We start from the raw sequence: 72,089 nt of genomic DNA, 5'->3' as shown, positions 1-72,089 counted from the left end.
ACATTAGACTCTGGCGCTACAAATGTCAAGAACACAGTTTAATTACCGTAGGTGACTATTGATTTTTACACCCTGTTTGTCAATATCTCATTCTACTTGACACTATTTAGGTGTTCCTCACAGTGTGTACATTAGAGTCTGGCGCTACAAATGTCAAGAACACAGTTTAATTAGTTGACTATTGATTTTTACACCCTGTTTGTCAATATCTCATTCTACTTGACACTATTTAGGTGTCCCTCACAGTGTGTACATTAGAGTCTGGCGCTACAAATGTCAAGAACACAGTTTAATTAGTTGACTATTGATTTTTACACCCTGTTTGTCAATATCTCAGGTTACTTGACACTATTTAGGTGTTCCTCAAAGTGTGTACATTATAGTCTGGCGCTACAAATGTCAAGAACACAGTTTAATTAGTTGACTATTGATTTTTACACCCTGTTTGTCAATATCTCATTCTACTTGACACTATTTAGGTGTTCCCTCACAGTGTGTACATTAGACTCTGGCGCTACAAATGTCAAGAACACAGTTTAATTAGTTGACTATTGATTTTTACACCCTGTTTGTCAATATCTCAGGTTACTTGACACTATTTAGGTGTTCCTCAAAGTGTGTACATTAGAGTCTGGCGCTACAAATGTCAAGAACACAGTTTAATTAGTTGACTATTGCATTTTTACACCCTGTTTGTCAATATCTCAGGCTACTTGACACTATTTAGGTGTTCCTCACAGTGTGTACATTAGACACATTAGACTCTGGCGCTACAAATGTCAAGAACACAGTTTAATTAGTTGACTATTGCATTTTTACATCCTGTGTTAATATCTCAGACTAAATGACACTATCTAGGTGTTCCCCGCAGTGTGTACATTAGACCTGGCACTGTAAGAGTTAAGAACACATAGTTTAGTTATCGTAGGTGACTATTGATTTTTACACCCTGTTTGTTAATATCTCAGGCTACTTGACACTATTTAGGTGTTCCTCACAGTGTGTACATTTTCTCTGGCACTACAAGGGTTTGGAACAATTAGTTTATTTCGATGACTATTAATTTATAACACACTGAGTGTTAATATCTCAGGCTACTTGATACTATCCAGGTTACCCGCAGTGTGTACATTAGACTCTGGCACTACAAATTTCAAGAACACAGTTTAATTAGTTGACTATTGCATTTTTACACCCTGTTTGTCAATATCTCAGGCTACTTGACACTATTTAGGTGTTCCTCACAGTGTGTACATTAGACTCTGGCACTACAAAGGTCAAGAACACATAGTTTAGTTTGTAATATAAAAATTTCACAATAAAAGTGTAGACTTACATGTATTAAGAGTAAGTGACGGCCACAAATTACAACATAAGATCACTAGTCTACTGTATTATTGTTCTTGGGAATGCTTGATACGGCATTCGTCTCAAAAGAATCCTATGCTATAATGAGGGAAGCGTGTTGGCGACCTTATTCTATAAATTGGAGTAACTCAAAATAAGTTTGTATCCCAACACTATGAAAGTTACAGACCTGGAACGAGAACGTGTGGTAATGAATGGGTAGCTTTGAAAAGAAAATCACACCCTACTTTCTGCGTAAAGTAAAGCCTCCTTTCACACAGCTCTCATTCAAGTTTTCCTGAAATATATGCCTGTAAATTGTCACTTGCATAAGATACGCAATTTCCGGTTTGATGGAAACTTGGAACGTACTCGTGTCGGGATGCCCGTAAAATAGTCTTGGACTGAAACCACTGCAAGTTTGTTTTTTAAGGGTTAAGTAATAGCGATGAATTATTTTATCAGATTAATACCGTAGTCTATATAGGAATTGTTATTACGACAGTCATGGTACAATTTTAGAAACTACGTCAATAAGACAAATTTCCCTTTTGGCTTAGTTGGTATGTGCTGTTATCTCGAATTTTTATTAAAATATGAATATGTTTCAATATCAATATATGGCGACTCTTTATATTGTGATATATTGTAAAAAAGCAATAAAGAAATTATTACGGATTCACAATTTTCTTGTATACTTCTAATACTTTTGAACAGTCGATATCTTGGAATCTTTAGGGTTATAACCTTTGGTTTATTTTTGACTTTGAGAATCGCATATTGAAATTATCATGAAACTGTATCTTATTTATACACGAGATAGGGATAAGCCACGTCACGTGTTGCAAAATACGCTTCGCCGAGGTTGTGGTCACAATTGCAAGCCTATAATTCATTTTATTCTTGATGTGCCTTGCAGATAGACAGAAAGTAATACAGAAAATAGATTTTTCATCCCCTTGGTACACAAAAGAGGAATCGTGTAAGTGGTAGGCTTCAATGACGCGCAGTCAAATTCTTTGCACCACCGTTGTGTGTAAAAATTGAGTTAATTGCAAAATTTAAAGTCCAAACATTAATTATTTCTTAAGATATCTTGCCACATGATACGTCCATATTTTTGTTCAGTTCATCAAGTTGGGTTTCATAGCAGTGTTGAAATAATCAAGCTCTCTACAATGAGTTGAATGAGTCACCAAAATATGACGTATGTCTAAGCGTAGATAACTACTATGTCACATCTTAAAAGTCATATATTTCTACTAAGTTTGTTTACTAATTTATTTATCCTGCAATATTTTTTGTTGCCATCAGATTTACCCATAAGACTAGAGTATATATATTCGAAAACTCTCAGTCACATCCCATGGAGTGACTTGCACCATCAGCGAACTCAGTGTTGCTTATATAGAGATGAGGATTAAATACAACATGCGAAGTCCATACGTAAAGTCGTTTTCGAGAGATAGTACGGACAGATAGACAGATATACATGCAGGACAAAAATGAAATTTTATAGCATCGTAAGACCTGATGGAATGCCTTACCAACAAATTTAACAAATATAATATTGCATGTTAAAATATAATATGAATAAGCTCAGCCTGTTCACAAATTTGTTTATTCTATGATTTTCTCTTTGGAATATTAGTTACCCATTCGATAATTTTAGAAAACACGCGCTATTGTGTATTATTATTATTCTCTTTGAGAAGTGATCTATTAAAGCACGTTTTTCTATCACTTTACAGGACTTATAGACATTTAAAGTAGAAAATGTAGGCAATTAAGTAACCATGCTTAAAAAAACAAAGAAGATACAAATTTGAACTTTTTGAAGCATAAGTGAGTTAAAACTATGCATGATTGTATTAGTAGTGTGATCAACATTCAGGAAGTAACACTTTTTAATGATTTAAATATTAATTTTAGAAAATGACATATTTCTTAACAAAGTTAACCTTTAAAAAATTAATTAATTTAATATAAAACACACATACATTTTTTATCTGAATGTATCTTTCGCATGCATCCAGTAAAACAATCTTATCCTCATGTTCAACCTCATATTACTTTGAGACTAATTGTAAGATGATCATGAATTCTGCATCAAATACGTATCCTCGTCTATTAATAAATTTCTGTTTTTCTTTTTATTGTAGATAGATAATTTATTAATTAGACGGTTAGCCTAGGTATTTATTCTAACCTGACACCGATTTTAATTAGGGTAGTGTGTTTGTTATTATTCTTCTATGTCATGAATGTAAGCGATAGTTTTATAAAGAATGTACAATTTTAAAGCAACTAGCCCAGGTTGCGTAAAGGACCCTTGTCAAGCACTGAAATGTATTCTATTCATTGTAATTTCCCATCTCTAATTATATTTCGACCGGTTTATTTATTTGAAACTCATTAGTATAACATTATGTACACATATCTTCATTCAGAATTTAATTAAATAAGTACGCTTAACTTAACACGAGCAAGGTTCAATGATATTAGCCTGGTTGTAAAACTATTTGTTAAGATATGATAGAGCCAAAGAACAGAGACATCAAGTGCATGGCGAAGGAAGAGAGGAGCTAATTTAGGAGCTGGAGGTGTAGGCAAGGGTGGAGAAGAGTGAGTGCGGCCCTGCTCGTGTATTCACGAGCACGCGGTAGGAAGCAGGCTGAAAATCAAATGGCGCATTGTTTCTTTTTAAAAACCAACTGAGATTCTATATGAATACGTTTTTGAACATTTAAAAAACGCCAAATTTTAGATCTCAATCTCCCAGTGGAAGCAACATATTTTAAAATATTGCAAAATATGTAAAATCAATATTTTTCCGTAACATTTTATACCTGGTAGAGAAATCAATTCGTGTTTTTCTTTTTTTTTTTCAAAGGAAATCCCTCCGGTCATATTTCAGGTACTCACTATAGCAATTTGAAATCCTTATTATTGGCCGTTTTCTTTTGGGCCTGTTTGTAAAATGACCAAAAATCACTACTTTAAATATCTATAATTCCTCGTAAACTGACTACAAAATATGATTTGTTTTTTCTGTCTTTAGAAAGACTACTCTGAAGGGTTATATAAACTTCATTTCTACATGACAAGAATAAGTTCTGGGACGGTTCCTATTACTGACGAGGCTGGAAAAATTGATCTCTTATGCCTGGTTAGGTAAATATTTCTGATCTGTATTATTGTCTGTCCATATGACTGACAGAAGGACACCTGACATGCAATGTTGCATGCAACCTCAGCGAAGCTGTTATGGCAACACGTGGTGTACCGTACTACTACATTGTATGTAATGTAATAATACATCAACCAAGTTCACTAATAATGTCTAATAATGAATTATATTCCTCAAAAGGTGGGATAAAGTGTACTCGCCTGCAATAAATCACCCTATCAGTATTAAGTAAGCCTGCCAGCAGAGAAGCAGGTGGTTACATTCAACGTTGTAATGATCCAACTTGCTTCAAACATCTGAGTACCGCTGGTAAGTATTGAAGGGAGGAGAACTTAGCCGATCTACAGTCATGTTATACAATACAATATCTGTTATGCAATAGAGCTACGTTATTATTTATTCTAATATTGGAAAATGCTTTTGTACAATGGAAGTATATAATTTTGCTCACAATTTAAAACTACACAATACCAGTATGTATATTATTAAGTTATAATTTATGTCGTCACTCATTGTGGTCATTAGTTATTAACATCCTCTTTTACCTCGGAAATAATAATGTTTAATTCAAATGTCATGGCTTTCAAAATTAATACCCTGTATGTACTTTATGATCCCTCAATGAATTCATATCAGTTTATCACTAATGGATACAACATACACACAGGATGAAGGGAAATACTTTCTAAGGTCAAATGAAACACACAGTAAGCAGACTTCAGCATAAAGTTGTGTGAATTGTATTAGTTTGTTTAAGATATGTGCATGATATTCATACGACTGAGTAATTTTTAAATGTTATGCTTAAATCTTAATCATTGTTTATTCTGTTTTGTTAATCCCAAACTGCTTTTTATACCTATCATACATTTAGCACAAATTACTAAGACAATTTAGACATAGTCGTGATGTTATATTGGGTGCAAAGTTTGTCTAGGAGGCCAAACTTCTGAGGATCCTGCTTCTATCCAATTAGCCCTGAAACCACTGAACAGACTACAGAGTTTAATAGGCTTGTAACTGTCAAAGGCAACTAGTATTAGCTGTTTACTGATATTCATTGTAATGAAGCAAACTATTTAAACAGTTTCATCATTCATGCAGAAGGGTTTGAAGTTTTATTATAAAGACTATAAAATGTACTTATCATTATAACAAGCCCTTTTTAGAGAATTACTTGTATTACAAATCTCCAAAACATAAAAGAGGTCACTATGCTATGCTAGGAGTGGTCTTAACGTGTTAAACTTTACACTCATATTAGCGTTAGACCCCGCTAAGTGTGAGTCAACGTTTACACGCGCTAACTAATGTTTTTGTTGTAGCTGTCTGTACACTTTTATTATAATGAGTTTATCTGAAATGTTTAATTGTGCATTTACAGACTATAGAAACATCCCGTACTATTTTGAATATTTTTAGAGTGCTTTCATTATTTAAACAATATTGCCTTGTTTATGTAACCAAGCTTTAACATACTGTATTTTACCTTCTTATATTATTAAAAATAAGGAAATAGTTTAAAGATATAGTTTGGTTGAAAGGCCAAACCTATACCTAAATCGATATTGCTTCTTGGATAATTTGGATAGACACTAATAAGTCGCCTAGACTCATTGTTCAGTTGTTTTTATCGAACGTTACGATTGTTTATATCTAATGAATAATTAAATATTACAATTTATTCAACTTAACACATGATTTTAACTTATTAATTGAAAAAATTTTTAATATATCATAATGCTTCAAAAAATGAGTTTGGCTCCTGGTAACCCATTGAGAGAATCTTTCTCTCCTTTTCACAAAAGCGGTTATCCACTGTTATACGGGCAAGCTATAAATATTGTAAAGTTCCTCTGATTTATAGATCTATGGCCAAAGTTGGTTTTGTAATTTTTAATTTATTTGATTAAAACTTATATTTTAGCATTCTGGTTTATAATTTATAATTCTTGTTGGGTACGATTATCATATGACATCAAAGTTTGATAATATATAGAATGGTTCTATTATAACAACCGAATAACAGTAACAATCGAATAACAGGAACAGGCCGCTTAGTAAAGTCTCGCCGATAATTCACGTTGGCCATGCGAATATATTTTAAGTTTCAGTTTGTACCCTAAGCCAAATAGTACGTTAATTTGAGTTACTTAAGTTAGTATTAACTTAAGTACAAACATTTAGTGGCTGTTAGATTTACAAATGTCACAGAGAAATAAACTAAAGGAACTAAATAGTGGTATAATGTTCGACAGCGTGTTAAACCAGAGAAAATTACGCGGAAGATTTTCCATCCTTTATATTGCAGTAAAGAACCACACGTTATTTATATCGGAACTGAGCGAATGTTTGGCTTCTTACTTTTATTCGGTTAATTTTGAAAGTGAGTTTAGTCTGATGGTCAAAAGATGTATTTGTAGGGCTTCACGGCAAACACAAGTTTGGTGTAGATTGAGTTAATGATGTAGTTGACGTTTCAATTATTTGACACATGTGAGATGTAGTTTTACTGATAGGTTAAACTGGATGTAAAACAGTAGTTCATGACCATTATAGTAACCAATGAAAATTTGTATCTCTCTGCTGAGTGCCAGAAGGATCAGCGGAAGATGTATGGCTAAACTGTCCTGTTATATCCAAAATAAGGAAAAATTCCTAGGGACTTATTTTCTCAACCCTAATGATATCAGAGAACAGGATCCCTCAAATCTGATAGATATCTGTAAAAACCCAGATTCTGAGGGCCAAACAATTAAGTAAAGGAAGCTCAAAGGTCTTTTCAGTTTTACGTTCGAAGACACTTGTGTCTTTCCCTCTGTTGTAGAAAAAAGAGATTATTCCACTGTCTGTGAGTCACTGTCCGAGATAATTATATGACTACTGGACCGAATACATTGCCATTTTGCATGGTAAAGAGACACAAAACTGGTTGTCAACTTCGGAAATCATTCTGGGACGTTTTAATATACAAGAAAATTAGGTCTTTAGTGACATAAAGTGTATGCAAGTAGTAAAATTCGATAATCACTTGACTCACTAATAAGTGAGCGCCAAACGGGTGGAGATACAAACTTGGCGATACACGCATTCTAAACTCCCGTTAACAATATATTCAGTTATGTATGTATGCAACTGAAGAGTTCAATAATCTCTGCACTTGGTAACAGAGGAGCTTTAAACACGCTGTGATACACTCCTTCTAACAATGTCTTAAGTTGTCAGCTTATTGAATAATCAGTGGCATAGACATTTTATTGAAGTTTTGAGAATGGATTATTCCTTCATTCCTGTAATTTATAATAAGAGAGCATAAAGTTACACCGCATACAACCCTGGTTGTCACTGTTCTTCTAAATTCTTTTAAAATCCCAGAATATTTGATAATCCCTGCAGTCTGTACCAAGTAAATTGAGATACAATCTGTAAGGCGACCTCTTAAATTTTTTCAAACGGTATTTTATCTTTCTAAATTTTAGTAGACCAGATACTCGATTGCACTGACGCTTATAGAAGTGCCGTAGCAATAAACTAATAAACGTATCACCTGCCTTTTATACTCAACCTAAACGCTTTCAAACCGATTTTGTTAAACATTAACAGACTATACATACTGAGGTACATGTACAGTATATGTATCTTCTGAAACATAAAAGCTTTGATAATCCCGGTGTTCAGTAACGGAACCATGCCAAAGGAGTTCTCTAAACTCTTTCAGCACACGTTTTAAAAATCAGTTAAATTGTCCATTTTTCAAACAAAGCATATCATTTTGTTCATAACAATATTACGTTTAATAAATTACAAATTTATGTTCTCATTATTGAATGCTATAACACTAAACTATTACTTTAAGATGATAATGATTTATTATTGAACCATTAGGCAAACATGTAAAAGAAACAGTACAATTGGCTTTTTAATTCCATATTTATATAAGAGAGTGGTATGCCTAGTTAGAGTGATAACGGTTTAGGAATAATCTGAACTAGTTTTAAAATCTCAAAAGTTTATGATATCCAATACTGTACATAAATCCCTACACGAGTTAAGGGTCCTGCACCAAGTCGGTGAAGATAAGATCTTACTTGCCGTTCTCCCTCTTATACCCTTTCAAGCAACGTTTTAAAATATCAGCACGTTATATACTCAGGTGCTCTACATTTTTACACACTTTATAATATCTATAGTGTACATAAATCCCTACACGAGTTAAGGGTCCTGCACCAAGTCGGTGAAGATAAGATCTTACTTGTCGTTCTCCCCCTTATACCCTTTCAAGCAAAGTTTTAAAATATCAGCACATTATAAACTTAGAGGCTCTAAATTTTTCATATAGTTTATGATATTTAATATGGTATATAAATTCCTACACGAGTTAAGGTTTCTGCACCCAGTCTGTGAAGATAAGATCTTACATTCTTACTTGTAGTTCTTTTCCTTATATTCATTCAAGCAACGTTTTAAAATATCAGCATATTATAACTCAAGAGCTCTACATTTATTATATCGTTAATGATATCTAATAGCGTAAGTAAATCTCTACACGAGTTAAGGGTCCTGCACCCAGTCGGTGAAGATAAGATCTTACTTGTCGTTCTCCCCCTTATATTCTTTCAAGCAACGTTTCAAAATATCAGCATATTATAACTCAAGAGCTCTACATTTATTATATCGTTAATGATATATAATAGCGTAATCTCTACACGAGTTAAGGGCCAAGCACCCAGTCGGTGAAGATAAGATCTTCCTTCTCCTTTTCTCTCCGTCTCTCTTCTCTTTTAACCAATGTTTTGAAATATCAGAATTTAATAAATTAATGGCTCGTCTTGTTTTCATACTGATAAATACAGGGTTTAATATATTCATGAATTCAGTAAGTTGTCAGCAGTAAGTTGGAGTTGAAATCTTACTTGTCGTTCTTCCATTCTTCCATTAATACCCTTTAAACTAGTTTTTTTATAATATTCAGCAATTAATAAACTCAGTACCTCTACTTATCCATATACGTTCTAATGTGATTGTTAAGATGGTTACAAAATCTAAGATGGTGTTTTTGTAAACTCAAAAAATTCTAAATATTTTAAATGAACTCAAAATATTTCGCTTTTGAATAGTTTTTTTTTACTCGTATAACTCAAAACGTTTTTAGATGGAATGAATTGAGTACTTAAATTAAAACAAAACGTTATAAAACAGTACGATGGCTACTATAGCTAATTTGTCTGCTCTTTGGACCTTCTGATGAACGCGTTTGCGTCACCAAGCGCAGGTACTGACCACATATATAATCTAGCACTCCTCAAAGTATTTGTCCTCATGGAGAAAGTTTGCACAGTGATCCAAAGTCAGTATTCACTTCAATGGTGTGATATTAGGCTATCAGACCCTTACAGAAATAGACTTAAGCAACAGAGAATTTTTACTTATTAGTTGTGGTTACATGCTACACAAATTTGTATGAAGCAAGGCACTAAGATGTAGTGCAGTACCAGAAACCAATATTACAAGATTAGGAGCAGTGTCTGGTTTTATCTATGAGCATAATTTTCTCAGACACTTTATTTGTGGTTACATGCTACACAAATTTGTATGAAGCAAGGCACTAAGATGTAGTGCAGTACCAGAAACCAATATTACAAGATTAGGAGCAGTGTCTGGTTTTATCTATGAGCATCATTTTCTCAGACACTTTATTTGTGGTTACATGCTACACAAATTTGTATGAAGCAAGGCACTAAGATATAGTGCAGTACCAGAAACCAATATTACAAGATTAGTAGCAGTGTCTGGTTTTATCTATGAGCATCATTTTCTCAGACACTTTATTTGTGGTTACATGCTACACAAATTTGTATGAAGCAAGGCACTAAGATGTAGTGCAGTACCAGAAACCAATATTACAAGATTAGGAGCAGTGTCTGGTTTTATCTATGAGCATCATTTTCCCAGAAACTTTATTTGTGGTTACATGCTACACAAATTTGTATGAAGCAAGGCACTAAGATGTAGTGCAGTACCAGAAACCAATATTACAAGATTAGGAGCAGTGTCTGGTTTTATCTATGAGCATCGTTTTCTCAGACACTTTATTTGTGGTTACATGCTACACAAATTTGTATGAAGCAAGGCACTAAGATGTAGTGCAGTACCAGAAACCAATATTACAAGATTAGTAGCAGTGTCTGGTTTTATCTATGAGCATCATTTTCTCAGACACTTTATTTGTGGTTACATGCTACACAAATTTGTATGAAGCAAGGCACTAAGATATAGTGCAGTACCAGAAACCAATATTACAAGATTAGTAGCAGTGTCTGGTTTTATCTATGAGCATCATTTTCTCAGACACTTTAGATGCAATGTTATAGTCGTTACGGACTAATATCGTACCAACTAAGCAGATAGAGCAATATAGCAACCGTACAAAATCACCAGACTGCTGTATTCATAAGAAAATCTAGTTTTCCTTTGTAACACACATTGTAACAAAGCTACAAGAAATATTGACAAATATGACAGCAAGGAGTCCATTTCAAAGACTAGAAATCACTAAAACACTTATGTAAATTAATATTGTATTGCTTATTATATTTTTTAAAATAGTTGAACATTTATACTAATAATTAAATTGACATTTATAATAATAAATATAATAAAATACAGATTGATTCTAAAATAGAGAACTAAAGTTTGGGAAATAGTTAAACACACGAAAGCAATGAAAAGCAATAAATGCATATTCGAAAACGTTTAATGTTATTCTTTTTACTATGAGTTATTCAAATTACAGCGGTGTCCATGGTAACCTTTAATTCTATAATGTTTTAAACATAAATGCGGACTTATTACTGAAAACAATTGTTTTTCTACTAAATGTTAACTGGCAGTCTGTTAAAAACTTTAAAGCTGAATTTCAGAAAAGCCTCACAGTGGGTAGAAAATGTATTAGAGCGATATAAATTTAACATTTCATGCTACACTTAGCGGTGTTTTATTTATAAAAAATGAAAAACAAATAAAACAGTTGTGAACATTTTTTATATAATAGTTAACATTACTAAACCATAAATAGGTTAATATTTATATAATATATCAAATGGGGAAATTATTAAACCTTTTGTATATTAAAGTAAATTTTTTATGAAAGATTTGACACTAATAATAAAAACTTATTTAAAAAAAAACAAACTGGTTCTTAAATTTATTATCATTAAATAGAAATATCAACCGAAATGTTACAACCAATCATTTTCAACAATCTGCTGTTTTAACAATCAGCTGATTATACGAGTATTTAATCTGTCCACAACCTACTAAAAGTTTCTTTAACGTTACCATTCTCACTCTAAACTCTTTAAATAAACGGTTGAAAATTCAGTCGATAAGCATTTAACTATTTCAACACAGTTCGAGTCGACAGTTACAGACGTCGATAATCTCTGAAAGGTTCAACAGTAAGCAATTGTATCCGTAATCCTGACTGATACTCTCTCTGTGTACTCTTTCAGCCAACGTTACAAAATATGAGTAGATTAAACGTCTACATAAGGGTTCTATAGCGTATGCTGTATATTAGGAGCCTGTTTGTCTCATAGTTAAGCAATTGATTGAGTATAATAATTATATAAAATTAAATATACTTACAGTTGTTGACACAGTTGATTGTAAAATAAAACCCGATCACGGATAAAGGCCTGTCAGATAAACTGTGAAACTAAATCCATTCAATGCCACTGCACAAAACAAGCCCAGTACACAACCCCATGTAGTAGCTGTGGTGAGAAGGGTTGATTCCATGTGAATGTTGCATTCACATTGAACATTGCCATTGAATCAACCCTTCCCACCATAGCTACGTTATGTGTAGAACCCGGTTGCTCCACCGTGCTTAGATATCGTGTCTACAAAATCGCAGTGCACTCAATTGTGCATATGATGAGTGCAGTGAAGAATAAATCTTCACCTAGATTACATTAGTACCTCTGATGTGGCAACGATGTAAAGATTTCATTTTGAGCTTCTTCGTCGCCGATTTTTTTCGATCTCTTCAGAGGAACATGACTCCAGATACAGTAGGTACTCAAGTCTGTGACAGCGTCAAGTTCAAGACGCTGCACTAAGAGAAAGGTGAACTGGAGCTGAACTCAACATTCACAACCACAGCACACACTAGACCGAAATGTCTCTGCATCCCGAAGCGACTTCTGTTATCCTTTCATCCATACTTAATTTTCAAGATTTCTTCATGCACCCTTAAGATAAATAAAATCTATATTATCTATATTATGTGTTAGTATCTTCCTCGTACTCGTGTTTGAGCCAAATATCCTTACTCATCCTTGGAGAAATTATCATTTCCCGTAGGTTTATACAAGAGTCTGTCACTTACGACACTCAGCAATAACTAAGGGGCGATCCTCTGAATCACGATCGCTCTTGTAGTGGACAAGGTTATGTACAACAGAAGCGTATATAGGAAGTGATTTCGGGTGTCATCCCGCACTTGATATGGTTTAAAAAGTATTAAATACGCCCAAAGTAGGGCCTCGGCAATATTCCGCCGTTAAATTGTTGAGTTTAAGACCTGATTAATGTGTTTCAGCTTTAAAAATACTACTGGGTTAAAGTTTTATAATTGTCTTCAAAATTTCGTGGAAGGGATTGAGACTCTTAAGCCCCCCCCATTTATATACGCCCCTGATGGAAGAAAGTCGTAGCAGGATATGCCAAGCACTAACTTCGACTTATTTTGTAATATGCTGTACAAATCAGTTTAGGTTTGGTCATAGATATTATTCATTAAATAGCAGAACACAACAAGAGACTCTCCTTCTGTTACTGAGAACTGTTACGGGCAAAATTGCGACGTTCCGCTAATCCTCGTATAGGCGAAGCATTAATTAATTGGATTTGATTCAACTTCATTGATCCTCAGCTTAATTATTTGATTCGACAACATTTGATACTGATGCTCAGTCAGATTAAACTTGAGAGCGTGAATGTACGGCTTAGTAACTTCTACTCCAATTATCTTAGTGCTTCTGATGTGTAACATCAATTATCCTTTCGTTGACCGTCCATCTTGTTAAAAATGGCGTAGAGTTGAATTTTGGCATTTTAGGGGGGTTTTTAAGGAAGAAATCTATTGATTTTGGGATAAAAAGGTGTAAGTGCACTAATTTTGCCATTTAAAGACTATATATAAGGGTATAGTCCTGTATGTATGTATGAATAAGGTCAAAAGGTCAAAGGACGGTCAGTTAGTTACAGTAAGTTAGTTACAGTCAGTTCAGTAGTCTTTCATTACGTTCCGCCGGGTCATCTGATAATCCGCTGCATCGGTTTATTTGTATTCCATTGACAGCGCAACTGTATACCAATAGTAGAGGGCAGGGGATACCTAATAGATCCGCAGTTTAACACTTTATCAGCAAAATTAAACTTTCTTTATAAAATTTATTTTTGACGATGGAAAGATTGTGAAGGATACAGTATTTTCCGGACATTTGCCATCTTTCAGTGATACAAAAAATCAGTAACACTACGTTTCGAGATCTGTAATCTGATCTCTTCTTCAGATAAATAACTAACATAACACATAATTACAAACTATTTAAAAATAATCAAATCATACCAGAGCGTTGTGAGACACGCCTGTCAGGAATTACGACAACTATGTTGTGTCAGCTTCACTAACTCTAAAACATGCACTTAATAAAAAAGAAAAAACTAAACACAACACTAATTTTCAAAACTGAACTACAGAACACAAGTCACTATACGTCTGCATTCGTCGACCAACCACCTACGACTGTTGACCTTGAACAAATAGTTCCGAAAACACCCGTTACCTGAGAGAAATTTGGTCACGAAGTAATCGACCTCACCGTGCTGCCGTTCTACCTATGTTTGAATGTCCGGGATGAGTCTAAGGTCCCACGTCCTCTCGACTCGGCTTCCCAATCGCGTTGCCAGCGCGGTCAAAACTGCGGTCGCGCTCTTCTTTGGCAGCAGTATCCCTGTATTCGGTAAACATGTTTCTCCAAGACTTTGGCAAAGAGCTCAGCTCCGTACAGAAGAACAGACTGAGCTGATGACATCTACAAGCGGCGTTTGCAAGGAAGCGGGCCTCCAACGTTGGGCATGAGCCTGCTCTGGGCTAGAACAGCCTTGACGGCTTTGCGAGCACCTGCTCGTCGAAGGAAAACTTGCATACAATCAACACTACGAGGTGCTTGGGCTCCAGTTGGAGGTTGGACGTGCAGGGGGAACACGGTGGGAATTATCCTCTTCGTAAGGAGCATTATCTCTGTGTTGCTGATCGCCAGTAATAGACCGTGAGTCTGCATCCACTCGTTGACTCTGGTCATAACCAAGCAAAGATTAGTGTCGCCTGCTCAACGTTTCTCTCTCCAATTAACGCAGCAACGTCACCATAGCCGACGAGGAGGCTCTCGTGTAGTATGTCGAGTCTCAGAAAGCTGTCATAAGAAACATTCCAGAGATCGGGGCCAAGAATCGAACAATGTGCAGCTCCGGAAGTGATGGATACACGCCGCTGACCTTCGGTAGTGTCATACGGCAGGATGCGATCCGTCAAGTACGACTCGATGATTCTCAGGAGATAATTAGGAACGTGGAACGTGTGCTCTAGCGCCCATAGCATTTCGTTCCACCCGGCAGAATTAAAAGCGTTTTTCACATCGAGTGTGACGAGGAGGACTACGCGGCACGACCAGTGGTTGTGGTCCCCCGCCCTCCGCACTGCCTGCACTACCTCCTGTATAGCGTCGGAGGTAGAGTGGCCGGATCAGAAACCATGCTTCTGTGGTGACGTCATCCATAGAGACGACCGCCTCGGTTACTCTGACACGAATGAGCTTCTCCATCACCTTTCCTGCTGTGTCTAGGATACATAAAGAGCGAAATGAAGAAGGAGGTCCCGGTGTAGCCTTAGTCTTGAAGAAGAAGACTAGACAGGCCACCTGCCATGCAGTGCAAAATACACCTTCTGCTACACACGCATTGAACATGTCCAGGAGGTATTGGATTTACCTCCGCGCCGAGCTTAAGGACCTCAGAAGGTATGCCATTAGGATCGGGCGCTCTTCTGTTACGAAGTGATCGGGCAGCAAGGGGCAGCTCCTCTCAATGAAAAGTACCAATATCTCCGAGCTCCTGAACCGGTCGAACACGATGAGACGGAAACAGCGTATCGACGACAGCGGACATGGCTTAAGGTTCCATGACCGCAGGTGGTGAGCGGATCTCTAGCTTCTAGTTTAAGATTTTGTAGCCCATCTTCCAGGGAGCATTGTTGACAACCTGACAGCTGGTTACAGCTCCTGACCTTACTCCGGTTTATGGCTCCACGGAGTTCACGCCTGGCCCGCCCTGGGCTCAGTCGATCTGGTGCTCCCGTCTTGTGTGTTCCTGCTCGCTGAGTTCCGAGTTCATCCTCCAGAGTTCCGCGATTTCAGGCGTCCACCAAATTGTATACACAAGTAACAAAAATATGGAGTATAGTAATAAATTGAATGTGAGAATGTCCAATACTATGGGACTTGGTTAATAATAAATTTTAAATCAAATTTATATTCGATACTGCAGCCTTCAGAGATATAGTTAGTAAAAAGCTTTTTACTTTTTAGCTTCTAAAAAATGTGTAAGTAAAGTAATGCGTACTTCGGATAATGTTTATGCTGCTAATGCTATGAAGCAGTTCCGTGAAATGTGTTGGCATTCTTTTAAGTACGAGAGCACTACTATATGGAAATATAAAGGTGTCTGTCTGTGTGTTTGTGTGTGTGTTACTCAATCAAGTAAAAGCTATTGGACCGATTGCACGGAAATGTTATACCAACATTTTTAGAGACCCAGGTTAATAAATATTCCTATTCCTACTTTGAATATACCTTCGGGATATGCCGATTTATGGAAAACTATCTTATTCATAGCTGATAGGTAATTTTGATTGGTTTACCATATTTTAATTAAAGGTAGCTGTCAAAGACGGTGGCGTGACCAATTATCTCAGTATTTTGATTACGTCACCTAAGTTTCATAGCACTGTAGACAGGAAAACTTGAATGATATCGTTAACAAGGTTTTATTAATCTCATTAGTGCGAAAACTTAAAGCATGCCAAATTATATTTATTTTAAGATATTTTTCGTTTGTGATCTTTCCACTCTGTCTTATCATATTGGTGAAAGGATATCCTTCGTATGAATATTAAATGTTGAATACTCTGCCTCATTCCTTGCTGTGGAACAGTTTTGGAGTAATTTCCTCTCCAGTTTTAAATGAAACACAATTCATCTCCTGCTGCGGAAAAATGTTTTATATTACCGCCATTTGTATGGGAGCAATTCACTCCGCCGAGTGGAACTTGAGTAAACGTGGTAAATGGCGATGACTCCTTTCTTTGACATGGGAACAATATAGCATAAGCAAGAGAGTATTATAATGACATAGGCAAATCAAGTAGGATCACTATTTATTTTGGGCCAACCTCTAATTTTTTATCACAACTGATTACTTGAAAACGAATTTAATCTATATACATTTAGTGTTTTGTTTTTCCATTACTTAAAGGCTTTAAATTAAGCGTTTTAAATTATGAAATTTTAATTTGCTAAGTTGTAGTGAAACCTATTACTTGCGGGGCTGGAGAATTTTCATATTTGCGTGTATTTGAAGTTGCACGAAGCTACATTTTTCCATGATACTTTATCGTATTTGGCTGAGCGTTAGTAAATATATTTACTTTGTTCTTACGTGCAACCATGATAGCAGCAGAATAGGTTTGTAATAAAAACTCGCACATCCATAAGATACATATTAAAACATGTAGCCTAGCTATACCAATACGCAACATCATAGTGACTTGGCGTGTAAACGGTTATTATATAAACACTGATATAACATTTAATTTATTAAAAAATGTAAATGTATCATGAGGAATGATATGTTGAAAAAGATTTTGTGTTTTAAATTTTGCATGAAACTTCATTTTTACAAGAATGAGATCTACGATGCGCAATATTTGTGCCAAATTCTTTTGTGTATGATCATATGTCTATCTATCTGTCATCGGGTCATCTCGACAGTGAAATGAGCTATATATTAGAAATTCTGCATGCAACCTCAGCAGAATATATGGAGAAAGTAAAAAAACACAGATTCTCATACAAGATTAGAATAAGTTACGATGATAATTAGTCCTTAATCCCATCCTATGATAGGATTTGGCTCCCCCAAATTCAGATCAGGATACACAAGTGCATGATCATCCACAGTTATTAGGGAGCAGACAGGGTTTTCTTGAAATCGCGTCTTAGTCCGGTTCTAGAGACCTGTGACTTGGGACATGATTCCCTCCTGGTCCAAGGAGTTCTTCTACTAACTTTGGGAGCTCAAAGGTCAAAGAGGCATTAGACTGTCCTTCTGTCCATTGTTGTGATAACGCTTGATAAACATTTCTATCACAAAGACGCTAAACTTGGTACATAAATTCCTCTTGGTCTAACAAAAAAGGTCCATTGATTATAGAACAAAACATTAAGTGAATATTTGATTAGTGGTTTTACGAGAGTTCCTGATGAACAGTTATGCTTGCCTTTTGCCTGGTGTATTGTTTCAGAGCCGTTTGACACTATAATGGTTGTTGCCCTCTTTATCCACCTCCCTAGGATTGTTACCCGCATATCTGCATTGCGTAGACGTTCCTTTGGGAGGCCGTGGCGTGCGTTCCTACGGATTTTGCAAGCATCCTTGTATCCAGCCATGATTTCACCGGCATTACAATAGAAATTTAATAGATCTGCATTTTTCTGTAAGTTAAGTTGGCTACATGTGATGACGAATCCTGCTTTCCAATAAGGGTTGAATACCATAAGTTGAACTGTACGTTGGAATGCAGGCTTTGAACGCGATGAAAAGCCCTGTTTTCAACCAAGTGGTTGGAGACAAAACGTTTCTTGTAATATTCATTAAAAACTAATACTGATGTGTTTACAAAAATCAGCATAATACAGTCTCATTTCTCCTTCATTCACAGGCGAGTGTGTGCTTTAATTATCCAGGTTTAAAAATGTATGATTGAAGTCATGATTTTATCTGGTTCTCTCCTCTTTCTGTCTCACACTCATATTTTTGAACCAACATCAATCGATTGGATACTTAATGTCTTTATCAAATCATTGTTTGTTCTACTATTGAATACCTTTACAAGTCCTTGTATTTGCGTCAGTACCATATACGCAGAGATACAGCCTATCTGTCATCTGTCACTATTATTTTAAAAGTGTTAAGGTGTACTTTATTATTGGCTGATTGTTAGTAAAGCCTCTCACTCGGGGGCTGTAAAACCGCCACTTCTGTCAATCCACACGGCATCTCGAGAACCTATAGGCTTAATATTTTGTCCGAAGTATTCGTATATAAACAAAATCGAGTTCGGTGCTGATGAACGTCACTCCATAGGATTCGGCTGGACATACTTTATTTTGATTTGGATTATCTAACTAACTAGTATAATAACGTTAAATCGTGTAATAATAACACATGTAGCCTATCCATCAGATGAAATGATCTACTCGTATAGACGTAACCTCAGCGACACTTGAAAGCACGGTAGATTTAAAACGTATCAGTCATTTTGAAACGTCAAATTGAAGATACATTATTAATTTAGATGTTTAATTTGTACAACACTGTGTGATAACTCTTAACGTTGGTATTTTGATGTAGTCGTATTACTTTCAAACATTTAGACTCCAGAAACTTGCAACGTTAGGAGACAAAATAGTTATAAGCATATAAAATTCTATGTAAAACGTGGAATCGTTTCAGTTTCATTAATCAAAAATTATGTTTGAAAACATATACACGTATATCGGTTCAATAGTATACTTCTATATCTTTAAACGGCCACCATATCGACATCTTAAGAGTTATTTAGAAAAATAAATAAGATTAACGTCGGTATAAAATGCTTGACAATGTCATGCAAAGTGTCAGTTTTGATTTATGACGTGAAATACCCGATACGAAAATGTTCAAAATTGACAATGGCCATCTTGAAACGTTTATTTGGCTATAATAGTTAGTGTTCACAGTAATATCCACCATTTTCTGTTCTACTTAAACATGTCTACGGACACTTTGCGAGATATAAAACATGAGCACAAATAATTATACATTGCCTAAGAGTTCTAAAACACTCGTGAAAAAAAAATATATATAAATTAAAACTTTAATTTATATATAAATTATATATATTTTAATTTATATATTCATTATATAAATACTTTAATTTTGTATATAAATTATATATACTTTAATTTATGTATAAATTATATATACTTTAATTATATATATAAAATTTAAAAAATACATATATATATACATATATTTATGTTTTAAATTTGTATAAATATTTGCTTTTGGATTCAGGGGGTCGTGATCGGAGGAAATAAAAAAAATCTCCAAAAACAATTATCATGAGGTCGAATGCAATAAGAATATTTATATGACATCTACCTAAAAATCATTATATGAAGTCTATTGGTTTTTTGTGTATGTGTGTACTGAGTATATCAATGAAAAAATAATTAGGGATATACGTACATCCAAGAAGTATTGTTATTTTGAAGTCTGGATGCTTGGTGGACGGAGTAACAAATTGTATACCGTTAAATGACGAGAGTAATGTGGCAGTAGCATCCCAGGAGGCGTGCTTCGTTTCTTATCGTGGAAGGACAGTTTGGGTTATCTCTTAAGAAAATTGTTTTCTTCATTATTGCCATTCTTCAGCGCGACAGTAAATATATGGTTTTTCTTATTTTATTCTTTTTATTTGTGACTCAGTTATACTGTAGTAGGTATTTGTAAACAGTATAAACGTTTAAGATTAAAAAAATGTATGTTATTGTATCACTTCCGTTTTAAGATTGAAATAGTAAAAAATGTGATAATGGACAACCTCTGAGATGGTCCTATAAGACCTGACAGTTAAAAGCTTTGATAAGATAATCCCTACAGCCTACAAAGATTGATTAATAAGGTGATAGAGACACAATCTAGGCTGATCCTCATTTTCTCCACCTCCCTTCTCTCTTCCCTCACTCTCTCACCCACTCTTTATCTCTCCTCGCTTTTCTCTCTCTGTCACTTCTCTCTCTCTCTCTCTCTCTCTCTTACATATGAATATGTGTTGCCTGTCATGGTGGTGGAGTGGACCATTGGTCTAAACCATGGCAGGATAAATAAAGAAAGTATCAAAGTATCTCTCTCTCTCTCTCTCTCTCTCTCTCTCTCTCTCTCTCTCTCTCTCTCTCTCTCTCTCAAAAAACCAGATTTGGCGATGAGATGTTTCAGTTTCCAATTCCCAGGACTGTCACGTACACAAAATCGTTTTTAGTGACATCAATAAGATTGTTGAATAGTCTGGATAGTAGTATAAAGAGAATTGAAAAAGAACACATATTTGCTGGTAAAGTAAAAGATTTATTGTTACTAAGATATGAGAACTAACAAAAAGAAAAATAATTTAAAAAAATGTAATTCCTGAGTTATATAAGATATGTATGTTCAGAAATAGTGATCGATTGTTATCAGTGATATAACTGTCAGGTCAATGTAATTGCAGCAACATCATAACTTTTGTAAGATAATATTGATATAGTGAATAGATAATCGTGTAATAGTTAACGCCAGATAATTTGTCCTCTATGATGTGTCTGTGTTGTAAGTGTATAATTAGTGATAAAATAAGGACAACTGTATTGATTTTAGGATTTTTAGAGTTGTAAAAAAAGCGATCTAACTTGTAATATGAAATGTATTTAGGGTGTAGTAATATGTGCTATATAATATATAATATATTTGTATTTAGCAACAATAGTAAGACAAAACCCGCAACTGTAATGTTTTGTAATATTCTGTATATTTTTCTGCCTGTTCTGGTGTAAGAGTGGACCGTTGGTCTAAACCAGGGCAGGTTAAATAAATAATTTATCAATTATCAATTTATCTCTCTCTCTCTCTCTCTCTCTCTTACATATGAATATGTGTTGCCTGTCATGGTGGTGGAGTGGACCATTGGTCTAAACCATGGCAGGATAAATAAAGAAAGTATCAAAGTATCTCTCTCTCTCTCTCTCTCTCTCTCTCTCTCTCTTACATATGAATATGTGTTGCCTGTCATGGTGGTGGAGTGGACCATTGGTCGAAACCATGGCAGGATAAATAAAGAAAGTATCAAAGTATCTCTCTCTCTCTCTCTCTCTCTCTCTCTCTCTCTCTCTCTCTCTCTCAAAAAACCAGATTTGGCGATGAGATGTTTCAGTTTCCAATTCACAGGACTGTCACGTACACAAAATCGTTTTTAGTGACATCAATAAGATTGTTGAATAGTCTGGATAGTAGTATAAAGAGAATTGAAAAAGAACACATATTTGCTGGTAAAGTAAAAGATTTATTGTTACTAAGATATGAGAACTAACAAAAAGAAAAATAATTTAAAAAAATGTAATTCCTGAGTTATATAAGATATGTATGTTCAGAAATAGTGATCGATTGTTATCAGTGATATAACTGTCAGGTCAATGTAATTGCAGCAACATCATAACTTTTGTAAGATAATATTGATATAGTGAATAGATAATCGTGTAATAGTTAACGCCAGATAATTTGTCCTCTATGATGTGTCTGTGTTGTAAGTGTATAATTAGTGATAAAATAAGGACAACTGTATTGATTTTAGGATTTTTAGAGTTGTAAAAAAAGCGATCTAACTTGTAATATGAAATGTATTTAGGGTGTAGTAATATGTGCTATATAATATATAATATATTTGTATTTAGCAACAATAGTAAGACAAAACCCGCAACTGTAATGTTTTGTAATATTCTGTATATTTTTCTGCCTGTTCTGGTGTAAGAGTGGACCGTTGGTCTAAACCAGGGCAGGTTAAATAAATAATTTATCAATTATCAATTTATCTCTCTCTCTCTCTCTCTCTCTCTTACATATGAATATGTGTTGCCTGTCATGGTGGTGGAGTGGACCATTGGTCTAAACCATGGCAGGATAAATAAAGAAAGTATCAAAGTATCTCTCTCTCTCTCTCTCTCTCTCTCTTACATATGAATATGTGTTGCCTGTCATGGTGGTGGAGTGGACCATTGGTCGAAACCATGGCAGGATAAATAAAGAAAGTATCAAAGTATCTCTCTCTCTCTCTCTCTCTCTCTCTCTCTCTCTCTCTCAAAAAACCAGATTTGGCGATGAGATGTTTCAGTTTCCAATTCACAGGACTGTCACGTACACAAAATCGTTTTTAGTGACATCAATAAGATTGTTGAATAGTCTGGATAGTAGTATAAAGAGAATTGAAAAAGAACACATATTTGCTGGTAAAGTAAAAGATTTATTGTTACTAAGATATGAGAACTAACAAAAAGAAAATAAATTTAAAAAAATGTAATTCCTGAGTTATATTAAGATTATGTATGTTTCAGAAATAGGTGATCGATTGTTATCAGTGATATAACTGTCAGGTCAATGTAATTGCAGCAACATCATAACTTTTGTAAGATAATATTGATATAGTGAATAGATAAATAGTCTGTATAGTTAACGCCAGATAATTTGTCCTCTATGATGTGTCTGTGTTGTAAGTGTATAATTAGTGATAAAATAAGGACAACTGTATTGATTTTAGGATTTTTTAGAGTTGTAAAAAAAGCGATCTAACTTGTAATATGAAAATGTATTTAGGGTGTAGTAATATTTGCTATATAATTATATAATATATTTGTATTTAGCAACAATAGTAAGACAAAACCGCGAACTGTTAATGTTTTGTAATATTCTGTATATTTTTCTGCCTGTTCTGGTGTAAGAGTGGACCGTTGGTCTAAACCAGGGGCAGGTTAAATAAATAATTTATCAAATTATCAATTTATCTCTCTCTCTCTCTCTCTCTCTTACATATGAATATGTGTTGCCTGTCATGGTGGTGGAGTGGACCATTGGGTCTAAACCATGGCAGGATTAAATAAAGAAAGTAATCAAAGTATCTCTCTCTCTCTCTCTCTTTACATATGAATATGTGTTGCCTGTCATGATGGTGGAGTGGACCATTGGTCGAAACCATGGCAGGATAAATAAAGAAAGTATCAAAGTATCTCTCTCTCTCTCTCTCTCTCTCTCTCTCTCTCTCACTCTCTCTCTCTCTCTCAAAAAAAACCAGATTTGGCGATGAGATGTTGTTCAGTTTCCAATTTCACAGGACTGTCACGTACACAAAATCGTTTTAGTGACATCAATAAGATTGTTGAATAGTTGGATAGTAGTATAAAGAGAATTGAAAAAGAACACATATTTGCTGGTAAAGTAAAAGATTTATTGTTACTAAGATATGAGAACTAACAAAAAGACAAAAATAATTTAAAAAAATGTAATTTCCTGAGTTATATAAGATATGTATGTTCAGAAATAGTGATCGATTGTTTATCAGTGATATAAACTGTCAGGTCAATGTAATTGCAGCAACCATCATAACTTTTGTAAGATAATATTGATATAGTGAATAGATAATCGTGTAATAGTTAACGCCAGATAATTTGTCCTCTATGATGTGTCTGTGTTGTAAGTGTATAATTAGTGATAAAATAAGGGGACAACTGTATTGATTTTAGGATTTTTAGAGTTGTAAAAAAAGCGATCTAACTTGTAATATGAAATGTATTTAGGGTTGTAGTAATATGTGCTATATAATATTATTAATATATTTGTACCATTTAGCAACAATAGTAAGACAAAACCGCAACTGTAATGTTTTGTAATATTCTGATATTTTTTCTGTTATTCTGGTGTAAGAGTGGACCCCCCGGTTGGTCTAACAACCGGGCAGGGGCAGGTTAAAACATAAATAATTTATCAATTATCAATTTATCTCTCTCTCCTCTCTCTCTCTCTCTCTTTACATATGAATATTGTGTTGCCTGTCATGGTGGTGGAGTGGACCATTGGTCTAAACCATGGCAGGATAAATAAAGAAAGTATCAAAGTATCTCTCTCTCTCTCTCTCTTACAATCCATATGAATATGTGTTTGCCTGTCTATGATGGTGGAGTGGGACCATTGGTCGAAACCATGGCAGGATAAAGTAAAGAAAGTATCTAAAGTATCTCTCTCTCTCATCTCTCTCTCTCTCTCCTCTCTCTCTCTCTCTCTCTCAAAAACCAGAGAATTTGGCGATGAGATGTTTCAAGTTTCCAATTCACAGGACTGTCACGTACACAAAATCGTTTTTAGTGACATCAATAAGATTGTTGAATAGTCTGGGATAGTAGTATAAAGAGAATTGAAAAAGAACACATATTTGCCTGGTAAAGTTAAAAGATTTATTGTTACTAAGATATGAGAACTAACAAAAAGAAAAATAATTTAAAAAAATGTAATTCCTGAGTTATATAAGATATGTATGTTCAGAAATAGTGATCGATTGTTATCAGTGAATATAACTGTCAGGTCAATGTAATTGCAGCAACATCATAACTTTTGGTAAGATAATATTGATATAGTGAATAGATAATCGTGTAATAGTTAACGCCAGATAATTTTAGTCCTCTATGATGTGGTCTGTGTTGTAAGTGTATAATTAGTGATAAAAAAATAAGGACAACTGTATTGATTTTAGGATTTTTAGAGTTGTAAAAAAAGCGATCTAACTTGTAATAATATGAAATGTATTTAGGGTGTAGTAATATGTGCTATATAATATATAATATATTTGTATTTAGCAACAATTAGTAAGACAAAACCCGCAACTGTAATGTTTTGTAATATTCTGTATATTTTTCTGCTGTTTTGGTCGTAAGAGTGTGACCGTTGGTCTAAACCAGGGCAGGTTAAATAAATAATTTATCAATTATCAATTTATCACTCTCTCTCTCTCTTACATATCGAATATGTGTTGGCTGTCATGGTGGTGGAGTGGGACCATTGGTCTAAACCATGGCAGGATAAATAAAGAAAGTATCAAAGTATCTCTCTCTCTTCTCTCTCTCTCTTACATATGAATATGTGTTGCCTGTCATGGTGGTGGAGTGGACCATTGGTCGAAAACCATGGCAGGATAAATAAAGAAAGTATCAAAGTATCTCTCTCTCTCTCTCTTCTCTCTCTCTCTATCTCTCTCTCTCTCTCTCTCTCTCTCTCCTCAAAAAACCAGATTTGGCGATGAGATGTTTCAGTTTCCAATTCACAGGACTGTCACGTACACAAAATCGTTTTTAGTGACATCAATAAGATTGTTTGAATAGTCTGGATAGTAGTATAAAAGAGAATGAAAAAGAACACATATTTGCTGGTAAAGTAAAAGAATTTATGTTACTAAGATATGAGAACTTAACAAAAAGAAAAATAATTTAAAAAAATGTAATTCCTGAGTTATATAAGATATGTATGTTCAGAAATAGTGATCGATTGTTATCAGTGATATAACTGTCAGGTCAATGTAATTGCAAGCAACATCATAACTTTTGTAAGATAATATTGATATAGTGAATAGATAATCGTGTAATAGTTAACGCCAGATAATTTGTCCTCTATGATGTGTCTGTGTTGTAAGTGTATAATTAGTGATAAAATAAGGACATCTGTATTGATTTTAGGATTTTTAGAGTTGTAAAAAAAGCGATCTAACTTGTAATATGAAATGTATTTAGGGTGTAGTAATATGTGCTATATAATATATAATATAATTTGTATTTAGCAACAATAGTAAGACAAAACCCGCAACTGTAATGTTTTGTTAAATATTCTGCTTCATATTTTTCTGTCCTGTTCTGGTGTAAGAGTGGGACCGTTGGTCTAAACCAGGGCAGGTTAAATAAATTAATTTATCAATTATCAATTTATCTCTCTCTCTCTCTCTCTCTCTTACATATGAATATGTGTTGCCTGTCATGGTGGTGGAGTGGACCATTGGTCTAAACCATGGCAGGATAAATAAAGAAAGTATCAAAGTATCTCTCTCTCATCTCTCTCTCTCTCTCTCTCTCTTAACATATGAATATGTGTTGCCTGTCATGGTGGTGGAGTGGACCATTGGTCGAAAACCATGGCAGGATAAATAAAGAAAGTATCAAAGTATCTCTCTCTCTCTCTCTCTCTCTCTCTCTCTCTCTCTCTCTCAAAAAACCAGATTTGGCGATGAGATGTTTCAGTTTCCAATTCACAGGACTGTCACGTACACAAAATCGTTTTTAGTGACATCAATAAGATTGTTGAATAGTCTGGATAGTAGTATAAAGAGAATTGAAAAAGAACACATATTTGCTGGTAAAGTAAAAGATTTATTGTTACTAAGATATGAGAACTAACAAAAAGAAAAATAATTTAAAAAAATGTAATTCCTGAGTTATATAAGATATGTATGTTCAGAAATAGTGATCGATTGTTATCAGTGATATAACTGTCAGGTCAATGTAATTGCAGCAACATCATAACTTTTGTAAGATAATATTGATATAGTGAATAGATAATCGTGTAATAGTTAACGCCAGATAATTTGTCCTCTATGATGTGTCTGTGTTGTAAGTGTATAATTAGTGATAAAATAAGGACAACTGTATTGATTTTAGGATTTTTAGAGTTGTAAAAAAAGCGATCTAACTTGTAATATGAAATGTATTTAGGGTGTAGTAATATGTGCTATATAATATATAATATATTTGTATTTAGCAACAATAGTAAGACAAAACCCGCAACTGTAATGTTTTGTAATATTCTGTATATTTTTCTGCCTGTTCTGGTGTAAGAGTGGACCGTTGGTCTAAACCAGGGCAGGTTAAATAAATAATTTATCAATTATCAATTTATCTCTCTCTCTCTCTCTCTCTCTCTTACATATGAATATGTGTTGCCTGTCATGGTGGTGGAGTGGACCATTGGTCTAAACCATGGCAGGATAAATAAAGAAAGTATCAAAGTATCTCTCTCTCTCTCTCTCTCTCTCTCTCTTACATATGAATATGTGTTGCCTGTCATGGTGGTGGAGTGGACCATTGGTCGAAACCATGGCAGGATAAATAAAGAAAGTATCAAAGTATCTCTCTCTCTCTCTCTCTCTCTCTCTCTCTCTCTCTCTCTCTCTCTCAAAAAACCAGATTTGGCGATGAGATGTTTCAGTTTCCAATTCACAGGACTGTCACGTACACAAAATCGTTTTTAGTGACATCAATAAGATTGTTGAATAGTCTGGATAGTAGTATAAAGAGAATTGAAAAAGAACACATATTTGCTGGTAAAGTAAAAGATTTATTGTTACTAAGATATGAGAACTAACAAAAAGAAAAATAATTTAAAAAAATGTAATTCCTGAGTTATATAAGATATGTATGTTCAGAAATAGTGATCGATTGTTATCAGTGATATAACTGTCAGGTCAATGTAATTGCAGCAACATCATAACTTTTGTAAGATAATATTGATATAGTGAATAGATAATCGTGTAATAGTTAACGCCAGATAATTTGTCCTCTATGATGTGTCTGTGTTGTAAGTGTATAATTAGTGATAAAATAAGGACAACTGTATTGATTTTAGGATTTTTAGAGTTGTAAAAAAAGCGATCTAACTTGTAATATGAAATGTATTTAGGGTGTAGTAATATGTGCTATATAATATATAATATATTTGTATTTAGCAACAATAGTAAGACAAAACCCGCAACTGTAATGTTTTGTAATATTCTGTATATTTTTCTGCCTGTTCTGGTGTAAGAGTGGACCGTTGGTCTAAACCAGGGCAGGTTAAATAAATAATTTATCAATTATCAATTTATCTCTCTCTCTCTCTCTCTCTCTCTCTCTTACATATGAATATGTGTTGCCTGTCATGGTGGTGGAGTGGACCATTGGTCTAAACCATGGCAGGATAAATAAAGAAAGTATCAAAGTATCTCTCTCTCTCTCTCTCTCTCTCTCTTACATATGAATATGTGTTGCCTGTCATGGTGGTGGAGTGGACCATTGGTCGAAACCATGGCAGGATAAATAAAGAAAGTATCAAAGTATCTCTCTCTCTCTCTCTCTCTCTCTCTCTCTCTCTCTCTCTCTCTCAAAAAACCAGATTTGGCGATGAGATGTTTCAGTTTCCAATTCACAGGACTGTCACGTACACAAAATCGTTTTTAGTGACATCAATAAGATTGTTGAATAGTCTGGATAGTAGTATAAAGAGAATTGAAAAAGAACACATATTTGCTGGTAAAGTAAAAGATTTATTGTTACTAAGATATGAGAACTAACAAAAAGAAAAATAATTTAAAAAAATGTAATTCCTGAGTTATATAAGATATGTATGTTCAGAAATAGTGATCGATTGTTATCAGTGATATAACTGTCAGGTCAATGTAATTGCAGCAACATCATAACTTTTGTAAGATAATATTGATATAGTGAATAGATAATCGTGTAATAGTTAACGCCAGATAATTTGTCCTCTATGATGTGTCTGTGTTGTAAGTGTATAATTAGTGATAAAATAAGGACAACTGTATTGATTTTAGGATTTTTAGAGTTGTAAAAAAAGCGATCTAACTTGTAATATGAAATGTATTTAGGGTGTAGTAATATGTGCTATATAATATATAATATATTTGTATTTAGCAACAATAGTAAGACAAAACCCGCAACTGTAATGTTTTGTAATATTCTGTATATTTTTCTGCCTGTTCTGGTGTAAGAGTGGACCGTTGGTCTAAACCAGGGCAGGTTAAATAAATAATTTATCAATTATCAATTTATCTCTCTCTCTCTCTCTCTCTCTCTTACATATGAATATGTGTTGCCTGTCATGGTGGTGGAGTGGACCATTGGTCTAAACCATGGCAGGATAAATAAAGAAAGTATCAAAGTCTCTCTCTCTCTCTCTCTCTCTCTCTCTCTCTCTCCTCTCTCTCTCTCTCTCTCTCTCTCTCTCTCTCTCTCTCTCTCTCTCTTACATATGAATATGTGTTGCCTGTCATGGTGGTGGAGTGGACCATTGGTCGAAACCACAGGATAAATAAAGAAAGTATCAAAGTATCTCTCTCTCTCTCTCTCTCTCTCTCATTATGTACTGGAAAATGTTAATGTATCATTTGGTATAATATATTTAGAAAGATTTCATGTGTTTTTACAGTTTCAAATTTAATCTTTATCTAATTAATGAACAAAACGAACTTAACTACAAATACTGTGATTGTGTCACAAAAATAACATTAACAATTATCAACGATAATAGAGTGTCATTTAATATTCCATTAATAACATCATCTTCAAGATAAACATACGTTATGTTATCATGACTATTTGTGAAAAGTGTAACTAAATATAAAACAATAGATTGACAAAAAATATGTTTTGCAAAATAACTTATACAATTTATAAAACGTATATAAAATTACAATTTTATGGACATAGGAACTTTCCCACCGAATAAATAATCTTATTACTTTTAGCCTTTTCTTAAATATTTGCTTATCTGGATTGCATTTCAATGATTCAAATTGCTTCTCAAAACACTTGACAGAGACATTGTTCGGTAAACTTGCCGCCAATGAGGATTGGAGGGGTGGAGGTGTGATGACTGTTCACTAGAGCACATGTGTAGAGCCCATGTACAGAAGACTCTTTAGTATTTGGTATGCTACTATACTTGGCGTACATAACGTTTACGGCACAAAAGCGTACAAGGAGAAGAGTTAAAAAATTTAATTATCGAAAAGCGGTTCTACTCGAGTGCCTTTTTCTTAAGCCTACAAGTAAACGCAGTTAAAATATTTTGCAATATTTTATCCAATGCTATTATTACCAGGCGATTTGAGGAAGAAATCAATCGAGATAGATCTGGTCCATCAGCCAGCAGCTTTGCCAACGTCAGGTTACATTATGGATGCTGAAGGTGGATCTGAACATTACTCATGAGATAACGTTTTCGTTTATTATTACCTTTAAAAAGGCTGCAATTACAAATATCATCAAGATGATGTTATTTTTGTTACATTTTACATACATAAATTATTTCAAAGGGTAATACAGTTTAAGTTAATTATTCACTGAAACATCAGGATACGGTCAAAATCAGCCACAGAAAAACAAATTAACAAATAAAATCTATAATACAATTTATTTAAATAGAATAGCTGACGAAAATGACGTACTTTTGTCCATGATTATAAGATTAATCTCAGAAATAATCAAGAGTGAAGGCAATGACGAACTGTAATGAAGAAGCCATATTGTTGAATGACTGGTTAACCTTGTTCCACTCATGTTAAAACTCCACCCACTTAAATTACCTTTAATACCTGATGGCATTATTAGCTCTGTCAGTTTTGGTTTAATATCTGAAGATGTATTTATACCACAAATCCGAAATATTTCATGACATTTTAATTGTTTGTGCGAGATTGACAATAGTTATAACGGCAATTTCTTAAAATTCACGAGTAAATTTTTTAAGAATTTCTGATTAAAATATCAAAATATTATAAATCGAGTCAATTCAAATTACTAAACAGGCATATGCTTAAAGTAACAAAATACGACATATGTATAATCATTTTTGAAGTTTTTAATAACAGACAAATTTACTTTGACCAAGATCATAAAAGTTTGTTATTTTGAGAAGTTTAAATAATGTTAATCAAAGTTTGCATGAATTATAAAACTAAGGTAGTAAATTTAAACATAGATTTAACAGTTTACTTTAATTCAAACAACACTTAAGAAAAAAACAGTGTAATTTATAAAAACGTTGAACCATAAAAGATAGCAGAGAGGTCACACGGTTATAATTAATAATTCTCATTTGTGATACAAATTTTTATTTTTAGCTCAGGGGTTTCAAAGAAAAACTGCATGAATACTAAATGTCAAATTTCGCCTCGCTCTTTGCTCTCAGACAGCTTGAAGCCAATATACTTTCCTGATTTACTTATCTCCCACTGTTAAATAATGTTTTATATTACAATCATTTGTATAGAAGTAAAAGTAAAACTCACGATAGCTCGTATCTGGGACAGGGAAAAATTTAGACAATTTTAATGTTTCTAGTTACTGAAAGTACCATATTCATAGCAAGAAAATGTTTCTTAAAACCTACATACTCAGTTTCCGTGCATTCAGAAATCTTCGTCGAGCCATCCGAGAACTATAAATATTCTTATGGTAATATTATAGTAACTGATAACTCTAGTACTAAACCAACCTGTCTGTGTTGTTTAGTTTAAAGTTTGTTATTGACGATGGAAGGTTTGAAAGGATAACAGGACATTGTTTCAAACGACACTATGCGTTGCCGAAGAAAGCGCCGACATCGACACCTTGTTAGTATCCCTCTGTTGGTGTGATCTGTGATCGTGATCCTCGTGCACGTATTTGTGCTCGGGACTTGCATCCTGTGCAGTGACAACGCCTGGACTGGACTACAAGCAGGTTTTGGGTATGTTTGCACTCTTTTCTTTCCCTTCTTTACTCCTTTCTGTTCTTTATTATTGTATGCTTTAATACCTCCCCCACCTGACGAAGAGAATAAATCCCAATCCCCGAAACGTTATGTCATACATTTTATAACCTTTAATGATGGCAAATGTTCGAAATCCTTTTATCCTTTGTATTTGTTTGTTTTAAACTTCGAGTTTAAAATTGAAACAAATACAAAAGCTATATATGTTTACATTTATTACTTTCATCCACTGAAAACGCCTGAGATAGTTTCAGCGAATCGTAATAATATTTAGGTAATATCGGAGGAGTTAAAGTTTATAGACTATAACAATATACAATACTGTAGTTGATACAAACGTGAGACAACGTGTATAGACAACTGTAACAGAGAGGTGAGTACATCCTACCCATAACTCCATCAGAGCCCACATTATAATAGTGAGACCGCTTTATTCTACATTTAGTGAGGGTGAATGCTTCTCAACTGTTGTTATTTTCAATAGCTTATATTGAGATAGTAATAAAAATCGTACTAGATTTTAACTAAAAAAAATGATTGTTTAATTCTTTTAACTAGTGCAGGTGACTTGTATTAAAAAAAATAATTCTGTAATTTAGGAAAATACCCTCAGAAAGTACTGTCTCTCATAGCCCCAACAGTTTAACTTTCAATATTGCAAGCTTCTATACAACTTTGTGACATTTTAAAACAAACCAACTAATTGTGTGTAACCTTTTAAATGAGCAATAAGTAAGAGTGAAAAATTAAAGAAGGGTTGACTATCAATTCGGTTTAAACACTGACGTTGTAGAAAATGTGATAATGGACTATCTCTGAGATGGACATAGAAGACCTGACAGTGAAAAGCTCGATAATCCCTACAGCCTATAAAGATTGATTAATAAGCTGATAGAGTCACTCTCTCTCAATCTCCTGTATTTACTCTTCATAGACACTACAGAATAAATTACTAGAAATACATTTGATTTATGTAATTACGTTTTTATATTCTACTTCCCCAGGCGAGTTTTGTTACGTAATAACAGTTTGATCCTGTGAATTTATTGATAAATCTTATTTCTTTCCTTAACTGAGTCTAGTAATTCAATTAGAAAAATGTGTTAATTAAAAAAAGTGTTCGCTAACGCTCGGCCAAATCTTATAGAGTGACGTGCATCGCCACTGAACTCAATGTTGCTTATTTAAAAGTTGCATTTAAAACTTCATGATTATAGATCTGTTTGTGCCCCGAGATATAGTGTGGGTAGGTAGAGAGAAACCAAATTTTTCTAGCTTCTCAAATAATAGGATTTGCTAACGCTAAGACAAGTTTTTCAAGGTGAAGTAACCTTTTAAGCCTTATTCTGACCATCCGCATTGGCCACTGACCCGTACCAGCATCTTACCAAACAGAATGAGGGGGAGCTACACTATAGAAGATCCATGGTACTGATTAAACGTAAGGTGGATTGGGACCTGGGCTATCCCTAGCTCAGATCTAAAGTCCGTCGTCTTAGACCGTTGGGCCATCGACTCTCCCAATTGATAGAAGAATACACAAACATATTATATTAAATTATAATATTTTATAGGGTTTACTCAATAAATAAAACAGTTGTAATGTATTTAAAACAGATTTACGGTAATACGTACTTTTCTTCACAAACCTAAAATTTATACAAATAAAGGATTCGTAAAATAAATACAACTAACAATAACAATTATTAAGTTGCAATAGATAAGTTAAAAAAATTTCAATAAAAATCACACAACATAACACACTCTAGATATGTAAAAATCACGAATAACTCGATAGAGTGGTTTAAATTCTGAACCAAAGCTAGTTGGACAGAGCGTTTACTGAACAGATACAATAATGGTTTGTAGGAGAAATCTGTTCCGAGAACTGTAAAGAATGTACTGTCACGTTTTGTATGTCTGGCACTACTGGAAATACCGTTCAGACAAACATGGAGAAGATCCGGTTTCAAGATAGTGTATCGTATACAAGTAATTTAGATTCAAGATAGTGTCTCGTATACCAGTAATTTTGCTTCAAGATAGTCTCGTATACCAGTAATTTCACTTCAAGATAGTGTCGCGTATACCAGTCATTTCGCTTCAAGACAGTGTCTAGTATATCAGAAATTAAGCTGCAAGATAGTGTATCGTATACAAGTAATTTAGATTCAAGATAGTGTCTCGTATATCATAAATTAAGCTGCAAGATAGTGTATCGTATACAAGTAATTTAGATTCAAGATAGTGTCTCGCATACCAGTCATTTCGCTTCAAGACATTGTCTCGTAAATCAGAAATTAAGCTGCAAGATAGTGTATCGTATACAAGTAATTTCGCTTCAAGACAGTGTCTCGTATATCATAAATTAAGCTGCAAGATAGTGTATCGTATAAAAGTAATTTAGATTCAAGATAGTGTCTCGTATATCATAAATTAAGCTGCAAGATAGTTTATAGTATACAAGTAATTTAGATTCAAGATAGTGTCTCGCATACCAGTCATTTCGCTTCAAGACAGTGTCTCGTATATCAGGAATGAAGCTGCAAGATAGTGTATCGTATGCAAGTAATTTAGATTCAAGATAGTGTCTCGTATACCAGTAATTTAGCTTCAAGATAGTCTCGTATACCAGTAATTTCGCTTCACTTCAAGATGAAAGAGACACGGAAAACATGTGCTTTATTTTGTACCGTAGGGAAGTTTTATGTTGCTAGGATAATATTAAACATCAATCAGAAATAATTAACTTTCATTTCTTATGTGATATCACGTAAAATAGGTAAATATTTCCTAAAAGAGAGACAGTTTAATAATATTGGTTTTAAAGATTGCATGCTGGCGGACATGATAACAAATAGGCTGTTACATTGACAAGAATAATGCTGCGGCGGCTTTCCTGGAGGTGTGCTTCATCATCTGTCACGACAGGAGTGCTTAGGCTTTCTCTCAAGATATTGATCTACTTCATTATTAATTCTTTCAGAGAGACCATAAATACAGGTTGAGTCCGAAGCTAGTCATACAAAACTATTTTAGCGAAATAAAACTAAAGAATTAAAATACAATCTAAAGGAATGAAAATAGCACTTTGTTACTAAAACATAATTGTTTCAATTAACCTATAAAATATGCCCTGTTTGTGTAAAAAAATATTGCACAAATGCACGGTATTACGAATCTTAACAGATTAAATTTCACTAATTAAACCTCAGACACTCCTAGGAGGGTTCACTTGAGCCTACTCTGGATACAGCAAAACCGATGTGTCAACCTTATGGAAGTTCAGGAGCGGCACATTACTAACTGAACATGTCGAGATATTTGTGTGCAAGGGTAGATCGATAGGTCTAGACAACTACGGGAGATGGCTATTGGACATAAGGACATACCACTCCCTGCCTGCTTTGACTGGAGAGGCTGGTACAGAACTGGCTTCCCTTTGTCCAAAGGAGACTAGACTGAGATTAACGCCCAAAATCCTTCCGCATAGATCTCGGCAGGAGGCGACCCCTACCCTTATCCTTACCTATCCAGAATATCCTGTCGCTCCAGAAGCAGTGCGGAGGTTCTATTAGGACTAAGTGCAATTTCTCAGCTTCTTTTTCCAATACAGTAAAATAAGCCCCAGACAGAAAAGTCCATGTTTTTTATATTTGGGGATCATGGAGGCCATTCAATTAAACCCTCTTTGCCAATCAATTCATTACAGTTTTCACTTACAAAGTCTCTTACAGTAGCACGTAAATGGGTTGGAGACGTGATATATCTTTTTACTACATTAAAATTTCCTTAAAAGGCTGTAAATGTCCAAAAAGCGGAGTATTTAGCAGTTCTATCAACACTGCTTGAAGAATATGTAAATAATATAAACTTGAGTATACTATTCAATAAAAAATGGTCATTTATGCCGCAGCTGAAAATCCCTGTCCTTAAACTCTCATAGAGAGTGTTTAATTCTGTCTCCAGTAAAACATCACTCCAAAGAATTTTTTTGTAAAACTCCGGATCGACTTCTTGTTAGATTATGTACCGCTCGTAGAATTTAATTCACCTCTCCGGATCGTAGTCGTCTCGGCCTTGGAGTAAGTAGGCTTATTTGGTCTCAATTTCAGTGTTTTATGTATACTTAATAGTTTGTCCTTGTTTTTCCATACTCGATAGACGCTTTCTTTGATATGTAGTAGATGATTGTAAAATGCATTGAGAGTTCTCTACATTATATGCGTACAATGACCTATTTGAATAAAGGAAGCTCAGTTACACTCAAAGTCTGTTCATATTTTGCACTGAATTTGAAAAATCCTTGGCGAGATGGAGGTTCAATGAGCACTTTGGTACTATAAGGAGGCCACTATTATATAGCGCGCTGTGGTGGATAAGTTAGATTAGGGTACTGTAAATATGTTACTAGTAGTAACAAAGTTAAATTTAACCTTTACGAGCTGTCCGGGTGCTTTACGTAATCTGGGCTTGAATTTGGGTACTATCTCAAGAGATGTTTTTATTCCTTTGACTCAGATCAGGCTCAAGTGGCGTAACCTCGCGCAATAAAACGTAATAGCTAGGGCCAGAGTATAATAATGGACCCTGTATTATTTAATATGTATAATACCTATTGCTCTTTTAATAAAGATACTACGTTTAGAGAGTCTTAAAAACATTTTTGCTTCTCCCCAATTTTTTCGGGCTGTTGGTGGTGTCTAAGACCCGTAAGAGAAAATGTATAAAAATTATACCAACTAATACCTTTAGTATTAAATAATATCATATGTATTGATTTAGAGTAAAAATTTAAATAAATACGAATTTATATGAGTTCATTTGTTACTTCCAACAAAACTTTAAACCGAAAAGACAACTTTTAGTTTCAGTAATGGATTTGTGCGTCGAATCACTATATTTGGTGACAATATACGTATGATATTATTCGTAATTTATAGAAAATTAACTCATAATTCAATGACCAAAATACCTTCCCTTTTAGTAATAAATACGTAATTACAAGTTATATAAATTTGTAGGAATACAACAAGTACGATCTTGTATACACTTTGTTTTATTTTCGAACACAAATTTTCACATTTAACAAATTTTCTTAGGCACAATTATCATCAGAAAAATTAAACACAGTAATCTAACTATTTCCTATTACTTTTCTCATCTTTGGGAAGGGGAATGACAAATAATAATGTTGCCCACTTCCAGAAACATTCTAGATCCAACGCTCATAATAAACTACAGAAGAGTTACTGAAATCTCTATTCCAGACATGACGGGGTTTGTAGAACTATAACAATGTAACTGTGTAGTTGATCCCAACACAAAGTGTAAATAGGATCATATCGGACTGGCGAATACATCCTTCCCACACCTGTAACTGATCCTTCATTAGAATGTTCACACATGTTACCTATGCCTTATTTAGAGTGAATGAAAACTATCAACTGTTCAATATTGGTAGTAAAGATTACATTAGGTCATGGCTACCAAAACATACTAATTTGATTTTTGCTATTCTGCGTCAAGAAACCTAATTTTGCTTTAGGTAACATGAATTGTAACTATCTTACTCGCAGACCAATTTTACAATATCATAGGATATGAGACCTTGTTAATATTTATCACAGAATGATAACAACCAATAGTTACTGATATCAAAAGGTCACTGATAACAGCCGATAGAAACTGATAAAAAAGGCTTCATGATGGTGTTTCGTATTCCAGTAAATTCGCTTCAAGATAATGTCTCATATACCAGTAATTTTGCTTCAAGATAGTATTCCAGTAATTTCGCTTCAAGATAGCGTCTCGTATACAAGTAAATTCGCTTTAAGATGGTGTCTCGTAATCCAGTAAATTCGCTTTAAGATGGTGTCTCGTAATCCAGTAAATTCGCTTCAAGATACTGTCTCGTACACAAGTAATTTCGCTTCAAGATAGTGTCTCGTATACCAGTAAATTCGCTTTAAGATGGTGTCTCGTAATCCAGTAAATTCGCTTCAAGATACTGTCTCGTACACAAGTAATTTCGCTTCAAGATGGTGTCTCGTAATCCAGTAAATTCTATTTAAGTGGTTTCTCGTTTACTAGTAATTTCGGTATATTGTATCGTATTCCAACAAATTCGCTTCAAGATGGTGTCTCGTATTCCAGTAAACTCGCTTCAAGATAGTGTCTCGTATAACAGTTATTTAGTTGATTATGTTTCTTATACTAGTAATTTTTCTTCAAGGCAGTGTCTCGTATAATATTAATTTCGCTTCAAGTTAGTGTTTAAGTTACATGTTACTGTTGACAAGTTTACGTTATCTTGTTCAACTTTTACATTTTTACGTTCTTTTTATATTTTCACTTTTATTGCTTCATGTTTTACGTTTTAAATTATCACGTTTCCACGTTTCCCGTTTTTACTTTTTATATGTTATTTTATTTTTTTACATATATTCGTTTTCGCTGTTGCGTTTTTATGATCACGTCTTACGTTTTTCATAATAATTTATATGATAGAAGTACGTTATAACTCACTTACACTGTATAAAGACAAGCTAATGACTTTTATAATACAAGCTATAAATTACCGTTATGTTTTGTGATTAAACTACGTTTAATGTGACTTATTACAGAAATTAACACCGAAACCTGCAGGAATAGATCACGGGGAAGAGTTGTAATACCAGGTAAGAATGGTGCAAACATATGTAAGTCACACAAGTGCTTGACAATACACACATCGACATCTGTAGAGGACCGGATAATAAAACCGAGTCATGCACTCGCCGCTATATCACCTTACACATAAGTGTCATGTGAGGCAAGCGCCGTACTTCTCACATAAACAGTCTTCATCATTTCATAAATGATGAAATGTTTCTCATTGGAAACAGTAATTATTATAATACAAATAATTGTATTATAGGCTTAAATTTGGTATAAAACACGTTTATGTTAAGATACAATATGTTTTGTTTCGTTTTAATATGAATTTTTCAGACACTTTAACATTTTATTGAATATGAATATGTGTTGTGGCAATAAAGATGCCAGAAAAAGTGCCAGTATTTATCTCTGACGACAAATTTCAGATGGAATCCAAATCTCACATTTTAAACTGAAAACAGATGCCGATGTTTAATAATTAGTTAGGACTCGAAAGGACCTTTAAATCGTACTGTTGTACGACATTATGTGCGATGACTCACGCTAGTTAGGTCCTTCGTCCAATGAAGATCGCTATTTGCCTCAAGAGTAAACTGAAAAATAGATTAAGTGTTGTGAAAAATGAAGATTCATTTATGAAAAGGAACATAGACCACCGCCCTTTCATGTAATTTGGCTGATTATTAGTAAAATGTATATTTAGCTATCACTAAGGGCTGTGGCAAAATTGCTCTTCTCTCTGTATATCTGCCAGGGTGTTTATTTTACATCGAATATCCCAAGAACGGATTGGATCCAAGGTTATGAAAGTTTCAAGTAATGCATTGTATATAATATAGGAAACATTGCGTCATGTGGTCATGTGGTTGAGCTTTTGCATAGAAGAATATATAAGGAGTTTGTTTGAGTCTTTAAATGTTGAATGAAACTTAAATTCTGCATAGACAAGAATTAGTAGGGTGATGTCTATCCATCGGATTTGGCTGAGTGTCACTAGTCACACAGCAGGCTGGCAGATCTTCTCTTACGTCATCCTCGTGACTTGAAATTTATTTCTCTCTGATTGAGAATGAAATTTGTTATAGATTTGAGTGAACCCTGTCATGTGCCACGTGACATTCTCTGCCTTGTGTAATGTCACATTACTGTACAATGTAACTGAACCTAGATAGGTTCTCTTTACACTTCTCATGTATTGAGTGTAAAAATATTGAACACTAATCAACTTCACGATGAAGTGGTTGATAAAACTGTATAAGTTTAGAGATTGCCAAGACGTTATAATCTGTATAAAATCCGAGAAGTTACACAGATTTCCCTTGGGAGAGTATAGATTTACTGGGATTATATTGTTTTAATACGATGTACTAAGTGTGTTGTCAATATTTTTTTTACTCGAGATCTTGATTAGTTCAGGGTATTTTGTAGATAATAAATACCCGTCAATATAACGATTGAAAACTAAATCCAAACTGCTCTATATTTATTTATAGATGATTCGTGATCATTTCAGTGTATAAAAGATAACGTATTAAATTATCATTATATAACCAAAATATGTTATAAAAACACAGTTTCAAATGGTAATATCTGCTATTTCTCAAGTCTAAACTGAAAAATCGTTTAGATTGAGCATCAAAAAATGAAAACAATTCAAACTAATGGTGTTCAACACACCGAACGAAAAAGCTGACGAGAAAAATTTGTGTCCCATAAACATTCAATCCCATAAACATACCATATTGTGTTTCGTTGTCATCTTAACAGTGGTATGTGTTTCGATTTTTTAATCTTATAAAATCGGTGTCCTTAACTGTATAATTCCAAATTTGTTAGTTTTTTGTTTGGACAATATATGTATATTATATTATGTATATATGTATGCATATTATATATGTATATTATATATATATATATATATATATATATATATATATATATTTATTTATTTATTTATCACACACTTTTATTTTTATTTTGCTAAATTATTTTATGTTAAAAATTATTTTTTCAGTAACTGGGGTATGAAATAATGAAATAAGCTAAAACTTGGTACAAACAGTTGTCTTGTAAATATCTCGGTCAAGTTAGTGTATCAGCTGTGCGCCACTTTATTCTAATATGGCAGACATTTAAATCAAAAATTCACAGTTGTGTTCTTTATGACCGAAATAAAAATTAAAAAGTTCTGAAATGCCCATAAAATTTTCTAAACGTTTAAAAATAAGTTTCTAGTGTCTAGTATCATTTTCGATATATGTATTACATATACATTATGAATACATGGTTAATACTTATGTTATTTAAAAAACTATTTACAACTGAGCTATGACTTAAAAAAAATTAATGTACACTATTAGTCATATACAGTTAAACATTATGTTACCATATACGTTTTAAAATAAGGAAAAATGTTTGGTAAACTCTCTTAAATGAACCACATAGGACGCATAACAAAGTATTTCACTCATTTGATTGTGTTTTGTCAACACAGTAATTTAATGTGCAATGAAAGGTTTTAACTACCTTTATTATTTATATTTCTATTATTGTTTGTTTGTTGGTACACTGAATCATGGTACTTGTTTAACAATAAATTGCAATAGTCCAACATTTTGTAAATAGAAAGTCCATTACCATGTACACAGTAAAAATGAAACTGTACGTTGAAAAAATACGGAATAAATGTGCACTGTGTTGACATCACTTTTTTATACTAAACATTGCTGTTCAAGTGCATCCATCACTCTCTGCTGGGTAGATACACGTTTTCAACTTTGTTGACATACAGAGACAACAACACTTATGTTCGTTAGTCCCTGTGTACAAACTCCTATATGTAAAAGAGATCCAGTTTGGAATACATATTTAGTTAATGAAAATAATACCTATTAACACATAACTTTAGTAAAATTAAAATAATCATGTTTCATTGTTGTGTTAGGAAAACCGATGTCCGAGACGTCTAATATGTCGGATGTTAGATCTGAGATAGAGATAGCGCAGGTTCAAATCTTCTCTGTGTCCTTAACTTATTGTCTGTGCCGAAGTATTAGTGAGATCAAAAAACGTCGAGTATGGCTGCTGCTTGGATGGGTGACCGCTGAGCGATCTTGTCCTTGCAAGCAGCCCGCCTGCCCTGCCGTTGGTGGTGGTTCGGAAGTCACCTTTAAGCCGCTAGTCCCCAGGTTAATTGTTAGAGAGTGCTTCACATCCGTAACTTCGCATGGTAAAATAAGACATATTTACTTAACTTTAGCGATTAATATCTGTACAAGCGACCTTGTACAGTATCGCGTCTCCTCATTATTCTCTTTGAGTAGACCATCGCTCAAGCCAGTGGTCCATGAGGACAGAAGAATAATGGTTAAAAGGGGCTGTGCAATTTAATTTAAAAGCTTAAATGTTAAAGTAGCTGTCAAAGGCAAACGTTATTGAGACTGTAAAAAATATACGGTGCCTTCAAAACGTACTTGAGCTAAACTAACACCTAACTAACACTAACACACTATTTTGGACTAAACAAGCACCAATCAATGAGTTAGTCAGAATTAATTTGCTTATTAAGGACGGTTTTTGAAATTTGGAAGTTAGGATATAGGACTTTTGATTAATTGCCGCTTTAAATGCGGTCGTACTGGATTAAAAGTATGCAAAATCTAATTTTGTTAGTATTTGACGAAATTCTGAGAATTCAAATTCCTGAGTATACCATGAGTTAGAAGGTCCAGTTTTCCCCATATAACCACCGGCTTAAAGAGATAGCGTTTAAATTCTGAGGATTCTATGAGGTCCGTGGGTTGGAGTTGTCAGGAGGTCCAGTTTTCCCCATCTCTCCACGGGATAAATGAGATACGTTTAAATCATGAGTATTCCATTAGTTCAATGAGTTAGAGTTGCCAAGGTTGAGTTTTCCCCATCCCTCCACGGCATAAATGAGATACGTTTAAATCATGAGTATCCCATGAGTTAGAGTTGCCAAGAGGTTCAGTTTTTCCCATCTCTCCACGTGCTTAAAGAGATAGGTTTAAATCATGAGTATTCCATGAGTTCAATGAGTTAGAGTTGCCAAGAGGTTCAGTTTTTCCCATCTCTCCAAGGGCTTAATGATATAGGTTTTAGAGAGAGTTATTGTATTCCTAGTCCTGTAAATCCAACGAGGCTAATGAAATAAAGTTTTCAGTATGGCAATGTTTACCAATCCAGTTTTTAAACTGCCGAGACAGGATTACTTGCGTATTACCCACTGGGTTCCTAGTACCAGAGAGAGAAATGGAAGATAGGGTTCTAGGAAAAGCTACTTTATTTCCAATCGATGTTTCAGTCTAAAAAATAAACGACTGGTGCTAATGATATGGTATAACGAATTGAAAAAATATGCACATGATTTTATGGTGCCTCTTACTATTTATGCCAAAACTTATAATTATAGACCACTGCTATGAATATAGTACAGTATGTCTTACTGATAGCGTTATTTTAACGTTATAAAGATATCTGATACAAATAATAAAAAATAACTTCGACATCTAAAAAATTTATTTTATAAAAATCTATGCAGTATATCCCATATATTATTGTAAATTCCTCCAGATTTTAAAGTAGTCCTCACGGTAAGTTAATATATGTACAACGTGACAGCACTAAAGGTACAAACCACACAATGTTCTCAGGAGATGTAGCCTGTTAACACTGCTGTAACATTGTACTACAGTGTTACACTACCTCTAGTTGATATATGTACAACGTGACAGCACTAAAGGTACAAACCACACAATGTTCTCAGGAGATGTAGCCTGTTAACACTGCTGTAACATTGTACTACAGTGTTACACTACCTCTAGTTGATATATGTACAACGTGACAGCACTAAAGGTACAAACCACACAATGTTCTCAGGAGATGTAGCCTGTTAACACTGCTGTAACATTGTACTACAGTGTTACACTACCTCTAGTTGATATATGTACAACGTGACAGCACTAAAGGTACAAACCACACAATGTTCTCAGGAGATGTAGCCTGTTAACACTGCTGTAACATTGTACTACAGTGTTACACTACTTCTAGTTGATATATGTACAACGTGACAGCACTAAAGGTACAAACCACACAATGTTCTCAGGAGATGTAGCCTGTTAACACTGCTGTAACATTGTACTACAGTGTTACACTACCTCTAGTTGATATATGTACAACGTGACAGCACTAAAGGTACAAACCACACAATGTTCTCAGGAGATGTAGCCTGTTAACACTGCTGTAACATTGTACTACAGTGTTACACTAACTCTAGTTGATATATGTACAACGTGACAGCACTAAAGGTACAAACCACACAATGTTCTCAGGAGATGTAGCCTGTTAACACTGCTGTAACATTGTACTACAGTGTTACACTACCTCTAGTTGATATATGTACAACGTGACAGCACTAAAGGTATAAACCACACAATGTTCTCAGGAGATGTAGCCTGTTAACACTGCTGTAACATTGTACTACAGTGTTACACTACCTCTAGTTGATATATGTACAACGTGACAGCACTAAAGGTACAAACCACACAATGTTCTCAGGAGATGTAGCCTGTTAACACTGCTGTAACATTGTACTACAGTGTTACACTACCTCTAGTTGATATATGTACAACGTGACAGCACTTAAGGTACAAACCACACAATGTTCTCAGGAGATGTAGCCTGTTAACACTGCTGTAACATTGTACTACAGTGTTACACTACCTCTAGTTGATATATGTACAACGTGACAGCACTAAAGGTACAAACCACACAATGTTCTCAGGAGATGTAGCCTGTTAACACTGCTGTAACATTGTACTACAGTGTTACACTACCTCTAGTTGATATATGTACAACGTGACAGCACTTAAGGTACAAACCACACAATGTTCTCAGGAGATGTAGCCTGTTAACACTGCTGTAACATTGTACTACAGTGTTACACTACCTCTAGTTGATATATGTACAACGTGACAGCACTTAAGGTACAAACCACACAATGTTCTCAGGAGATGTAGCCTGTTAACACTGCTGTAACATTGTACTACAGTGTTACACTACCTCTAGTTGATATATGTACAACGTGACAGCACTAAAGGTACAAACCACACAATGTTCTCAGGAGATGTAGCCTGTTAACACTGCTGTAACATTGTACTACAGTGTTACACTACCTCTAGTTGATATATGTACAACGTGACAGCACTAAAGGTACAAACCACACAATGTTCTCAGGAGATGTAGCCAGTTAACACTGCTGTAACATTGTACTACAGTGTTACACTACCTCTAGTTGATATATGTACAACGTGACAGCACTAAAGGTACAAACCACACAATGTTCTCAGGAGATGTAGCCTGTTAACACTGCTGTAACATTGTACTACAGTGTTACACTACCTCTAGTTGATATATGTACAACGTGACAGCACTAAAGGTACAAACCACACAATGTTCTCAGGAGATGTAGCCTGTTAACACTGCTGTAACATTGTACTACAGTGTTACACTACCTCTAGTTGATATATGTACAACGTGACAGCACTAAAGGTACAAACCACACAATGTTCTCAGGAGATGTAGCCTGTTAACACTGCTGTAACATTGTACTACAGTGTTACACTACCTCTAGTTGATATATGTACAACGTGACAGCACTAAAGGTACAAACCACACAATGTTCTCAGGAGATGTAGCCTGTTAACACTGCTGTAACATTGTACTACAGTGTTACACTACCTCTAGTTGATATGTGTACAACGTGACAACACTAAAGGTACAAACCACACAATGTTCTCAGGAGATGTAGCCTGTTAACACTGCTGTAACATTGTACTACAGTGTTACACTACCTCTAGTTGATATATGTACAACGTGACAGCACTAAAGGTACAAACCACACAATGTTCTCAGGAGATGTAGCCTGTTAACACTGCTGTAACATTGTACTACAGTGTTACACTACCTCTAGTTGATATATGTACAACGTGACAGCACTAAAGGTACAAACCACACAATGTTCTCAGGAGATGTAGCCTGTTAACACTGCTGTAACATTGTACTACAGTGTTACACTACCTCTAGTTGATATATGTACAACGTGACAGCACTAAAGGTACAAACCACACAATGTTCTCAGGAGATGTAGCCTGTTAACACTGCTGTAACATTGTACTACAGTGTTACACTACCTCTAGTTGATATATGTACAACGTGACAGCACTAAAGGTACAAACCACACAATGTTCTCAGGAGATGTAGCCTGTTAACACTGCTGTAACATTGTACTACAGTGTTACACTACCTCTAGTTGATATATGTACAACGTGACAGCACTAAAGGTACAAACCACACAATGTTCTCAGGAGATGTAGCCTGTTAACACTGCTGTAACATTGTACTACAGTGTTACACTACCTCTAGTTGATATATGTACAACGTGACAGCACTAAAGGTACAAACCACACAATGTTCTCAGGAGATGTAGCCTGTTAACACTGCTGTAACATTGTACTACAGTGTTACACTACCTCTAGTTGATATATGTACAACGTGACAGCACTAAAGGTACAAACCACACAATGTTCTCAGGAGATGTAGCCTGTTAACACTGCTGTAACATTGTACTACAGTGTTACACTACCTCTAGTTGATATATGTACAACGTGACAGCACTAAAGGTACAAACCACACAATGTTCTCAGGAGATGTAGCCTGTTAACACTGCTGTAACATTGTACTACAGTGTTACACTACCTCTAGTTGATAGATTAAAACTCACAGAATTCATTTTAATTAACATGTAAAGAACGTTGAATTTAAGATTACAAATTTGCAGACACGCTACATCACTTATATAATATATCTGAGTAATCTTATAAACACTCTCCAAAAGTTAAACACAATTCGAGTATACAATGTTACCTCTTCACTTGTAAACACGTGTATATTTTAGCTTGTAAGTTACACTTTCCACTTGCTGAACACAATTCTTTATAATTAACAATGTTACCTCTTCAACTGTAAACAAGTATATACTTTACGATGTTTACTACACTCCCCATGTGTTAAACATAATTAGAGTTTACGATGTTATCTGTTCAACTGTAAACAAGTATATACTTTACGATGTTTACTACACTCCCCATGTGTTAAACATAATTAGAGTTTACGATGTTATCTGTTTAACTGTAAACAAGTATATACTTTACAATGTTTACTACACTCCCCATGTGTTAAACATAATTAGAGTTTACGATGTTATCTGTTCAACTGTAAACAAGTATATACTTTACGATGTTTACTACACTCCCAATGTGTTAAACATAATTAGAGTTTACGATGCTATCTGTTCACTTGAAAACAAGTATATATTTTACGATGTTTACTACACTCCCCACGTGTTAAACATAATTAGAGTTTACGATGTTATCTGTTTACTTGAAAACAAGTATATATTTTACAATGTTTACTACACTCCCCTTATGTGTTAAACATAATTAGAGTTTACGATGTTATCTGTTCACTTGAAAACAAGTATATACTTTTACGATGTTTACTACACTCCCAATGTGTTAAACATAATTAGAGTTTACGATGCTATCTGTTCACTTGAAAACAAGTATATATTTTACGATGTTTACTACACTCCCCACGTGTTAAACATAATTAGAGTTTACGATGCTATCTGTTCACTTGAAAACAAGTATATATTTTACGATGTTTACTACACTCCTTATGTGTTAAACATAATTAGAGTTTACGATGTTATCTGTTCACTTGAAAAAAGTATATATTTTACAATGTTTACTACACTCCCCATGTGTTAAACATAATTAGAGTTTACGATGCTATCTGTTCACTTGAAAACAAGTATATATTTTACGATATTTACTACACTCCCCATGTGTTAAACATAATTAGAGTTTACGATGTTATCTGTTCACTTGAAAAAAAGTATATATTTTACAATGTTTACTACACTCCCCATGTGTTAAACATAATTAGAGTTTACGATGCTATCTGTTCACTTGAAAACAAGTATATATTTTACGATGTTTACTACACTCCCCATGTGTTAAACATAATTAGAGTTTACGATGTTATCTGTTCACTTGAAAAAAAGTATATATTTTACGATGTTTACTACACTCCCCACGTGTTAAACATAATTAGAGTTTACGATGCTATCTGTTCACTTGAAAACAAGTATATATTTTACAATGTTTACTACACTCCCCATGTGTTAAACATAATTAGAGTTTACGATGCTATCTGTTCACTTGAAAACAAGTATATATTTTACGATGTTTACTACACTCCCCATGTGTTAAACATAATTAGAGTTTACGATGTTATCTGTTCACTTGAAAAAAAGTATATATTTTACGATGTTTACTACACTCCCCATGTGTTAAACATAATTAGAGTTTACGATGTTATCTGTTCACTTGAAAACAAGTATATATTTTACGATGTTTACTACACTCTCCATGTGTTAAACATAATTAGAGTTTTATGATGGAAACTCTTCACTTGTAAAAAAGTGTTTAGTTTACTTTATTTCCTACACTCTTCATTTTCCTAACAAAGTAAGGTTTACGATGGTAACTCCTTACCTGTAAACATGTTTATGTTTCCTAAACCTCTCATTTGCTTAACACAAGTAGAGTTTACGATTTTAACTCTTCATCTGTTCAAAGTTAACGTTGTTACTTACACTCTTCATGAAATAATCAGGATCAGATAGTATGACATTACCTACTCACTGCACTTTCACTTGCAACACGATTACAGTTTACGATGCATATAAACTCTTAAATACGATTAGACATTAGGATCTAATGACAATTATCATTTGCTGAATACGATCAGAATTTACGACGCAATGTACACTCTTCAATTTTAATTGCTTGATACGATTTGACTTTATTTTGCATCTACTCTCTTTAATCCCAAACACGATTAAACCTTCGATATTACTGGCACTCTTTGTTCCGATTATGCAAGGGCCAATCATCTGTCCCCTGTGATAAAATAAACATCAATCCATATATTAATGCGACATTTTTCTGAGCATCTCTAGAATCTCTTATATTATCCTACCATCAGCTTTACGGTATAAAGGGGTTCGTTGTATAAAGGCTGGTGGAATGTTTTATTAAGTGTCATAAAGATCTCTAACAAGGAGAGAATAAAAGCACTTTAGTGCTTAAACTGGTGTTATCTAAAGTCACTAGAATAATTACCATACTGCCTTAAAAATAGTTTTACGACTATGAAATTTTTAATTAAACTTTCCTACAGCTGCAAATGAAATGTTTAAAAGGTTTACTTGTCTATGGCGATAAGATAACTTATTGTATATTAATGTTTGGGATTATATTACATCTAATTATTATTTTCCGCGTAGGCCACGAAATACCAATTTGTTTTGATAGAATTGTTGCTTGAAAATAATCCTCGAGTAAGCATAGCATTACTGTTACTAAATTACTTCAATATTATTAAAAGAGCTAAAAGAGAGAAAAAAGGAAATTAGACGTTTCGACAGTATTTATTAACTACATAGACATTGATTTCGCGGATTTCCTACTTAATTTATTTATTTTAAAGTAAACCTTTTTATAAATATATGTTTAAACTCTCGTAATTGTAGTTTTAAGGTGTAAGCGGGGATTTTTCGAAACTATGCATTGAAAAGAAAGGTTTATTCGTGTAGAACTGTAAATAAAGGTTAAAGGTCTTCTTATTTGCCATAAATACCATTGCCGTTCTCAGCAGGTAGTGCGTCATATACCTACTAATATGATACACTAACATTTGTACATGCGGGTGCGATATTTCATGTTTAGCTAAATAACGTGTTATATTTCTACGTGCCAAGTTATTACTCAATGGATAATGTGGTACAATAAGACGAAGCCGTGTAAAATTTACAACCTAGCATTGTGCGGAGATGTTACATAATTTGTGACCTAACTTTACTGACAGAATGTTGAAATATTTGAGACCGCGATTCATTCCTGTTAAATTTTCACGATTATGTCAACGCTGAAAGTTATTTGCTATACAGGGTGTCTCAGACTATCCGTCTAAAATATCTACCAGTCAAATGGCTAAATGCAGAGATATAGTTTGAACGGAATCACGACTAAATTGACCCTAAAAACAGAGGACCCCAAGATCGAATCTCTATAGTTTCAAATGCAAGCATATATTTTTTAAATCATTTTAAAGGTCTTTGCATCCAAACATTTGGCGAAAACATTTACGATCTCTAATTTTTTTTAACGGCGATCTAAATTAAATATGAAAAAGTCCCTTTTTTATTGCTACTTCTGTGATATGACCCAAAACAAAATATTTGTTTTCGATGCTTAATAACGCACTATTTAAAATTATACCATGCTTAGGTGTATGTTTTTAAAATTTGTTCCATCACTGTAAATTTACTTTTTCTAAAATATAACAATGCTCATAATCCAAAAGTTTCAAATTGTAATGCGGGATTTCCGCTACATGAAATTAAAGTCCCTACAAAACTAAATATCTTTCACATTTAAAACTCTTTTCTATCTGTAACGATAACATGTATGTGGAAAATAAACTGCATTGTAGTACTAATTTGTAGTTTACTCTGTCGTTTTATTAGTTGCTAGGTGACTACCAGCCAAAACAATAAAATAAAACATTTAAAAAAATATGTATTTACTAAAAAAATTTGTAGTTTACTCTGTCGTTTTATTAGTTGCTAGGTGACTACCAGCCAAAACAATAAAATAAAACATTTAAAAAAATATGTATTTACCGTGTTAATACATCACTTCAAGCATGCGCTCGAGCCTTGCTACATTATTAGTGTACATAAAATGACGCTCGAAGTGCTCGTCGAATAACTGAATTCTATTGCATAATCTACGAACAGATGTAGCACTTCTGAACACCTGCAAGCACAAAGGAAATGAGATGGCGGAGTCCCGCAATATGTCATTGAGGTACAACGTCAAGGTTGGAAGGCGTTAATTTCCTCCACATGAGAGAGCGAACGTCTCTACAAATTAGTGTTTGTATTGACACATAGCAACACTGGGTGAACAGTATTGTCGTAGTGTATTTAATTACTACTGTAATTTAGACTATTGATCAAGAACGTGGAAATTAACTTCGTCGTTGAATAACATTTGTGTTAGTGTTCTATAATTATAAATTCAGGATAAAAACTTATGACGCAAATTCAAAATTAAAGTAAATCTACTTTCATATATGCAAACCATATAGTATATTTTAATATCACGGCTTTGAAAGGTTTTACCAAACAAAGTTGATATTTTTTTATTCACCTTTGATATAAAACATGGAATTGTATAAATTATTAAATTCTTGTATACTACTATTCTCGTAACTACTAGCATATACAATTACTTTATAAAATGTATTGCATAGGTTCACGTACTCTACTGTTTTAATCTGCAGCACGATATAAAGATAACGCATTTCACTGAATCAACCAATAATGTTTCAACAAAGTGTTTTTGTTCTTGAGTCCTGTATCACGTCACTAATAATGAGACAGACATTCAGTACAAAACATATCAAATGAACTGAGCCAAGGTTCTCTCCACATTGTCTCATTACAAAGTAAATCTTACGTCCTTGCTCCTTTTGTGTCACATTGTATCTGTACTCCACTTTCAAAGTTTACCATTATAACAACATGTTACACAACACTGATCGTACTAGGACATTTAAAAAAATCAAAGTTACAGTAGTAACTAGTTATTACGAATGAATACAAGAGCCCAAAATGAATTATTTTCGCTTCGACATCAGAACATCTAGATTACAAAATATAGTGTAATATAGCTAAAGAGGTATTCTTATTGTCTCATCAGGTCGCCATGGAGATGAGGTGAATGTGCAGCTAAACTCAACATTCACAAGTAACCGATAGTTCTAACTGCATCAACCAATGACCGAACGAGACTTAGAGTTCCAAGTTTCAGTCATTTTATCTCCTTGGGTAATGCTTTTGTATCTTATAACTCTATTTACGGTTCGCTGAAAATTTTTAAGAAGGTAAAAGAAATATGAACCGTAGACAAATTTATAATTAGTATTTATAACGGTTTTAGTAAAAACTCATTTCGACGTAACTCTTTGTTCCCCTTTCTTTTCCAAATAATTTTCCTCTCTCGATAGTAAACTACTATATTGTGTTCTCATAAAATTATAAATTATTCGCCTCGCGTAATTTTGAGGTGACGCTGTCTCCTTTCCAAAGTGTACTTTTTTATAAAAAATATTAGTCTTAGCACTTTTGGATTCCTTTGTGAAGTACAAAAAATTAAAACCATTTTTTTCCATTACAAAAGGAACTGTAGCCCTTAGAATTAGTACTTAAAGATATCATAAAATAAAGATAACACACGAAATACATAAAAATAAGGATATTGATTTTGTGCATTATGTATATAAAGTGGCACATAAAAACTGGTGATTATTTAAAACGTATTACCCTGTTTTAATAGTTTTAATTATCATTACATAATTTTATATAAATTACATCCTGTCAATACAACAACTGAGGTTCGTCATAAAATGAAAAAATCCAATATATTGAAAACCATTGAAGCCGGTGGTCATATTGTAATATATTCTCGCCTCAACTTAACAATAACATCAGTGTAATGGCGCAGAAAATGTTACAAAATGAGTGCTTGGATGTTTAATGACCTGAAGAACACTCTGTGGTGTTGTCTGAAAATGAGACCGGAAAGCGTTTGTTTTCCTGCAACAAAAAACTAGACTTCACTAAAAGAACTCTCTTCATTAGAGTTGCAAAGTAATTAAGCGTAAATTACACACATGTTTTGTACTCAGAACCCTTTACGAAAAGATATTTAAAACTTTAATTTAAAGCGAAACAGTACAAACAATTGTTCAGTAAATTCTATACTTTATGATAGTTGTTAAAATAAAGTTTTGTACTAGTATATCTTACCTTGCTAGTAATTTAAGTGGCTGTAATTGTTTTTGTGGTTGTAAAATATGTTTATGTCAGATTCATAGCAGATAATTTCCCTGAATACAGAAATAGTAAAAAAGTTTTTTAGCATAAATTCACTCCACGTTATATTATAGGCATTTAAAGTAGGTCAAATAGGTAATAAAAAAATATCTGTAATCGGAATTTAATAAAAAGTGTGAAGATGAAAATGTAAAACTTTTACAGTATTTACATGATTTATAGCATCAGAAAGTGACATTTTTTGTTTTAGAAGTTATATTTAGTTATAATATAATCTCTTTCAATCAAAAATAAAAATCATGTCACTTTCTCAAGGTATAACTTATGTGCATGTTGTAAACACCTAGCCTTTTTATCTTAACCAGTTTTTATTTGGGCCTCATTACAAAATGTTAAATATTTAACTTGCAATTTCTGCAATTTCACGTCTGATACAAAATTTCTGAACCATTTGCTTCGGCTTTGGGTTTATAATATACCAAATTTAAAATTTCTCATAAGTATTCATTAGAAGCCTGACGTTCATGGAGAAGCCTAATTTACATTACTCACCTCAACAGTCATGATGTTTTTTACATAAGCTTTGGCATTGTTGCAACGGAAGGAACCTGAGATGGCAGTGCTGACGCAGAATCAACTTCATCTGAACGTTCTCTCCTTATTTAATTCTGAATATATGATTTAATGTTTCAGAGTACCCCAAAAAAAGTGGAAGGGCACTTTAGTATACATTTGTGTTAGTAGCGAGGCAGACAGGAATTTACGTGGGATTTAGTATATCCGTTTAAACACTTCAACAGCTTCTACTCAGATTTCCTTTGTTTAATATCCATTGTTTTATTAAATTACTAAAATTCCATTTCAAATACAGAATATCTTGCATTTGACACTACTGACTTTGATCACCATCCAAAATACATTTCAAATGTTTAATCCTGTCCAGGTCTAAGGAATTTGGTCGGGGTCCACAAAATTTTACCTCAAGTTGAGTGCCTATTATTATTGGGTTAGTTGTTTATCATTGATTATAACATAATAATTCATTCATTTTGAGTAGAGTTAAAAAATATGGGTTCACGCGACTTTTATTAAATGTTTTTTTGTTTAAGAAACCATCAAACTTCAAATTTTGGAGTTTATGGTGTTTATTTATAACCGGAAAGGCGATGACAAGTACAACTATCGACCCTAAAAAGTATACAGTATAACAAACTTTCCATATGGTTTTAATTTAAATTTGTACGTGAAAATTTAATTTCTTCAATTGAGAGCATGTTTTAATGAATGGTGCACTATCATTAGAAAGCAGGGAAAAGGAAGTGGAAGTCAGTGCTCTAAATTATACTTTCAGGTTTTATAAAATTAAAATTAATAATTATTATAACTATGGTAACTATATTGGTTTTAATTATTCAAGCACTGACTTGTACATTAGGACCTTTGTCGGCTAAGCCCATCTCAAACTGCTGTTATAAGAATAAAACAGCTCTTAAGAACACAGGTATAGAAATTTACAGCTTATAGAAATTTCATCAGGATAACAAACTAAAAATATACTTCTAACAAAAGATTCTGATCATTTATTTTAAAACTGTTTAACATACTTTTATATTATATGTTAAGCTGTTTAGATGGGTTACGAAGAAATTGAATATCAAAGGTGTACACTACTAAATGTGAGGAATGATAGACAGGGAAGAAGTGGAGATTCATGAGAAGTTCCACATCCAGGACGAAAGCTGCGGGGGACCGTTAAAACCAAATACTCAGGAATAATGTAATACCGCACCTTCATTACCACGCCGGCCGCCATCTCTCGCACCAACGTGAGGAAAGCCTCCCGCAACGGTCTCTCCTCGGTGTTTAAACTAACGGCTGTGGTATAATAAGAGACCACCACCACAACCGAATCAATGATATTTATGATTATCTAAACTTTAATACCAAAATTTCGAACAGAATTACGTTACAAGTCTATTCCAGATTACAGTATAGCCTTAAAACAAGTAACAGATTAATGATAAATAATTATATAAAATGTCGAGATACGGTAACGTATATTTATTAATTGTAACAAACGAAGAAGTGCAACATTTAGTTACTTTGATCCAATTTGAGGGATAAATATGTCTGACAGATTGTGACGCAAATAATGTTCATCGAGATTGTACTTGCGTCAATTACTAAAGTAACATACATCAAATGGTTTACTTTGGCTGGATTAATTTGAACAATATTATTATTTAAAACGTTAAAAATCCGAAGCGTTTTAGATTTATAAGAAATAAATGAATTGCAATTAAAATGTTCGATGTCCTTTTTTATGGTTAGTTTAGTCTGGACGCTGCATCTCGTTATTGTATTGCATTGCATATGAGATCTTTTAGTGATTTATAAAAATTTTAGGTCTTATGCCAGTCCAATAAATCGCAAATTTAATATAAATTCATAGAATATCTTAATATGAGAGACTTTGAAAATAATTCTATTATTTTCTGTAAAGCATTTCAAAACTGCGTAGTATCTATTATAATTCTAACGTAAACTCATGTTTGGGATGGTTCATGAAATAAAAACAATGGAGATAAAGCTGAACTTCGGTCTGACGTTACACAAGTACCCAAACAGCTGAAGCAAGAATCGAATCACATAACAGGTTGTGACGTTATCGATTCGTGCGTGACTCCTCTCCATTGTACGAAGACGGTGAAGCCACCTCATATGAGTTTCATATTGTAAAAATATATTTGGGAACAAAAACAAGCTTTTTATGTGTTTTACGGATTATTTAATCCATTCTTACTGACAGCTGTATTTGTAGTAGCTCGATAGTTTTGACTTGTCTGATAATAATCATGCCACAACAAGTACTATTGAGTAAGATTGTTTGTACTATTATACTGAAATAAAACGGAACAACTGATTAGTTTATCATGCCATAGCAAGTACAGACACGTCAAGGCTTGACTTCGAATAATAATATAATAGTTTCTAATATCATAAACCGATACAATGAAACATCGAAGGTCCAGACAAAACATAAAAAAGAATTATTACAAAGACCAACTGAGAAAGAAACAGAGAACAATGTTTGAAAAATAGAACAATTCTTTTTTTAAATATCATTGTGATAAAAGACTCTCCGCTTTACAGTTTTGCCTCAATACACAAGGAGATTGCAGTCAACATTGAAAGATGACTGGATATTATTTCTTCACCCTTTTTTAAACAAGGGCGCATCATTACTCACCATTAGTGCAATGTATTGGATTTTACTCAACGGAATGGAAAAATTGTTGTTTTAGAGTTAAGTCTTACAATGCCTTTCAGAATAAGTTACTTACAGAATAATAGTTAATTATTTTCTTATTACTTCATAAATTGTGTTAGAATTTGTGAATAGATTGTGTTATGCCAAATACTGCCAAGATTTCAAGAGATTTAGTCTAAAATTACGTGAAATGCACGAATGATTATAGTACAAAATGTTATCATACAGAATAGATTCGAGACTTGTTTGTGTATTGGGTGACTGCCAGCCTCTTAGGATGTAACATGTCATTTTTACGGGGGGTTTAAATAAGGCAGTTTTTTTGAGAAGAGAATATTTTTTAGTTAATGACATGTTATGATTTTTATTTCTTCCCCCTACAATTATACTCCAGTAGCTCAACATCAACGCAGGAGACGTCAGCTGACGAGGTCCGGCTCGACCGGGTAAGACGCGGAGTTTCAGGATACATCCGCCGGAGTTCGCTTCAAGGGCTGAAGCGCCTTACAGCGGACGACTCCAGTACTACAGTACGTAAGTACGCTGTGCCTGGCTTCCTCGCTCTCTCGGTCGCTGTCGCTCGGTCGCTGTCTCTCGGTCGCTGTCTCTCGGTCGCTGTCTCTCGGTCGCTGTCTTTCGTCGGTGATTGCAGTCGAAGTCGTCGAGTCGGAGTCGCTGCCCCCACACACGCCACGATAAGGTGCAAGTAAGTAGGTACTTATTTACCTGCCAAAACACGCTTTCACCTGAACTTGCCTAGTCACTAACGATAGGATAAGTACATGACATTACGTACTTAAGCTGCTAACAGAATATAATTATAGATATAAAATGTAGCAAGAAAATAGATCAGTACGAATAGGATTAGATTCTACTACTAGTAAAGAAGAGTCTGAATTTAGTTTTACTTAGTTCATCGTTTCTTTTCGAGGCCGCTGGGTCGCTTGACGTACGTTGGCACCAGCGCTCCTGAGCTTCAGGCTAAGCGTAACTTAATTTAGTTTTACTTAATTATCGTTTCTTTTCGAGGTCGCTGGGTCGCTTGACGTACGTACGTTGGCACCAGAGTTCCTGAATTTTGGACTAGGATTGAACGTAGTTTAATTTAGTTTATCGTTTCTTTTCGAGGCCACTGGGTCGCTTGACGTACGTTGGCACCAGTGTTCCTGAGCTTCGGGCTAGGCGTAATTTAATTTAGTTTTACTTAGTTTATCGTTTCTTTTCGAGGCCGCTGGGTCGCTTGACGTACGTTGGCACCAGCGTTCCTGAGCTTCGGGCTAGGTTTAATTTAATTTAATTTTACTTAGTTTATCGTTTCTTTTCGAGGCCGCTGGGTCGCTTGACGTACGTTGGCACCAGCGTTCCTGAGCTTCGGGCTAGGCGAATTTAATTTAGCTTTACTTAGTTTATCGTTTCTTTTCGAGGCCGCTGGGTCGCTTGACGTACGTTGGCACCGGCGTTCCTTAGCTTCGAGCTCTAGGTGAGCTAGGCGCGAGCTCGTGTGTACATTTAGTTTTTCTTTAGTTTATCGTATCTTTTCGAGGCCGCTGGGTCGCTTGACGTACGTTGGCACCGGCGTTCCTTAGCATCGGGCAAGACGTAATTTAGTTAAGCTTTGATTTAGTTCAGCTTTTATTTAGTTTATCGTTTCTTTTCGAGGCCGCTGGGTCGCTTGACGTACGTTGGCACCAGCGTTCCTTAGTTTCGAGCTCTAGGCGAGCTAGGCGCGATTTTGAGCTAGCAAGTGTTTACATTTGGTTTTTATTTAGTTTATCGTTTCTTTTCGAGGCCGCTGGGTCGCTTGACGTACGTTGGCACCAGCGTTCCTTAGTTTCGAGCTCGAGTCGAGCTAGGCGCGAATTTGAGTGAACTAGTGTTCGCATTTAATTTTTATTTAGTTTATCGTTTCTGTTCGAGGCCGCTGGGTCGCTTGACGTACGTTGGCACCAGCGTTCCTTAGTTTCGAGCTCCAGGCGAGCTAGGCGCGATTTCGAGCGAGCTAGTGTTTACATTTAGCATTTATTTAGTTTATCGTTTCTTTTCGAGGCCGCTGGGTCGCTTGACGTACGTTGGCACCAGTGTTCCTTAGTTTCGAGCTCGAGTCGAGCTAGGCGCGAATTTGAGTGAATTAGTGTTACATTTAGCCTTTATTTAGTTTATCGTTTCTTTTCGAGGCCGCTGGGTCGCTTGACGTACGTTGGCACCAGTGTTCCTTAGTTTCGAGCTCGAGTCGAGCTAGGTGCGAATTTGAGTGAATTAGTGTTCGCATTTAGTTTTTATTTAGTTCATCGTTTCTGTTCGAGGCCGCTGGGTCGCTTGACGTACGTTGGCACCAGCGTTCCTTACTTTCGAGCACTAGTCGAGCTATGTGTGATTTCGAGCGAACTAGTGTTCGCATTTAGATTTATTTAGCTGTCATTTCTTTTTTTGGCCGCTGGGTCGCTTGACGTAAGTTGGCTCCAGCGTTCCTCGTTTTCTAGCTTCAGTTGAACTAACAACTGTCGTATTAGGGGACGTTTAGGTAGTGGAACAGTCATCCTAAAGCAAATGCTGACGCCTTCCCTTTATTCCCTTTCGTTTCCGAGTCTGCGATGATGAAAGCATGTTGATCCGTTGATCATCGGTGCTGTATTTGCTTCGGCTTTTGGTTTCACATTAATTCGGTTCTGAGCTGAACTTGGAAACTACCTCTCCCTTTCGAACCCTGGATTTTACCCCTCTCGACTGTTCTATCCGGTGTCTTAGGGTTATATATTTTTATAAACTATCCCTGACTCGATTAAACGTTATAAATTTGGCGCCCGAACAATTGGACGAAATTAAACGATAGTTTTCTGAAAATTTAATTTAGTTTTCTGATTATTTAAGGAAATTAGTTTAAAATGTTTGAAAACGTTATATTTTGCAAGTTCTTGGCAGTTTTACGCTGGCTGTTGGGAGTATTGTATATCTTGCCAACCTCAAACAAAAGGGTCGATTTAGATAAGGCTAACGATACTAAGGGTGATAAAGATACCCCTGTACCGTTGTCAACAGAAACTCGACCTTCGGCCACACTTAATGTCCCCACTAGGCAACCGGAAACAATAAAAGATAAATCCCCAACGGAAAATGACCCATATGTTGGATGGGTCTATCGCTTAGACAAAACCCAACTATGTACCGAATTATTAAAATACAATCTTGATAGTGAGGGGAAAGTTGACGAATTAAGAAAACGATACGTAGCATTTTTACGGTCGGATAAATTAACGACTTCAGAGCGTGAGGTCGAGAACGAAAATAATAGGATGGACTATGCGGGCGTATTAGGAGGCAATTCCGTATCTCACACCCACAGGGTACTGAGCAGCAACGAGCAAAACGAAAGCATGGCTCTTCGTGAAATTCTTGGACTCCCTCCTAACGCTGACAGCAGAACTCTAAGGGAAATGATTTTATCGTTAAAAACCACTAGAGAATCCCAGCCTACAGCTCATAGCACGATGGGAACTCCGCACGCAAACGTAGTACATAGCTATCAATCGATGTTAGCAAGCTATTCACTTCCGACGTATACAGAAGCGAATGCTGTCGGATTACAAAAACAGTCAGGTGGTTACGATCGGCAGAACAACTCGCCTAACTTATGCAACCTAGTAAGGAAATGGAATCTTCGTTTTGACGGAGTGAAAGGACCGATCTCGTTCCTAGAGAGATTGGATGAGCTACTCGACGCGTACGGCATTGAACGAAACGACATCCTTACAGCCTTGCCAGAGATTTTCCAAAACTCTGCACTCCTGTGGTATAGGAACAACAAGGACTTATGGGACAATTATGTGGATTTTCGGAGGGACTTTGAAACACAGTTTCTTCCTCCTGGATACAAACAAAATCTTGACGACGAGATCCGGAAGCGTACACAAGGTCAAGAGGAGCAATTTAAAGACTTTGTCGTAGCTTTAATGACATTAATGCGCAGAAGAGGTTCGTTAACATTAGATGAAAAACTCAATATTTTATATTCAAACATGCGTCCCGAGTATAAACTTACGATGAAACGACAAGAATGTAGGACCATATCGGATATGATTCACCAGGCTGAGCAGTATGAAGAATATTTGAGGGCCCGAAACACTTACCGGCCTCCTCCACTGCTATCACTCGCCCTAGTGCCAGAGACGGCATACTATGCAAAGAAGAAGTTTGATAAATCCCACGAAGCGTCTGCGGTTAGCAAGAACGGCGTTACAAAGACAAAACCCGCTCAAGTAGAAAATGAAATGAGTTGCACCATTCATGGCGAGGCGAACCACACGCAAAGACGGACGACAGAAACCAAAATTGTCAAACCTAACGTTCAAAAAGATAGACGTGAGCTTAACGTGAGGTTCCAAACCCCAGTTAACACGGTGAGGCGTATACGCGACGACACCATATGTTGGAACTGCGAAAAAAGGGGGCATTTTTTTCGAGAATGCCAGAGGCCCAAGACCTTGAGGTGTTTTTATTGTAAGCGACAAGGTATAGCAACTACCGCTTGCAATTGCCAGACGGGAAACGGTCGGTGGACTCAGCCGAGAAGGGGTCACCTGAGTCCCAACCGAAGAAATTAAGAACGACCCCAGAAGACTGGCAGAGTTGGCTTCGCACAATAGCGAATTTTTCTGGATCAGTACAGAGCAGCAGAAACATGGACAGCAGACCACACATCGAAATAGAAATCTACGGTAGCATATTTTCTGCTCTAATAGATACTGGAGCAACGATTTCAATGGTGGGAAAGAGACTAGCTGAGCATTTGAGAAGAAACGGAAATGTACCATTTAAACGCCCGATGAAAATCCGGATGGCTGATGGCTCACAGACATCGTTAGAAGAATATTATACGTTCGAAGGCTTGATCTCCTATAGAGATACGACGCATACGTTCGAAGCACTTTGCGTGCCGTCACTTACTTCGGACCTGATAGTTGGTGTCGATTCGATTGAATCGTTGGGGTTGCTGACATATGATTTCCCTTCCCAGACGCGACATGAACGTAATATCTTCTTAAAGAGTAGTGATGTAGGGGATGTTAGCGGATTGAATCAGCTATCAGAAGATGAACAAGAGGTCTTAGAAAAATGTCTAACAGAGGAGTTGCCTAAATTCGATGATGTTATGGGTAAAACAACACTAGTTGAACACAAGATTCGCCTGATCGATAATACACCTATTAAACAAAGGTACTATACGAGAAATCCGGCAGTGCAGGCTGTACTAGAAAAAGAGTTAGAGCGTATGATCGAAGCTGAAGTGATCGAACCGTCTTCGAGTCCGTGGAGCTCACCGATTGTACTTACCAAAAAACCATCTGGTGCATACAGAGTATGTATCGATTTTCGGCGTCTAAATGCAGTCACGGTGAAGGATGCTTACCCCTTGCCACAAATCAACCCCATTCTAGAAAAACTCAAGGAAGCCCGCTATATTTCGACCATCGACCTCAAAGATGGATATTGGCAGGTCCCTTTATCAGAGGAAAGTCGGCCGCTGACAGCATTCACTGTACCTGGAAAAGGATTGTTCCAATTTTGCGTCATGCCATTTGGTTTGCATTCGGCTGGGGCTACCTTCCAGCGCCTCTTGGACACCGTTATAGGACCAGAATTGGAACCTAAAGTGTTCGCCTATCTGGATGACTTGGTTATCGTGAGCCCTAACTTTGAGGCTCATCTAGAGCTTCTTCAAGAGGTTTTTCAACGACTAAGAAGAGCAGGTCTGAAACTTAACCCTGCCAAATGTCACTTCTGCAAAACTGAACTGAAGTATTTGGGTCACGTTGTAAACGACAGGGGCATTAAGACAGATCCAGAGAAAGTTCGAGCCATTGTAGAATTTCCTAGGCCGTCCAATTTGAAAACTCTAAGAGGCTTCCTTGGTATGGCCTCGTGGTATCGGAGGTTCGTCCCCAACTTCGCATCTCTGACCACCCCCCTCACGAGACTGTTGAAGAAAGATACTAGATGGCAATGGACGGAAGAACAGGAGAGTTCATTCAAGACTCTTAAGGGAAAATTAACGACTACGCCTATCCTAGCCTGTCCTGATTTTGGACAAACGTTTGTTTTACGAGTGGACGCCTCGGGCGATGGCCTGGGAGCATCGTTAACACAAACACAGAACGGAAAAGAAGTTGTGATTGCGTACGGTAGCAGATTGTTGACGGGAAATGAACGCAAATTCTCAGTCACAGAAAAAGAATGTTTAGCGCTAGTCTGGGCCGTAAAAAAATTTCGCCCATACCTAGAGGGATATCACTTTATCGCAGAATCGGACCATCAGGCTTTGAGATGGTTACAAAAGTTAGAGACTCCTTCTGGTCGGCTGGCCCGCTGGGTGTTGGAACTCCAGCAACACGATATGGAGATACGATACCGAAAAGGAGCCCTAAACAAAGTGGCTGACGCTCTGTCTCGGAACCCGGTATATGAGCAACAAATTGAGCATATAGGATCATTTACGGCTGAAAATTGTCCAGCTCAGAAAAGAAGGCAGGTAAACGGAAGACCACGTCAGGAAGAAATTACGGATGAATCCAATGATGTAGTGATGGTTGATAGGAACCTGTGGTATAAAAGACTATACAAGATGGCCACAAAGGGTGACTCAAATCTAATTATAAAAGATGGGAACCTCTATCGTCGAATAGTAGTAAAAGGAAATAACGGACGCAGACAAGCCCACTGGAAAATGTGTGTTCGTGAAGAAGACCGCCCGAAAGTACTGCAAGAAAATCACGATAAAGAAACTGCAGGTCATTTGGGTGTTAGAAAAACTGCCTTAAAGCTCTCCCAGTGTTATTACTGGCCAGGGTGGTTTCGTGACGTAAAGGCATACGTAAAAAAATGTCTGATATGTCAACGATATAAAGTTGAACAAACGAAGCCCGCCGGGAAAATGTACTTTCGTAAGCCACAAGGTCCGTGGTATACGGTTACCGCAGATATAGTGGGCCCCTTGCCACGATCGAAGAGTGGAAATCGGTTTATACTAGTATGTCAAGATTACTACAGCAAGTGGTTAGAACTTAGTCCACTTAGATCGGCCACGGCGAATAATGTGGTAAAGAATTTCAAAGAGATGATTTTGTTCAGATACGGTGCACCCAGCGTTTTAATAACCGATAATGGGTCACAATTTGTTTCGAAAATTTTTCGGGATCTTTGTAGGGACTGGAATGTCGACTGTCAATTGACGGCCCCTTATAGTCCTCAGAGCAATCCAGTAGAACGTTCTAACCGCGTCATCAAAACCTTGATATCGCAATTCGTTGGTGAAGACCACCGATCGTGGGATGCTAAACTAAGTGAGTTTAGATATGCATTAAACACAGCGAACCACGAATCAACAAACTTCACGCCAGCCATGCTTAACTTTGGACGCGAGCTGAGACTACCTAGAGCGATATGTGGACCTGCGTTTGAGTACTCCGGCGACCAGGAAACGACTACACGAGAAGAACGACACGAACAACGAATGGAAGAATTTACAAGGATTTATCAAAGCTGTCATCGCAATTTAGCCCGTGCCTTCCAGAGGCAGTCTCGATATTATGACCTCAGGCGACGAGATCATAATCTCCTTGTTGGACAGTTGGTCTGGAAAAGACATCACACCCTGTCTTCAGCTCCTGACGCGTATACATCGAAGCTAGCGCCCCATTTTGTAGGCCCTTTAGAAGTAATTAGGTTTAAAGGCCCAAATATCGTCGAGATGAAAGACCGTTCGACAAACAAAACTCAAACGGCCCACGTAAAAGACGTGAAAACGTATACGGGATCCAACTGATAGAAATCGAAAGTTTAACTTTTTTCTCATTTTGTTTCCCCGAAGTGGGTGGGGGATGTAACATGTCATTTTTACGGGGGGTTTAAATAAGGCATTTTTTTTGAGAAGAGAATATTTTTTAGTTAATGACATGTTATGATTTTTATTTCTTCCCCCTACAATTATACTCCAGTAGCTCAACATCAACGCAGGAGACGTCAGCTGACGAGGTCCGGCTCGACCGGGTAAGACGCGGAGTTTCAGGATACATCCGCCGGAGTTCGCTTCAAGGGCTGAAGCGCCTTACAGCGGACGACTCCAGTACTACAGTACGTAAGTACGCTGTGCCTGGCTTCCTCGCTCTCTCGGTCGCTGTCGCTCGGTCGCTGTCTCTCGGTCGCTGTCTCTCGGTCGCTGTCTCTCGGTCGCTGTCTCTCGGTCGCTGTCTTTCGTCGGTGATTGCAGTCGAAGTCGTCGAGTCGGAGTCGCTGCCCCCACACACGCCACGATAAGGTGCAAGTAAGTAGGTACTTATTTACCTGCCAAAACACGCTTTCACCTGAACTTGCCTAGTCACTAACGATAGGATAAGTACATGACATTACGTACTTAAGCTGCTAACAGAATATAATTATAGATATAAAGTGTAGCAAGAAAATAGATCAGTACGAATAGGATTAGATTCTACTACTAGTAAAGAAGAGTCTGAATTTAGTTTTACTTAATTTATCGTTTCTTTTCGAGGCCGCTGGGTCGCTTGACGTACGTTGGCACCAGCGCTCCTGAGCTTCAGGCTAAGCGTAACTTAATTTAGTTTTACTTAATTATCGTTTCTTTTCGAGGTCGCTGGGTCGCTTGACGTACGTACGTTGGCACCAGAGTTCCTGAATTTTGGACTAGGATTGAACGTAGTTTAATTTAGTTTATCGTTTCTTTTCGAGGCCACTGGGTCGCTTGACGTACGTTGGCACCAGTGTTCCTGAGCTTCGGGCTAGGCGTAATTTAATTTAGTTTTACTTAGTTTATCGTTTCTTTTCGAGGCCGCTGGGTCGCTTGACGTACGTTGGCACCAGCGTTCCTGAGCTTCGGGCTAGGTTTAATTTAATTTAATTTTACTTAGTTTATCGTTTCTTTTCGAGGTCGCTGGGTCGCTTGACGTACGTACGTTGGCACCAGAGTTCCTGAATTTTGGACTAGGATTGAACGTAGTTTAATTTAGTTTATCGTTTCTTTTCGAGGCCACTGGGTCGCTTGACGTACGTTGGCACCAGTGTTCCTGAGCTTCGGGCTAGGCGTAATTTAATTTAGTTTTACTTAGTTTATCGTTTCTTTTCGAGGCCGCTGGGTCGCTTGACGTACGTTGGCACCAGCGTTCCTGAGCTTCGGGCTAGGTTTAATTTAATTTAATTTTACTTAGTTTATCGTTTCTTTTCGAGGCCGCTGGGTCGCTTGACGTACGTTGGCACCAGCGTTCCTGAGCTTCGGGCTAGGCGAATTTAATTTAGCTTTACTTAGTTTATCGTTTCTTTTCGAGGCCGCTGGGTCGCTTGACGTACGTTGGCACCGGCGTTCCTTAGCTTCGAGCTCTAGGTGAGCTAGGCGCGAGCTCGTGTGTACATTTAGTTTTTCTTTAGTTTATCGTATCTTTTCGAGGCCGCTGGGTCGCTTGACGTACGTTGGCACCGGCGTTCCTTAGCATCGGGCAAGACGTAATTTAGTTAAGCTTTGATTTAGTTCAGCTTTTATTTAGTTTATCGTTTCTTTTCGAGGCCGCTGGGTCGCTTGACGTACGTTGGCACCAGCGTTCCTTAGTTTCGAGCTCTAGGCGAGCTAGGCGCGATTTTGAGCTAGCAAGTGTTTACATTTGGTTTTTATTTAGTTTATCGCCAGCGTTTCGAGCTCCAGGCGAGCTAGGCGCGATTTCGAGCGAGCTAGTGTTTACATTTAGCATTTATTTAGTTTATCGTTTCTTTTCGAGGCCGCTGGGTCGCTTGACGTACGTTGGCACCAGTGTTCCTTAGTTTCGAGCTCGAGTCGAGCTAGGCGCGAATTTGAGTGAATTAGTGTTACATTTAGCCTTTATTTAGTTTATCGTTTCTTTTCGAGGCCGCTGGGTCGCTTGACGTACGTTGGCACCAGTGTTCCTTAGTTTCGAGCTCGAGTCGAGCTAGGTGCGAATTTGAGTGAATTAGTGTTCGCATTTAGTTTTTATTTAGTTCATCGTTTCTGTTCGAGGCCGCTGGGTCGCTTGACGTACGTTGGCACCAGCGTTCCTTACTTTCGAGCACTAGTCGAGCTATGTGTGATTTCGAGCGAACTAGTGTTCGCATTTAGATTTATTTAGCTGTCATTTCTTTTTTTGGCCGCTGGGTCGCTTGACGTAAGTTGGCTCCAGCGTTCCTCGTTTTCTAGCTTCAGTTGAACTAACAACTGTCGTATTAGGGGACGTTTAGGTAGTGGAACAGTCATCCTAAAGCAAATGCTGACGCCTTCCCTTTATTCCCTTTCGTTTCCGAGTCTGCGATGATGAAAGCATGTTGATCCGTTGATCATCGGTGCTGTATTTGCTTCGGCTTTTGGTTTCACATTAATTCGGTTCTGAGCTGAACTTGGAAACTACCTCTCCCTTTCGAACCCTGGATTTTACCCCTCTCGACTGTTCTATCCGGTGTCTTAGGGTTATATATTTTTATAAACTATCCCTGACCCGATTAAACGTTATAAGGAATAGTATGTATCCAATGATCCAATATATGAAATTTTGCAGGAGTTTTCCGATATAAATAGTAAATCTATATATATATATATATACATATATATATATATATATATATATATATATATATATATATATATATATATATATATATATATATATATATAAATGAATGTTTGTGTGTTTGTCCTTTATGGAATCGCAAAATATTAGACAGACCATTATGAAAATTTGTATGTATACATATTTTTCTACGGAGAAGGTTTATAAGCTATGCCCATTGATGTGACTCACCAACAAGCGGCGCTGCAAAAGATAAAAGGTTTAAAAGCGCCTGCACACTATAAACTGCAATTACGAGATAGTTACGTATATTACATAGCCAAACAATTTGAAGGCGCTTAGTTATTATGTATATTTGTCTTTAAGATACATTTCTGATTGAACTTAAAATTTGAGTGTTACACCACTTTATAATAATGTACATGTACGTGCACAATGGCTATAAACATAAACAGATTTTCTTGATCGTGGCAACAAGGCAAACTCTACATCGGCGTTGTAAATATAATTCAATTAAACCAGAAGTTCACATACACGGGCAAAGCTTACGAAAAGCGTGCAAAGCCGCGGGAAACAGCTAGTATATTATATACATTTACCCTCAGACTGCCGCTCCTTAAGGTGATATAATAATTCCCATGTTATAAACATGTGTTACAAAAGGAAACTGCACGGAGGAGGTAATTAAAGTCCGTGTTGACAGCGTCCAGAAGGGGCTTCTCCTTGTTTGGGAGGGAGGGGGGTAACATGACACACCTTTCTTAAAAGTTTTCCGATATTAACAAATTTTTTTCTAATACTTGTGATTTAATGTTTATTTGGGAAAAAACTACGGAAAATGTTTAAGAATCTTTGAACTGCAGAAATGTTGTATTATTGGAAATCAACTAACCCAAAGTCTGGGGTCCCCATGTAAGATTTATAGTTAATATTATACTATTTTAAAGTATTTTTGTTATGAATGTATTGAATTCTGTTAACGTATCTAATTATTTATGAATAACGATATATTAGCTCATAAGCGACGAAGTCTATTATTTTTACAATATTAGTTAAGTATCAAGTATTCAAGTTTTAATGATTGAACTAGTTTCCTCAGCTTATCAGTGTCAATGATCAGGACACAAAATCAGATGTTTATTTGTAAACTGGCTTCATATATTCATATGAGTTAAGGTGCGTCGTTTTATGGTAAATGGTTGTACTTTTATGACACTCGATTATCAGGAAAGTGAAGTGGCTTACCAATGCCTTGATAACAAAACCTTAAGCTGTGTTTAGAAGTGAATGGAATAGCTCTCAGTCTGCCCGCACGATATCCCCGAGAATGTATTGACGTACAGACTTGAAATTTTTGCATGAAGCTTTACTAATGTATATGCAATACCGATTTCGATAATGTTGTATGTCATTTCATGGGATTTGGCTGTGTTTTAACAAAAATTTGTAACCGTGATGGAAACAAAAATTGTGGGATAAATGATTTTATAAACAAATTAAGTACTATAATTTGTTATTTTATCATGTGACATAATAGTACATGTAGCTTAGTAAAATGAACCTTGAATTTGAAATTTTACATGAAATGCCAGCGAAACGGCTGTTGAAATACGTGACATGTTGATTGGCTATAGTACCCCTTCCTTGACTATAGTAAACATGTGTGCGTTTTTACATTAATAAATCATAAGCGAAAGCAATGCGCTACGAGCTTGCTCCAATTTGACATATACGTGCAGTGGGTCAATATTTCATGTAATTTTATAACTTTGAAATATATGGTCTTCAATTTAAACAGTGATTTTGTGAAGAAACAAACTTATTACATTTACCCATTACGCATTTAGCAATATGGTAGATTTTTAGAATTATTCATTGATTAAAATATTTAGGTTTGTGAAAAAATTCAAAAAAATATATTTATATAAGAAATTTAATGTTTTCCTTAAACGCATATTCGTATGCGTTTAATTTAACATTGAGAACTTATGAAGGATTTATCTTCAAAATTACATGCTAACATTCAGCATGTAAGAGGCTCATAATGTACTTTTATGTGTTTGTGTATTTTAATATGCTTCTTATGTTTAATAATAATTATAGCGTGAAATTTTTAACTAAAATAAAATATTTGGCGAACAACCCTTTAAAGAATAATTTATCAAATTTAGATTATATTTCTTTTCATTTAATGATTAATATGGTCTACGATGTGATATAATCGTTAATTTGAGAGAAAATATAATTTTAATAAAATTTATGTAAACACCTTAAAGGAAGTCTCTACCAATGAGTTTTGTTGTGTGGAAATGCTCAAGATACGGTTTTATAAATAAACGGAGATAATTGTAATACATTTGAATGTATTTCTAGAATTAACTACGACTTCTAAATGTTCACTCCGTGTTGAGCTCACATAGATTATACCTATGGATAATTTATTCTGGAAAGGATATAAAAAGGACTAAGAGGCGCATGAAAAAGCCCATATCATTGGATGAAGATGTTCATCATGAATTTCTCTAATGTTTAGGACTTCCCTACATTGGTAGAAAATCGATTGAATGCGCGATATAATGTCTATATCATTTCCTGTCAAATTCCTGTCCCAAAACAGGAGGTGACTAAGGACGTCTAGCAGCAAGTCACGTGGTCTGATCAAACACAGCTTATTGGAAACGCGTGTTGAATAGCAATGACTGGATCGCTTCTTTACTCGTCTGCTAAGATTGTTTTACTGTAATTCCAATTTAATGAAAACAATGAAAAGATAAATGCTGGAGAAATATTCCCCTTACAATCTGTGTTAGAATATAACCTGTGTTGAGTGCTTTAGTAACTTTGAGTAAGCGAATGATAAGTATATCTTAGTTCTTATAATAATATTCGAAATTTCGAGTTGGATGTGCTTAATCAATCCCTATAAAGCCCCGCTCCTTCAGCTAAGCTTACTGATTGCAACAGGGATGTTGGCTCTAATCAGAGTTACTGAAATATTTCATAGATGTTGCCGTATTAAATGTTTTTATTCATTATTAACTGTAAGCTCAGTTGATAGTAAGCCTAATATCTAAGATTGGTACAGTTGATAGTAATCAGTAACGAGAAGTAGCGAGTATTAAAGTTGTTAAGATTGTTAAACTAGTTTCCTCAGCTTATCAGTTTCAATGATCAGCGCACAAAAGAAGTTGTTAATTTACAAACTGGCTTTTGATATTCATCTGAGATAAAGCGCTCTGTTTATAGTAACCGCTTGTACTTTGATGCTTACTCGTAAGCGTTTGATTCACTATTGCGAATATTTGAAAGATTTAGCTTCAAAATTAAGTTAAAATTCAAGGTGTAATAGGCACATAATGTATTTCGATGTGTAAGTGTAGAATATTGTTTATGTATGATAGTAAGTATAGCCTAAAAAGTACGTTGCTTACCTTAAATCGCTCCTTGTGGCCGATTTCCGAATCGACGTGTCATAAATATTTGAGACATGGATACTATAATTAATTTATGAGATATTTATTTAATTCCTGTTTTACTTTTATTACACACGAACTTACTAATACTAACATAATTATTTCAAAAGTATATTTAGCATATCACAGAAAAAAGAACGAATAAATTGGGTTTGGAGATACTTTTTCTTTGAAGCAATAAATTCAACGTAAGACATCAATGATAGGTTCATATTGGTGTAACATCAAAATATAATCCTTTAAAGTGTTGTCATTGCAGTCAAGCTAATGTCCCAACAGGCAGTTGAAGACTTGATGATTCATATTTGTGCAACGTTAAATTAAGTTTCATGGATTTTCCATGTGATTGCAGGAAACCCAGCGTTGGAATTTTATTCGTGTTATCGTCTCAACCAGCGATTTAAGACTAGATGATTGATATTTGTGTCACGTCAAAATAAGTTTTTATTGATTTTGAAGATTGCTACAGAAGTTCTGAGAAGTTGAAGTACTGGTAAATAGTAGTAAAATTAATGTAGTAATTGCTTAGCCTAATTTTGCTTTGGCGTATTTCACTTCATCACAGTTGTTTCTCTAACAGAATGTAAACTAACACCACAACAAATTAATTTTAGCAATAATTTTAACTGTGCCTTTGAAATATTGCTGATATATTTTATATTCCCGCTACTTTTGCTTGATTTATTACAATGTAATTACATACATACTAAATATTTAATATTTATAGCCGTAAAATGTCTCGTCATTTTTATTATAAAAAGAAAATTTCATACATTATTCTAATTATTGCTGTAAATCATTTGATATTTTTCTCCTAATCTACGAGATGTTGAAATACAAATTGATCATTGGAAAATTGAATGTGGAACGGAAGAAAAGTTCAATCAGAGAAACTATAATTTAATTTATTTTCTTTGTTTTATATTTGTATACGGTGAATATTGAAAGGGAAGCACGTTTAATAGCGAGCTTTTCACAGAATGTTACAAGAGACTGAACAATCGGTAATTGAATTACTAACAATGTTTTATTTAGCGGAGACTGCTCGCTTTAGCATCGCCCATTCGTAAACACAAATATCAATTAGTCTGTAATATGCGCGCTGCTGCACTGGTGCACTGCTGCACATTTTGTATTTAGTTTTACATATTTCGTTCCTAACCTTCAAATATATTTCAAAGTCCACAGTCTGACCTATTATGGTTTGGAAAATGTACAGAAATGCTTCATAGTTTTTAACACATCATCCTTTGCCTGGTGAAACCCTCTCATAATTTCTTGGATAAAACTTCTGGTTTGAGTTTAATAAATCATCCGGTTTGCTATATAAGTACTAAACAATCTGCCATAACAGTTCTGAAGCAACCAGTGAAGTTACTTTCCACGAGTGTATAATAATTGCAAATGACTAGTTGGAGTGAGTTTAGTTGCATAGCTGGAAAAGCTTTTGTTTTACTTTTGATTGAAAAAATCGATAAGTCAATAACTGTTTCGACTTCTCCTGTTCCTCCGTGAAAATGAGGACTTCCGTTACAAAGGGGCAGACCTACTTCCAGGTGGTTTCTGATGCAAAAATTAACGGAACCAGTTTCTCCCGGGTTATTGTTTTTCCTGTGACAACCACTAGCTCTGCACGCTGCGATTTTAATCGGGGGCACACATGCTCTGCATTTCAGTCCGCTCTTCTGCAGATCAGAGGGAGTTCTCATGCTTGTATTTATTCAAGTACGCACGGAAACAACCGCGTCCCGATAACGTCTGCGTCAGATAGTATTTTACAGCTCCATGGCCTCGCTCGTATCACTTGCTTACTTCAGGGATCAGACGACGTGTCCATCTTGGTGGAGTTGTCTCAAGCTTCCTGCCAAGGTTGAAGGCTCCTTAGTCGCTCCTCCTTCTTAATTTCTACAGTGGTGAGAATTCTCGACGTTCCTGCTCGCGTGTTTGTGTGTGTGCGCGCTTGTTTATTTGTCTAAAGAGGTTTTTTTTT

The sequence above is a fragment of the Homalodisca vitripennis genome, chromosome 6, assembly GCF_021130785.1.
Source record: "Homalodisca vitripennis isolate AUS2020 chromosome 6, UT_GWSS_2.1, whole genome shotgun sequence".
Lineage (NCBI taxonomy): Eukaryota > Metazoa > Arthropoda > Insecta > Hemiptera > Cicadellidae > Homalodisca > Homalodisca vitripennis.
This window is presented reverse-complemented; position numbering follows the sequence as displayed.